Here is a 72,089-nt window from a genome sequence, read left to right as displayed (position 1 = left end):
TTTACAGCGAGATCAGACCATTTCTCACCCTGTTTCAAATACATATCTACATGCAATTTTTCTTTCAACAATATCTTAATGTCTCCCAATCTGGTCCCTGACAACAAAGGAAATGATAGAACCCATAGCAAGACTTTACAATAGAGCTTATAAAATGCATGGTAATTTTCCACCCTGGACTCACCACTGTACTGCACTCTCACACTCTGCTACAACTTTTCAGAAGTACACAAAAAGTCTAGCCACTAAGTTCTATTTTATGCTCAGAAATAACTCTTCTCCAACATTCACAGCTTTACTCCCAAGACACAATACAAGACAAGAACGCATCACCAGATCAATCTCACATGCACTCATTCCAGTACCGGCTTACAAAAATAATTATGGACAAAGATAATTATTTCACACATACACCAAAATTTGGAACGAGATCCCATTCCACATCATATCACATTTCAAACAGGCCTACAAACAGCCCTAACCCTAACCCTACAAACAACATCTGATGCTAGAAAACACCTGCAATCACTGATCCGACTCATTCCTAGGTTTTATTTGAGTTGATGCTGTCGATTGTATTGTCTGTTATGACTGCATGATTGTCCTTGCTGTCCACAATGTCGATAATATGTTTTTGTCATGATTATATGATTGTATGTAGTGCAACTGACTAATTGCTTTAAATTATTGTTTCATGTGCTGCAGAACAGAAACCTGCTGAAAACCAGTTTGTAACTGAGTCAGGCAAGTTTAAATGTACATGTGAAATGTATTTTTTACCCTTTCCTGTATAAATAAAGTGAAATGAAATGAAATGAAAAGGTTTGAGAACCACTGATCTAGTAAACAGATGCTCGTAAATCTTTTTACTGTTGATGTTTTGGGATGCATACACAATGTCCAATGACCAGCTGTCTGTGCGAAGCGCTTTCATGCAGAATGTCCCCCGGAGTCTCTCCCCAAAAGGATGCACGCGTGCTTTGGTTTTTCGAAAGCTGAGTTCTGCCTACAAAGATGATGCTGATGGGAAAAGGATCTATTGCTATGACAAAATGTTCAAACATTCTTTGGTTGAAGTGCAAATTACCACAACATGTCCATGCCATTCTGATTTAAGTGGGTGTGACTCCGGGTTAACCTTTGCCGCTAATGTCTACCTTTGCTTCCATCGACTTGGGTGAAATTTGTGAAATTGTCCTTTATTCTCACAGACTCTCCATCCCTGTCTGTATAGTTTAGTTTGTTTACGCTTCAGAAGGATGATATTTCAGTGCCCACGAAGGATGATAATTCGGTGCCCAAAGATTAATGGACGTGAATGAGGAGCCTGACACCCGAGAGGAATGGTGGTGTAAGATGGGCGGGGGGTCTCTCTCTCTGAGTGGAAGGGACCACCCAGAACAAGTCACACCAAAACCTCCACAGGAGGTTGGGTGGTACAGGTTGAGATCAATTGCACGGCCCCTCAAGTCAAGTCACTCATTACGAATAAGCTAAGCTTAGCTAAGTCCCTTTAACCTCAAAGGCAAATTCCACCCCACTATCACGCTCTTCCCTCTCACGTGGTGTTATCTTGCATCCACGATAAGAACAAGTGACGAGTTAACACTGTAGCCGGTTCCGTGGCAAATTCTGTGTCGTTATGTGATTAATTACCACAACACTCTCAAAGGGAGTAAGAAAAAAGCCACACGTTTGAGTCTACTGAGTTTAATTGTAAAAAAAAAATTAAAATAACACAACACAACAGAAAAGGCCATACTTGCGTTTCCTTCAGTGTTTTCCTGGCAGGGCAGAAAGGCCTCTGAAACTGTTTTACACACCATGTGACACAAAAACTACTGATTGAAACCAAGACAAATAAAAAGTATTGACCGCAGGGACATGTTTTTGCAGACTGTTCTCAGACAGGCTAATCGATGGGGAACACCAGGAACACATTACCCCTTTTAACACAAACCAGGGAACATTATCAATATCAGTATTTTTTTCTTTAGTCCAATGCCATAAATAATATACAACATTTAAAGGTGCTGTAAGTTGTACGTTTTGTTTGTTATAAGTGATCTACATGTTAAAATAATAGCTCTAAACTCCGACAGCAATCACTGATAGGGTCTCCACTCTGCAGTAAACACAAAATAAATTTTCTGATATCCCATTCTCACTTCCAATCAGGAGAGAGAACTCCACACTGCAAAAATGGTCTGACAAAAATAAGAAATAAAAGGATGCGTCTTTGAAGAAAGTAAAATAATCTACCAGTGCAGTAAGCAAATTTGGCTTGGCAAAATTTCTTGAAATAAGTAAAACTATCTAGGGTTCTCTCTCCTGATTGGATAAAGTGGGACGGGATACCAGAAATAGTATTTTCTGTTTACTGCAGAGCAGAGGGACTGGGATACCTGTGTTACTGACCAGACACTCTATATCAGTGATGGCTGTCGGAATGTAGAGCTATTTAACTTATTTTAACAAAGAAATACCACTTATGGCACTTTTAAGTTCCAAATATGCATTGTGGTTGGACAAGAGACATTCCACAAGTGTTTGTAATGGGCCCTTTTCACCGCAGTCATTTTGACATCAGGGTAAACACTGGTGTAATTAATAACGTGAATTATGTCTTTGTTCCATTCAGGTGCGTCAGGGCCCTGGTATTGTCCACACTGTCTCACTGGAATGGCTCAGACATACCTACAGTAAATAGCACAACACCCTAATTCATGTTATTAATTACATTATGTTTACCCTGCGATGACCTGTCAAAAGGGCTGCCAGGAAAAGGGCCTGTCACAGAATAGCACTGGTACCTGATAACTCCCCCCCCCCCCCCAACCCCTCCTACCCAATGTAGCAGTACTGTCTATCTGTATGTCATGTATGTCATATATGTCCTGATGAATTGAAAATGGGGGACCCTGATGTAAACAAGACGAAAGTCTTTCTCTGGTCTGCATCCCCTTAACAATTGTGTGTATTGAGCTGTACTGTATTGTACCCATTCTGCAATCTGTTAATAAAGTTTTCAATCAATCAATCAAACTTAGGCAGTATCACCAGAGACAGTCTAGGGACAGGCTCTGATATCACTCCACCTGGTTTACATGTCAATGAGCCTAATTCACAACACTATGCTCCTACACATGTTGCTACAAAGAACCAAAAACACGGGTTTACTTTTCAGACTTAAATTGATTCTGTCCTGATATGACATTGAATAATGGATGAATCTAAGAGAGGAAGATGAACCAACGGCAGAGGAAGAGTAGATGAGACACAACGGCATCTGCCTTGGAATTGGATCAACTTCTCCCCTCCTCTACTCCCTGTACACACATGACTGTGTGGCACAGCGGAACAACAACACAATCATCAAATTTTCTGACGACACAGTAGTGGTGGGCCTGATCTCTGCAAACGACGAGAGGGCCTACCTGGAATAGGTAAAGGTTCTAGCGGGATGGTGTCAAGAGAACAGCCTCTCCCTGAACGTCAGCAAAACAAAAGAGATGATTGTGGACTTTAGGAGGTCGGGGGTCAGGGACTACAGCCCCCTCAGCATCGACGGGGCACCGGTTGAAAGAGTGAACAGTTTTAAGTACCTCGGAGTCCACATATCCGAGGACTTGACATGGACCACACACATTGACAGTGTTATCAAGAAGGCACGACAACGCCTCTACTTCCTTAGGCGCCTAAGGAAGTTCCAAGTGAGTCAGAAGATCATCAAGAACTTCTACTCATTGCACAATAGAGAGCATCCTGACTGGCAATATCACCTCCTGGTTTGGGAATAGCACTGCACAAGACCGTAGCAGACTACAGAGAGTGGCCCGTTCAGCCGAACGCACAATTGGAGGGGGGCTTCCCACTCTCCAAGACATTTACAACAAGCACTGCAGGGCCAAGGCTAAGAGAATAATCAAAGACCTCAGCCACCCAAACAACTGCCTATTTGAACTGCTGCGGTCAGGCAAGCGATACCGGAGTCTCATGGCAAGCACAGAGAGACTCAGAAGGAGCTTCTATCCCCAGGCCATCAGGATGCACAATGAACAATAACAAACCATCAAATACATCCACAGCACACACATCCACACGCACACACTCACTTTAAATAAACAACACACTGTAGCACCCACTTTAGACACTAACACACTTTATATTTATTGGTAAGGAGATTTGCACATCAATCTCATGCACCTCACCACCACAAGGTGGCACCACAAGCTAAGCTATAACTCACCATTTCTACACTGTACTGTATCTGCATTGTATATACTGTACATATACTGTATATATGTATATTGACATTTTTTGTTTTGTTTACACTTGTTTACGTACTTGACTTTCTATTTTATACTTATATTATACTATTTTATTATGTTATGTATTATGTTATTTTATCTAGCACACTCTCAGGAGCAAAACAGAAAGAAGCATTTCATGCAAAAGTATTCTGTATCCTGTAATAAAGAAACTTGAAACTTGAACTTGAACACAGCAGCAGAAATGAAGCAAGTGAAGAATGTCAATTGCTTGGCAAAAGGGAGGTATTTTCTTTTGGCGAAAGACCAAAATGAATTTATCAAAACAAACCTCTGTCTTTGTTTAGGCTAACTCTGTCAACAATAATAGAACATTTTATATAAAAGCAATAACATACTTGAGGTTGTGCTACACCATGGGTATTGGCACTGGTGTGCTGATCTGTGGCAATAACCACTACCACGCATATGTTGTTATAGGAGAACACCACTCAAATAAACAAATGCTAATATGTTTAGTTCAATCAATGTTTGATTTGAACTACTCTGTGCAAAAGTCAGAAACCAGAGAAGTAAGAATCAAACTTGTGATCAAGTATAAAGTCTGGAGCTGCTCCGCTTACAATGAATGGAAGATTTTGTGGACCCACAGGACATTTGTTTTCTATTTTCTTTTATATCCAGATGAACTTTATTCTATAGTCTCAGTTCTGAAACAGAAAATGTACCTACAGTATGAACTCACAACATTCCCCTGGGTGCTCTCAGTATCATCTATAAATTATTTCCCAATTCATCGTCTATGGAGCAACTTCAGACATTATACTTGTGTGGTAGAAACGGTCTCCCCCGTTTGTATTGTACAGTTTCTTCCCCCTCGAATGTATATATTTTATGATCTCTGTCTCTTAAACAGTACTGTATATTTGTATATCTTGTATGTCATAAATGTCTGGATGTAACAGTACTGTATATCTGTATGTTGTGTATGTCATAAATGTTATGATGAATTGAAAATGGGGGACCCTGATATAAACAAGACGAAAGTCTTTCTCTGGTCTGCATCCCTGTGTGTATTGAGCCGTACTGTATTGTATCTATTCTGCAATCTGTTAATAAAATGTTCAATCAATCAATCAATCAATCACCTCCCCTACTACCTTCCCTTTGTGTCCTACCTTGAATACCCCCCCCCCTATCCCACCATCATGTCTTCCTTTGTAACAACGGTGAGCACTCCGGTGTGCCTGATTACTTTTACCAATGGATTTCCAGTTCCGCGTTCTGCAATCTGATTGGCCACTGACGTTTCTGGTCGCGCCAATCGTGTGACGCCTGTTTCTATCACCAGTTAAGCTTAGGCACTCTTTCAAAGTTGGTTAAGGTTAGAGTTTGTCTTAGAGCAGGGCGATAGAACACCAGCCCTGATTCCAAACTCTAACCTTAACCAACTTCGAAAGAGTCGCCTAAGCTTAACCAGTGATAAACTAGGCGTTAGGTAGTTTGAGGTTTGAGGTAGTTAGAGGCGGAAATGGGCGATTGGGCGCACATGTCACATGACCAGAAAAGTCAGTGGCCAATCAGATCGCACCAGAAACGTCAGTGGCCAATCAGATCGCAGAACGCGAACGCGGAACTGGAAATCCGTTGGTAAAAAACTGGACGCCTCCGGTGTCTGGTAAATGTACCCACATAAGTTGTGCTCTAATGTAATGGTGCCATTTGACGCAAAGTGTAACTGAGGGGTACAATTCCCTGACTGTATTACTAGATATGATACTTACTACCACTACCTTTGTACTTAATATTCGGCCACCCAGTACACGGCATAAATATATTATGATGAACACTGTCACGTAGATGAAACGGATCCAACACAAATGTACGAATTAGAAATAGGTCTTTATTTCTACACAGCGATGGTGTGTAGAGCAAGCACTTAATCAAATCAATCACATTTATGAATGGAATTAGTATGCACTTTTATGGCAAGAGTATTCGTCGGTATATCAATAGAGAATGTCCAATCTCTGAAGGCGCAGGTGGTACATATACGACCTGGAATAGTTTAAGGAATAACAGCAATGATACTTTAATGATTATATACTGGATACACTAGAGGGGGTTAATCCGGTCGCTTGTAAGCCGACAGGAGTAGGAAGGGGGGGGGGGTAGAATCCGACTGCCTCATCCGGCCAAGGGTATCCCAGGTGAACCCACTGTAGTGCCGTTCAATGCGCCGGCGATCCTTGGACCACAGATGAAAGCAGGTGGACTCTTTGTGGGCCGGCGTCATCCGGTCCACGGAGGAGAGACGTGAAGCGACCTCGTCTTGCAGAGCGTCTCCTCACCTTGCGTCCTCTCCAGGGGGGGGGGTTCCAACACACGGCAGTGTCGGGGGTCTTTATCCATGGAATAATCAATGTGTACAAAGCATAATCCGTGCCTGGGAAGGCGGGCTGTCGTCGGTAGAATAATCCGGTATACAGGTCCACTCGCTCGTCGGCTCTGGGGCTCCTCGGGTGCAGCTTCACGTGGGGTCAACCACCCTGGGTAAGCAGCCAGTTCTCTGCCCGAAACGATGGGGTACTGACTACGGTAGTATTCTCACCGCACGAAGCACTATATATTAACAGACTATTATTAGCTTAATAGACTACGTCCAACTCGACGATATAGTGCCAAATATGACTATTCAAATATTAATATACACGATGTCTCAATACCGATGGTAGGCGAACTTGGCCTTACTCCCACACGTGGCGTCGCGGGGAGGCTTTACGTCTGTGACTCTATTGGAGGGTAAGAAACTGGACTGAAAAGAAAGTCCTACTTTAGTAGCGCAGTATATATACGCACTATGAACAAATAGTCCCATTAGTGGTGCGGTAGCCAGATTCCTACGCGGAACTAGGACTTGTTCGTACATGTGGAGCGGTACGTTTGAACTGGGTCTGAGGGGTATGGCAGCTTGGCACCAAGGTCTCGACCAATAGTAGAATGGAGACTATTATGGGATGTTCAGTAGGCTAGAATGGATATTCAATGCATATTGTACAAGGAATATACAAGGGATATCAGGGAATATTAGAGAATATACAAATACAATTAAATATATATATATAAATAAATATATATATTCGGTTTAATCTGGCCCTTCACAACACAAAGCAAATATCCTTTTTTGAAAAACGTACTCACTTTTCATACAATAACCCATTTATACTCATTGTATAAAGTACAGAAGTCATTCAATTAAATTCATTCAAATATATTTACACAAAACAATTACTTGACATAAAAGGCACAACCAGTGCCTTATTCATTGTGTTCGACTGCAGACATCTTGGTCAGCAAACAACAGGTGATTGTAATCAGACAACAGGTGATTGTAATCAAATAATCAAACAAAGGACAACTGTAGCCAATGAGCTGTGGCATTGTGTCATATTGGTTTGCATGACAACGTCATGAGAATCTAACTAAAATGGAATGTATGTCCTTCTGTCCATCTGGTCGACTTCACACTTGGCGGGTGTATTGCTGAGGACCCAGGTGCAGTGTGGAGTGTGAAGTTGACTGGATGAGTGGTTCTGGAGAAAGCTGCAAGGTACCAAGCGATCAGCCCGGTTTGAACAGGCACTGCACTGGTACTTTGAAGTGGTATTTGAGATGTGGAGAATCTAATTCTAGCTGACGAGGACAATTTGGACGAACCAATCAAATCTTACCTTGTCTAGCAAGAGATGAGCATGCTATAGATAATAATAATAATAATAATAATAATAATAATAATAATAATAATAATAATAATAATAATAATAATAATAATATAATAATAATAATAATAATAATAATAATAATAATAATAATAATAATAATAATAATAATAAAAACACTACTGATTTTGCTACTACTACTAATAATAGTAATGGCAATATAATAATAATAAAAACACTATACTACTACTACTACTACTACTACTACTACTACTACTACTACTACTACTAATACTAATGTCAATATAATAATAATAAAAACACTACTAATATGAATACTAATAATAGTAATGGCAATATAATAATAATAATAATAATAATAATAATAATAATAATAATAATAATAATAATAATAATAATAATAATAATAATAATAATAATAATAATAAAAACACTACTAATACTAATAGTAATGGCAATATAATAATAACAATAATAATAATAGATACAAAACAAAAAAACAACTGTAATTTAAGGCTAAAGGCTGAAATAAATGGCTAGAAGAGAATGTTATATTATAACATGTTTAACGTATTTCTGTTCACTCCCAGGTGATGCCGAGCATTGTGCAGCTGACGTCCCACAGTTTCTGAGCCAAGTCTTGGTCTGAACCGGCCCTGGAGCTCCTCGCCGGGCCACAGTCACTGTTCACATACGACACAGAACCACCGTTACACACCATCACACCTCCGCTCTTCTGTAAATAATTTACTATTTTATCTTACCTCATGTAATTTAATATTTAATTTGATCCTACTACTACTTATTGTTAACATTCTTGTATCCATTGTTGTTTCTTAATTGTGCACTGTTGAGTCTGAGCTCGAAACACAAACATGTCATTACCTGCAATGCCCCTGTATTGTTGTGTATTTGACTATAAAGAACTTGAACTTGAACTATTCCATCAGGGTATCTGCATTTAAGACTTTTAAAAACCTTTTTAATACCAATTAGAGCTAAATTGAATACCAATTTTACGACCATACTAGCAAAAAAACTAAAACATATAGCGACACTGAACTGGCGGTTGCATTTGTGCACCCATTTAAATTCTTACGCGTTCCATACAAGCTCTCGCCAGACGCACCAAGCTCCTGGTAGCCCCGCAAAAAACAACGACTTGAATACAAAAACATTTAATATATTTAATATCATTTAATCTCCCGACAGCTGGGCTGCCCCCCCAAATATGTAATGCCTTAAGTCTTATTAATACCTTTTAAGGCCTTAAATTGAGAATTATGAATTACATACCATACAAAAGAAAATCACCATTTAGACTCACACTTATGATGCATGACTTATAATTACCATAGAGTACTCACAAGAATCCAATAGGACTGCTTATAATGTACAGTGCTGTATATACGGCATATTTACATTTATATTTTTACTAGGGCTGTCAGTTTATCGCGTTAATTAGATTAATTAATTACACCAAAAATTATTGCGTTATGAAAATTAACTCAAAATTAATTACAAAAAGAACGTTTTTCTTTTTTCTTTTTTTTTTATACGTTTTTTTTTGTATCTCATTCATTCCATAAGAATGTAGAATACACATTTACAGACTTTTTTTTGCATGTTCTTGGTATCTGATTCTAGGGACATCTATGAATCTCAGGGAATGTATTCCCAGTGTCAGAAATACTGTGGGCTAGATCCACAAAGAATGGATTGCACGGTGCACCCTTACTTACAATTCATTATGAATTGAAAATGGGGGACCCTGATGTAAACAAGACGAAAGTATTTCTCTGGTCTGCATCCCCTTAACAATTGTGTGTATTGAGCCGTACTGTATTGTACCCATTCTGCAATCTGTTAATAAAGTTTTCAATCAATCAATCAAACTTAGGCAGTATCACCAGAGACAGTCTAGGGACAGGCTCTGATATCACTCCACCTGGTTTACATGTCAATGAGCCTAATTCACAACACTATGCTCCTACACATGTTGCTACAAAGAACCAAAAACACGGGTTTACTTTTCAGACTTAAATTGATTCTGTCCTGATATGACATTGAATAATGGATGAATCTAAGAGAGGAAGATGAACCAACGGCAGAGGAAGAGTAGATGAGACACAACGGCATCTGCCTTGGAATTGGATCAACTTCTCCCCTCCTCTACTCCCTGTACACACATGACTGTGTGGCACAGCGGAACAACAACACAATCATCAAATTTTCTGACGACACAGTAGTGGTGGGCCTGATCTCTGCAAACGACGAGAGGGCCTACCTGGAATAGGTAAAGGTTCTAGCGGGATGGTGTCAAGAGAACAGCCTCTCCCTGAACGTCAGCAAAACAAAAGAGATGATTGTGGACTTTAGGAGGTCGGGGGTCAGGGACTACAGCCCCCTCAGCATCGACGGGGCACCGGTTGAAAGAGTGAACAGTTTTAAGTACCTCGGAGTCCACATATCCGAGGACTTGACATGGACCACACACATTGACAGTGTTATCAAGAAGGCACGACAACGCCTCTACTTCCTTAGGCGCCTAAGGAAGTTCCAAGTGAGTCAGAAGATCATCAAGAACTTCTACTCATTGCACAATAGAGAGCATCCTGACTGGCAATATCACCTCCTGGTTTGGGAATAGCACTGCACAAGACCGTAGCAGACTACAGAGAGTGGCCCGTTCAGCCGAACGCACAATTGGAGGGGGGCTTCCCACTCTCCAAGACATTTACAACAAGCACTGCAGGGCCAAGGCTAAGAGAATAATCAAAGACCTCAGCCACCCAAACAACTGCCTATTTGAACTGCTGCGGTCAGGCAAGCGATACCGGAGTCTCATGGCAAGCACAGAGAGACTCAGAAGGAGCTTCTATCCCCAGGCCATCAGGATGCACAATGAACAATAACAAACCATCAAATACATCCACAGCACACACATCCACACGCACACACTCACTTTAAATAAACAACACACTGTAGCACCCACTTTAGACACTAACACACTTTATATTTATTGGTAAGGAGATTTGCACATCAATCTCATGCACCTCACCACCACAAGGTGGCACCACAAGCTAAGCTATAACTCACCATTTCTACACTGTACTGTATCTGCATTGTATATACTGTACATATACTGTATATATGTATATTGACATTTTTTGTTTTGTTTACACTTGTTTACGTACTTGACTTTCTATTTTATACTTATATTATACTATTTTATTATGTTATGTATTATGTTATTTTATCTAGCACACTCTCAGGAGCAAAACAGAAAGAAGCATTTCATGCAAAAGTATTCTGTATTCTGTAATAAAGAAACTTGAAACTTGAACTTGAACACAGCAGCAGAAATGAAGCAAGTGAAGAATGTCAATTGCTTGGCAAAAGGGAGGTATTTTCTTTTGGCGAAAGACCAAAATGAATTTATCAAAACAAACCTCTGTCTTTGTTTAGGCTAACTCTGTCAACAATAATAGAACATTTTATATAAAAGCAATAACATACTTGAGGTTGTGCTACACCATGGGTATTGGCACTGGTGTGCTGATCTGTGGCAATAACCACTACCACGCATATGTTGTTATAGGAGAACACCACTCAAATAAACAAATGCTAATATGTTTAGTTCAATCAATGTTTGATTTGAACTACTCTGTGCAAAAGTCAGAAACCAGAGAAGTAAGAATCAAACTTGTGATCAAGTATAAAGTCTGGAGCTGCTCCGCTTACAATGAATGGAAGATTTTGTGGACCCACAGGACATTTGTTTTCTATTTTCTTTTATATCCAGATGAACTTTATTCTATAGTCTCAGTTCTGAAACAGAAAATGTACCTACAGTATGAACTCACAACATTCCCCTGGGTGCTCTCAGTATCATCTATAAATTATTTCCCAATTCATCGTCTATGGAGCAACTTCAGACATTATACTTGTGTGGTAGAAACGGTCTCCCCCGTTTGTATTGTACAGTTTCTTCCCCCTCGAATGTATATATTTTATGATCTCTGTCTCTTAAACAGTACTGTATATTTGTATATCTTGTATGTCATAAATGTCTGGATGTAACAGTACTGTATATCTGTATGTTGTGTATGTCATAAATGTTATGATGAATTGAAAATGGGGGACCCTGATATAAACAAGACGAAAGTCTTTCTCTGGTCTGCATCCCTGTGTGTATTGAGCCGTACTGTATTGTATCTATTCTGCAATCTGTTAATAAAATGTTCAATCAATCAATCAATCAATCACCTCCCCTACTACCTTCCCTTTGTGTCCTACCTTGAATACCCCCCCCTATCCCACCATCATGTCTTCCTTTGTAACAACGGTGAGCACTCCGGTGTGCCTGATTACTTTTACCAACGGATTTCCAGTTCTGCGTTCTGCGATCTGATTGGCCACTGACGTTTCTGGTCGCGCCAATCGTGTGACGCCTGTTTCTATCACCAGTTAAGCTTAGGCACTCTTTCAAAGTTGGTTAAGGTTAGAGTTTGTCTTAGAGCAGGGCGATAGAACACCAGCCCTGATTCCAAACTCTAACCTTAACCAACTTCGAAAGAGTCGCCTAAGCTTAACCAGTGATAAACTAGGCGTTAGGTAGTTTGAGGTTTGAGGTAGTTAGAGGCGGAAATGGGCGATTGGGCGCACATGTCACATGACCAGAAAAGTCAGTGGCCAATCAGATCGCACCAGAAACGTCAGTGGCCAATCAGATCGCAGAACGCGAACGCGGAACTGGAAATCCGTTGGTAAAAAACTGGACGCCTCCGGTGTCTGGTAAATGTACCCACATAAGTTGTGCTCTAATGTAATGGTGCCATTTGACGCAAAGCAAATATCCTTTTTTGAAAAACGTACTCACTTTTCATACAATAACCCATTTATACTCATTGTATAAAGTACAGAAGTCATTCAATTAAATTCATTCAAATATATTTACACAAAACAATTACTTGACATAAAAGGCACAACCAGTGCCTTATTCATTGTGTTCGACTGCAGACATCTTGGTCAGCAAACAACAGGTGATTGTAATCAGACAACAGGTGATTGTAATCAAATAATCAAACAAAGGACAACTGTAGCCAATGAGCTGTGGCATTGTGTCATATTGGTTTGCATGACAACGTCATGAGAATCTAACTAAAATGGAATGTATGTCCTTCTGTCCATCTGGTCGACTTCACACTTGGCGGGTGTATTGCTGAGGACCCAGGTGCAGTGTGGAGTGTGAAGTTGACTGGATGAGTGGTTCTGGAGAAAGCTGCAAGGTACCAAGCGATCAGCCCGGTTTGAACAGGCACTGCACTGGTACTTTGAAGTGGTATTTGAGATGTGGAGAATCTAATTCTAGCTGATGAGGACAATTTGGACGAACCAATCAAATCTTACCTTGTCTAGCAAGAGATGAGCATGCTATAGATAATAATAATAATAATAATAATAATAATAATAATAATAATAATAATAATAATAATAATAATAATAATAATAATAATAATAATAATAATAATAATAATAATAATAATAATAATAATAATAATAATAATAATAATAATAATAATAAAAACACTACTGATTTTGCTACTACTACTAATAATAGTAATGGCAATATAATAATAATAAAAACACTATACTACTACTACTACTACTACTACTACTACTACTACTACTACTACTACTACTACTACTACTACTACTAATACTAATGTCAATATAATAATAATAAAAACACTACTAATATGAATACTAATAATAGTAATGGCAATATAATAATAATAATAATAATAATAATAATAATAATAATAATAATAATAATAATAATAATAATAATAATAATAATAATAATAATAATAATAATAATAATAATAATAATAATAATAATAATAATAATAATAATAATAATAATAAAACACTACTAATACTAATAGTAATGGCAATATAATAACAATAATAATAATAGATACAAAACAAAAAAACAACTGTAATTTAAGGCTAAAGGCTGAAATAAATGGCTAGAAGAGAATGTTATATTATAACATGTTTAACGTATTTCTGTTCACTCCCAGGTGATGCCGAGCATTGTGCAGCTGACGTCCCACAGTTTCTGAGCCAAGTCTTGGTCTGAACCGGCCCTGGAGCTCCTCGCCGGGCCACAGTCACTGTTCACATACGACACAGAACCACCGTTACACACCATCACACCTCCGCTCTTCTGTAAATAATTTACTATTTTATTTTACCTCATGTAATTTAATATTTAATTTGATCCTACTACTACTTATTGTTAACATTCTTGTATCCATTGTTGTTTCTTAATTGTGCACTGTTGAGTCTGAGCTCGAAACACAAACATGTCATTACCTGCAATGCCCCTGTATTGTTGTGTATTTGACTATAAAGAACTTGAACTTGAACTATTCCATCAGGGTATCTGCATTTAAGACTTTTAAAAACCTTTTTAATACCAATTAGAGCTAAATTGAATACCAATTTTACGACCATACTAGCAAAAAAACTAAAACATATAGCGACACTGAACTGGCGGTTGCATTTGTGCACCCATTTAAATTCTTACGCGTTCCATACAAGCTCTCGCCAGACGCACCAAGCTCCTGGTAGCCCCGCAAAAAACAACGACTTGAATACAAAAACATTTAATATATTTAATATCATTTAATCTCCCGACAGCTGGGCTGCCCCCCCAAATATGTAATGCCTTAAGTCTTATTAATACCTTTTAAGGCCTTAAATTGAGAATTATGAATTACATACCATACAAAAGAAAATCACCATTTAGACTCACACTTATGATGCATGACTTATAATTACCATAGAGTACTCACAAGAATCCAATAGGACTGCTTATAATGTACAGTGCTGTATATACGGCATATTTACATTTATATTTTTACTAGGGCTGTCAGTTTATCGCGTTAATTAGATTAATTAATTACACCGAAAATTATTGCGTTATGAAAATTAACTCAAAATTAATTACAAAAAGAAAGTTTTTTTTTTCTTTTTTTTTTATACGTTTTTTTTTGTATCTCATTCATTCCATAAGAATGTAGAATACACATTTACAGACTTTTTTTGCATGTTCTTGGTATCTGATTCTAGGGACATCTATGAATCTCAGGGAATGTATTCCCAGTGTCAGAAATACTGTGGGCTAGATCCACAAAGAATGGATTGCACGGTGCACCCTTACTTACAATTCATTATGAATTGAAAATGGGGGACCCTGATGTAAACAAGACGAAAGTATTTCTCTGGTCTGCATCCCCTTAACAATTGTGTGTATTGAGCCGTACTGTATTGTACCCATTCTGCAATCTGTTAATAACATTTTCATTCAATCAATCAATCTGCGCGGTGATTGAAAATTTTATTTTGAGTAAATTGTAATGAACCAAATGAGAATATCAATGCATTTTTTTTTAATCTTTAACTGTGAATAACACCATGCTCAAATTGACCAGACCTGAAAAATCTAAGCAAATTAATAGATGGAAGATGATTAAACAGAAGGTTTTGTAGATACAGTACTGAATTCTGCCATCCGGACACATGCAATTTGAAATATGATTATAGAATATAGAATATCAGGCATAAAATGGTTATGCGATTAAAATGCGATTAATTAGATTAATTAATTACAAATCCTGTAATTAATTAGATTAATTTTTTTAATCGCCTGACAGCACTAATTTTTACATTTATATTTACTGCATATATACCGGTATATCCCATATATTTGTCTGAATATACCTGCATATAACCCCTCTATATACTTACTTATACACCTGCATTATATAACCCATAGCTCTGTATGATAGCATGTACAATAATTCTGTAAGGTTCCTAGAGTTTGCACTGAATTAGGAAAATCGGCTTTTAGCTCTGTGCCCCAGAAACATGGAATGTTTTGCAATGCACTTTAAAACTCAATTCATTAGTATCTATTGGTCAGTTTAAATGTTTAATAGCAAACCACTTCACCACAGTCTGCAGTTGTTTTTAATTATTTTAAATGTTTAATTGATTGACTTTCTGTTTCTATATATATATTTCTTTTGTATTTATTATGTTGTATTTCTCGACGTTATTGTAAATGAGAGCTTGCTCTCAATGATCCTTCAAGCTTAATAAAGATTGAATGAATGAATGAATGAATGAATGAATGAATGAATGAATGAATGAATGAATGAATGAATGAAATGAACTCTTAAGCCTGTGTCTGCTTTAGCCCAATATCCAGTTGTAGCCATTTACATTCCACAAAGCTATTTTGACTGCATCACACCTCAGCAGAGAAGCTACCCGCCCACCTGGCGGCTCTGTGTCACAGTCTCCGTGTACACTCTCTCTCTTTGAATCTTATTTGGCTGAATTTGTCCTTGAAGTAGAGAAATCCATCCAAATCCATGAAGAGTACAGTACTGTATAGAGCGTGTGTATGGTATGTGCATGCACAGTGGTGGAGGAGTACAGTACTGTATAGAGCGTGTGTATGGTATGTGCATGCACAGTGGTGGAGGAGTACAGTACTGTATATAGCGTGTGTATGGTATGTGCATGCACAGTGGTGGAAGAGTACAGTACTGTATATAGTGTGTGTATGGTATGTGCATGCACAGTGGTGGAAGAGTACAGTACTGTATAGAGCGTGTGTATGGTATGTGCATGCACACAGTGGTGGAAGAGTACAGTACTGTATAGAGCGTGTGTATGGTATGTGCATGCACACAGTGGTGGAAGAGTACAGTACTGTATAGAGCGTGTGTATGGTATGTGCATGCACACAGTGGTGGAGGAGTACAGTACTGTATAGAGCGTGTGTATGGTACAGTATGTGCATTGCACAGTGGTGGAAGAGTACAGTACTGTATATAGCGTGTGTATGGTATGTGCATTGCACAGTGGTGGAAGAAGTACACAGTTCCTTTACTTAAGTAAAAGTAGATACCCAGATAAATGAGTACTCTGGTCAAAGTAAAAGTCCTCCATTCAAATTCTACTTGAATAAAAATAGAGAAGTATTGCTATTGAATGTACTTAAGTATCTAAAGTAAAAGTATGCATTCTAGATGACGTTTCTGTATTCCAATGACGTCTAAAGGTTCATGTTAAAGTGGTACATGGTCCAGTTATGCTGCTCTGATTAAAGGTTAGGTTAAAGTGGTATGTGGTCCAGTTATGCAGCTCTGATTGAAGGTTAGGTTAAAGTGGTATGTGGTCCAGTTATGCTGCTCTGATTAGATCCTCTTGAAGTTGACAAGCTTCAGATTTTAATTAAAGTACATAATATATTTATATATTTACATTTTACATAACATTCATATATTTCTGCCATGTTTTCTATGCTAAATCCTTTTCTTCAAAGTAACTAGTAACTGGTTCTGATAAATGTAGTGGAGTAAAAAGTACAATATTTCCTTTGAAATGTAGTGGAGTGAAAGTACAAAGTTGCCTAAAATGAAAATACTCACGTAAAGTACAAGGAGCTCGAATTTGTACTCAAGTACAGTACTTTGTAAAAAATACTTAGTTACTTTCCACCACTGTGCATGCATGTGTGTAATGGGGATCCTAAATAAACATAAACACACTGTATATCAGCCCAGTGTATACCTGAAGTATCCTCCGGTCTGGCTCTCCAGGCCAGGCTCCACCGAGCAGTAGATGGTGGTCTGAGCTCCTTCCACCGTGGTCTTGGTGAACACCCGGCATATCTTCACCGACAGCTGGATACACTGGGGCTGGTGACGCCACAGATCCGACTGCACCACGCCCGGGTGGAGGGAGAACACGCTTACCCCTGTACCTGGAAGAGATATGAGACACACACATGAGCAAAGAACGCACACACCCCCCCCACACACACGTCAAGGAAACTATAAAAGAAGGAAGGGTCATCACGTCAGAATACCAGCGTTCTACGCTCTGCTTGGTGTCATACTTTGGTGTCAGTTCTATTAAAGCCTGTATTAAAATTCTAAAAAAGGTGCGTTTTAAGCAGCGATTTAAAAGCTTCTAGGCTCTCTGCAGATCTTATGTGGGGGGAGGCTGTTCCAGAGCCGAGGGGCAGCAGCAGCGAAGGCTCTGTCTCCCCTGGTTTTGAGCCTGGTCCTGGGCACCTCCAACAGCAGCTGGTCAGCGGACCTTAGGGCTCTGGATGGGGTGTGGTGGTGCAGGAGCTCAGCAAGGTACAATGGAGCCAGCCCATGTAGTGCTTTAAAAACAGTGAGCAGCAATTTAAAATCAATGCGGAAATGGACGGGGAGCCAGTGGAGTGAAGCCAGGACTGGTGTAATGTGGTCACGTTTTTTGGAGAGAAGACGGGCAGCCGCATTTTGGACTAATTGTAGGCGACGGAGCAGCGACTGGTCAATGCCAACATACAGCGCATTACAGTAAACCAGCCGGGTCGTGCATTCACATGCTACAGGGTGACGTTACGTAATGACCGTTCCTTCTTTTATAGTTTCCTTCACGTGAGCATGCACGCACGCGCACACACACACACACACACACACACACACACACACACACACACACACACACACACACACACGTTCCAGCGCCTGTTCCTATACTCTTGTTTCTCTCTTTCTCTCTCTCCTTGTGTTTCCAGCCCCTGTTTCTCTGTCTGTCTCTCCCTCTGGTTTCTTTCTGCCTCTCTGTGTTTCCACCCCGGTCCAGCAGATGTCCCTGTATGTCTTCCCCATACACCCAGCTGTCGTATAGTAGTGTTGTCTGACCGCCTGTCCCCTACCGTCTGCTACCCATGTGTTCCCTGTGTTAGCATTACTTCTGCCCCCCCCCCCCCCCCCCCTCTGTTCTGTGTATCCTGTATGGCTGTATGCCAACATTATGGGAAATGCGCTTATCGTCTTCTGCAGAGTCAGACAAGAAGGTATATACCAATTACCTCTCTGTGCATTCAGTAGAATCCGGCTGCAAGCTAGCCTAGCTTAGCTCAAATGAATGGAAGTAGATACGGACCACTAGCCTAGCTTAAAACTCCGGGAGAGGTGTTTTTGGCCAACAGCTAGGCTAGCTGACACACACACACACACACACACACACACACACACACACACACACACACACACACACACACACACACACACACACACACATGCGCAAGCTTTCATGCACTGTGGGGACATTCCATAGATTTACATACATTCCCTAACTCCGAAACCTTTTCAGTTTTACGTCCAAATCAACCTGGATTCAGAGCCAACCATAGCACAATAACAGCTGTTACACTAGTTTCAAACAACAGTATGGCTGCTTTGGACAACAAAAGAACATTGTGCTTCCATTTTTGTTGATCATACCTTAGTTTTTACAAAGATTGCATAATATTGGTTTTGATAACGTGGCTTGTGACTGGCTTCATAATTATTTGTTTGATAGAAGTCAGTCTGTGAAATCCGGGAGTGCAAAGTCTGAATTCCTGTCAGTTTTAGGCCCTGTGCTTTTTACTATCTATATTAGTAATATTGTCTCCACTCTCAATGATTGTCATGTATGTTTTTATGCAGACGCCATGGTTATATATTGTACAGCTGATTCTGTTCAGCTTGCCGTTGAGAATCTGCAGCTTGCCTTTAATTCTGTCCAGGATGCTCTTGTTAATCATAGGCTGGTCCTAAATGCAAGCAAGACAACATTCATGTTGTTTTCTAGGTCCAGTGTGTCTATATCCACTGTGAGTGGTTCTACAATTGAGAGGGTCTCTGAATATAAATACCCCTGCATCTGGCTTGACTGGCTAGAAATTCTCATTTAAATATCATATTGATGATCTTGTCTCCAAATTGAGACAGAAAACTTGATTTATTTATGGAAATCAATCAAATGAATCACGTTGCCATGTGTGCAGCAGAAAAAGGATTAAATCTTTTTTTTTAATGATCTTTTTCCCCTTTATTTTTTCATTTTTCTCCCATCCCAATGTTAGTCGTTATGCCAATTCCCAATCCCCTTCCTAGTTGTTGCGCACTCTACCCCCTACCGTCGGTCTGGAAGGGCGGAGACTATCTCATGCTTCCTCCAACACATGTGTAGTCAGCCCACCGCTTCTTTTCACCTGGCAGCGCGGACTCTCCCTGGGAGAGTGTAACGTGTGGAAGGTCACACTACCTCTCCCAGATCCTTCCCTTGCCGTGCAGGCGCCCCGACCGAACTGTAGGAGTCGCTGTTTACAACGACGAGGACCCACCCACGCCGGCTTCCCACCCGCTAACACTGCCAATTGTGTTAGTGTGGACGGTCGGCCAAGCCAGAGGCACCACAGCCGGATTCGATCCCACTGGCTCTGTGGTGGTAGACAGACGCTTAGTCCACTGCGCTAACCGGCCGCCCAGAAAAAGGATTGTTGAAGTCATTTTCCTCTCAGTGTTAAGACTATTATTTATAGAATTACTGCTCCATGTACTCAAGTGCCTTGACACAGCCTATCATTCTGCCCTAAGATTTATTACCAGCGATAGTAATGGTAGCCTACCCACCATTGTGTCCTTTATGACAGGGTGGGCTTGTCCTCTCTGACAGAGGCGTGAGGTGTTACCTGTTTATTTTTAAGGCCGTTGCTGGAATGCTCCCTCCTTATATTACATCAGTGTTGGAATGGAACTCTGGTCCCTATGTAAACTGCTCATATGACCTGCTCATGCTTAAGGTCCCTCAGGCCCACTCAGAACTTGGGAGGTCAGCATTTTTCTTCCAACCACTTGGAATAAGCTCCAAACATCCCTTAAAAAGAGCACTTTACCTACTTATGGGAAGTTCAGATCACTTATTCTGAACATTTCTGTTTCTGATTGTAACCGTTTAAATGTATTCTGGATTGTATGGATTCTAATTGTATGATTTCATCTGTGAATTATTTGTTTGTTTACATTGTTTTAAATTTATTTAAAAAAAGAAATGTTTGGTGTATATTATAATGTATTGCTTCTTATTGTTTTTGTAATCTTGGCTGCATTGAAAACGAAGGCTTGTCTCTCAATTTAATTTGTCTGAGTATAAAAGAAAGGTTATGAATGAATGAATGAATGAATGAATGAATGAATGAATGAATGAATGAATGAATGAATGAATGAATGAATGAATGAACCCCAACCCTACCTCCTTTACCTTGTGTGAGGGCCAATGTCCTCACAACGGAAAAAAATAATAAAAAACTTGTTTATCACTTGTGGGGACGTTTGGACACACACACGCACACACACACACACACATGTGTAATCCCGCTGACACACTTAGCCACACGCATAACATGCACACATATAGGTTACAGTACACAGTGCGGCGGGGAGACAGGATGCGGCTGTGGCATGAAACCAAATCCTGGAGACTCCACCCTGGATTCTATTCATTATGTCCAGTGGGATAAACACCCCTATAGAGGTCAACGCAGGTTCACATTCTCCTGGATCCCGCCAGCTTCGACATCCTGTTGCGACACCGGGAGGGAGGGAGGAGGAGGTTGAACCCCGCCGTGTATAAAAATAAAACGTTAAGACAGAGAATGTGTAGCCACGCGATACGGAACTGAGTGATGCAGTGAAGCTCCGGAGGAGGACAGCGTTGGAGCGCAACGCATAGGAACCAGCTGCTGCTGATGTAGGTTGATGGATCCACTCCTCATATTAGAACAAGCTGCTGCTGATCTGGGTTGATGGATCCACTCCTCGATCTGATCACATCTCAGCGTTTCTCTATCCGGCGTACAGACAACGCCTCAAGCAAGCCCCCCCCCCCCCCCCACCAGTAAGTAAAACTGTTAAAGTGTGGAATGAAGACACTGAACTGGTGCTTCAGGACTGCTTTGGGAGTACAGACTGGGATGTGTTTAAAACCACTGCTCCCGGATGACTCTACTGTGGATTTAGAGGAATACGCTTCCAGTGTAACTGGCTACATCAGCACATGTGTGGAAAACATTGTGTCCACAAAACAATGCAAGACATACCCAAACCAAAGACCCTGGATTAACTGTGATGTTCGGTCCAAGCTACATGCCCGCTCCACTGCATTTGTCTCAGGCAACGCTGAGAACTACAAGAAGGCCAGATACGACCTGCATCAGCAAGGCCAAGGGACAATACAGACGGAAGCTGGAGGGATTCTACTCCACCACAGATTTCCGGTGCATGTGGCAAGGCCTGCAGCACATCACAGACTACAGGGGAGCAACCCTCACTGCCAGATGAGCTGAATGAGTTCTACGCCCACTTCAAGGTCCACAACACCAACCAACAGAGAGGGGTTCTGACCACGGAGCGCGCACAGGACCCACCACTCACTGGGACAATGGCAGACGTACGGTTCTGAGGAGAACTAACCCACGGAAGGCAGCCGGCTCAGACAACATCTCTGGCCGTGCCCTCAGGGTCTGTTCATCAGAGCTGGCTGATGTACTTGCTGACATACATGTATACAACTTGTCACTAGCACAAGCTGTTGTGCCCACTTGCTTCAAGACCACCACCATCGTGCCCCTGCCAAAGAAAAACAATGTGACCTGTCTGAATGACTCTCAACCCAATAGTGATGAAGTTATGAGAGGATAGTCATAAAGCAAAAAGACCATCCCAGATTCTCAGCAACTTCTATAGAAGTACGGTTGAGAGTGTCCTTTTTTTTTTTTTATATGTAAAACAAAATAATAATTAGTGCAAATATATTGTCACAGATCAATCCATCGAAAAACAAATCAAAAGCAGTCCCATCATTAATTTAATCTAGTCCCTGTTTCTGTTCAACGATTTGACTAAAGCTTCAGCTTCTTCAGGTGTGTTGAACTGACTTTCTTTGCCGTGATAAGTAACGATGAGACTGGATGACCAATTCTGAACCGGAGACCCTCCACCTCCCGGGGCCGTCGCCTCACCTCACCTCGTTGAACGCTGCACCACATACGAGTGTAAGGTATCAAAACGACCGGCTTGGTCCAACTCGAGTTGCTATTACTTTGTGGAAAGTATCACCGCACCGTTTGGCTACAAATTGACTCTAAACAGGCAATTTTGGTCCATAGGAATGAATGGCGGAATGTTCAAAAGTAGAGTGTAGAAGCTGCATTTTTTTGTTTTACCATCACCTTTTGTAAATTGCGACAGTGGTCTCAATTCTGGACGTAGATATAAAACCAACACACCAAAACGATGCCACGACTGTGCCCTCGCTCATAAAAGCTAAATAAATGGAATTGGACATTTCTATCTCAACTTATGGCCATTTCTTTGACAGTCATGCTCTCTACCCTCTAGCTTTGCGTCAGTTAGGATTTGAATCAATTAAGGCTTGCAGGTGTACTGAGTCTTGGCTGGAGACACGGAGACGGTCATCCCTCCATACGTGATCCTCCTCAGTTCTCTTGCTCTCTTTAGGATGTCGGCACAGTCTGAAAGGTAATGCAACCTGGCCACAATTGTGCGAGGTCGCTCCCCCGGTCCTGGCTTAGGCTGGAGCGTACGATGTGCCCTGTCCATCACAGGTTCCTTCTCCAGTTTGAAAGCCTCCTTAAGCAGCCTGGTGACGGCTACAGTCGTGAGGGGGGAGCCTGTATCTTCAGGAACACCAATAATCCTTATGTTGTTGCGACGAGACCTGGATTCGAGATCCTTGCATTTGTTTTCCGTTTTAGTCTGTTCTTTGCTAAGATGTTCAACTTTCTGGCGACATCATCAGTACATGAGGTTAAAGTGTCCTCCATTCCTGCCACTGTGACTTGTATCAGTGTTACCTCAGACTGTAAAGTTGTTATCTTGGCTGACCATTCCGTTTTTAGGGCTTGCAGTTCCGTTTGGATGGTTGCTAGGTCATCTCCTAGAGTAGACCGCAGCTCGGCTTTAAAGATTTCAGCAATATCCTTGTGGACCGTTGCGAGAATGTCCAACCTGAGGGCCGAGACATCTGTCCCACCGGTATCTGTCTGGAAGGTCACCTGAGTTACCACGCGTTAGCGGAGTCGCGCCACATTGAGTTCTTTTTTGCTGCGACTGAGATGTACTCAGCATAAACAAAAACAAATTAGTTAACGGGTGTATTATATTCAATATAACCAAAAAGTTTTGTTTGAACAGTGCCTTTAGACTTTAGAGTATACAATTAGGCAATTCTACTGGAGCTCTTTTTTTTTATCCACTTTTTCTCCTTATTTTCTATTTTTCTCCCATCCCAATTTCGTATTGCCAATTCTCCCCTCCCCTGTCTTGAACATTGCTAGACTATGCCCCCCACTGGTTGGTTGTAGTGAGGATAGAAGCCTTGCATCACGTGTCCCCTCCGGTACACGAGGAGGCAGCCTGTCGCATCTTTTCACCAGACAGCGTGGACTCTCAGTGGCGAGGAGTAATGTGTGGGAGGCTCACGCTGCCCCCGATACTTCCTGTCTCTGCTGTACAGGCGTCACCCAACCGACCTGTAGGAGTCGCTGTCCACAATGTCCAATCCCCACCCATCGACTTTCCACCCGTTACCTCTGCCAATTGAGATAGTATGACGACTGGCCCAAGCCGCAGGCAATGCTGACACCGGGAGTCGAGACCGGAGTCTCTTACATTGGTGACGAGCGCAATCTCCGCTACGCCACCCAGCCGCCCTTACAATTCTACTGGAGCTCTTAAATCCAGGACTACGAGACTGACAAACAGTTTCTACCCACAGGCCATCAGTTCCTTCATGTGTTCCATTCATGAAATCGTTGGCCTTCTTACCCTGTAACCGCTTGGCCAGTGAGCGTGCAGAGAGGATGTTGGCAAGCTTGCTCTGTCCATAGGCTTTCACTGTGTCATAGCTCTTCTCGCTGTTGATATCGTCCAATCGTAGGCCGCTCCAGGTGTGGGCCACCGACGCCACGACTACGATACGGGCTGGCGCCGAACGCTTGATCAGATCCAGCAGCAGGTAGGTCAACAGGAAATGACCTAGAGGAAGTCGAGAAAGAGGTTACCTCACTCACACCGTGAACCTGAACCTCACAAGACTGTACACAACTAGGCATTTCAATTATTATTTTAATAAAAAAAAATTATTATAAAAGATATTACAAAATAAATACGATTAAATAAATACAAATAAAACGTTTATTATTTATTATTATTTATTAAATATATAATTTTCACTAGCCCGGTGTAGCTACATGTTTTGACAAATAAAGACCTGTTTCAATTAGAAGCTGGGTCTACATTCATTCTTTATCTGGTTGCCATTGACGCTGCTAAGCAGTTTATTATTATCTTTTTATAATATATATATATATTTTTACTTGCATTAAAAAGTCTCAAACATTTGCTGATCGCCATGGCAGCAGAGAAAAAACTATGACCTGAAATTCGGTAAATGGGCCAGACTGTGTGGTGGGGGGAGGAAGCTCATTACAAGCCAAAATAAACTACTGTACATTGCAGGGTCATAATGTCTGGTGAAAATAATTCCAGAGTGGACCAGGCCTCAGACTGTGTTCCTGTGCCAGCAGTCTGTGTGTGTGTGGGCCTGGGCGCTATCCGTGGTGCTGAACTGGACAGCGAGCGAGCTGCTGTGTGTGTGTGGGCCTGGGCGCTATCCGTGGTGCTGAACTGGACAGCGAGTGAGCTGCTGTATGTGTGGGGGCCTGGGCGCTATCTGTGGTGCTGAACTGGACAGCGAGAGGCAATCTACATTTCATATTATGTCAAAAATGTTCTACATTCACTGTCTCTCTGGAGTCAGATCAAATTAAATACATTTTATAAATGAATCCTTTATAAAAACGTATATATAATATATATTTGTCTGGGGCAGGGGATTGGTTGAAGCAATTTAATAAGCAATATGTAAGCTGAGCAGAACAACTTTTTACTACTCCCTCATGTACTTCCTACCTTTTTTAACTGCTTGCCAGTCTCACCCAGCGTGGTCCCATAGCCATACTGTACTGAATCCTAACTGCACATTTACAAGATTAGCCATTGAGGGTTGAAGGACCGGCCATTGCAGTGTTACCAGTACAAATTATGGCATAACAATGTATGGAACAAGAACATAGATACCAATTTCCTCTTGTGCGTTCTGTATAAAGCTATCCGGCTGCAAGCTAGCCTAGCTTAGGACAAATGAATGGAAGCGGATACGGACCAGCTAGTCTAACCTCTCCCTAGCTTGCAGCCGGATAGCCTTCTACTGACGGTAAGCGCATTTACCATAATGTTGCCGTGTTCCTTTAATGAGATTGAGCTCTGTGTCCTCTATTTCCAACAACACACACCACAGTTGAGTTCTACTCAGGGCGCTACAGGATGGCCTAACCGTTCACAAAGTGCACACAAGTTAACTCCATATATAGTGTTGTACGTGAGGGTTTTAGTTTAGATATGTGCCCTGCTATTGTTCTCCGTTTCCTGGTCTACTGTTGACCTCACCGTGTTTATCATAAATTATCATGCATGTCAAATGCATGGAACAGGGAAGGATGTGTGTGTGCTGTGCACGTAATTCAAGTTCAAGTTTCTTTATTAGTTGTCATACAGAAGTACAGAATACTTTTATACAAAATGCTTCTTTCTGTTACGCTCCAGAGACTGTGCTAGACAAAAATAGATAAGTATAAAATAAAATAAGTATAGCAGTATAAAATAGAAGTCTCGTACGTAGACACAAGTGTTCAGTATGTACATACAATGTTCAATGCAGAGTAGAAGTAACTGAGTTACCATACAATATACTATACAATATACTAATATACTAATATACAATATACTATATAGTGCAAAGGAGAAAGGAGAATTGTATTTGTGTGTGTGACTGTGAGGGCATGTGTGGCGACCTACCTATACCAAGAATGCATAGACTACTTGAGAAGCTTCGCTGTAATTAAGTAGAGCTGCTACTAGGGCTGGGCGATTAATTGAGTTTCAATTTCAGTTACGATTTTGTTTTCCCACGATCATGAAAACAAGATAATTGAGATAAAATTATTATTGTTAAAGGAAAACTCCAACATTTTGGGAAATTAGCTTATTTGCCATCTACCCTGGAGTTAGACAAGAAGATACATACCTTTTTCTTCTCTGTGCATGCAGTAGGAGTAGGAAGACGTTGGGAACTAGGCTAATGGAGGAACCTACTTCCAGTGACTGACGCTAAGCTAGGCTAACGGTGCGTGTCTTCCTACTCCTACTGCATGCACAGAGAAGAAAAAGGGTATGTATCTTCTTGTCTAACTCCAGGGTAGATACCAAATAAGCTAATTTCCCAAAATGTTGGAGTTTTCCTTTAAGTATGCCATGTTGCTCTCATTTTGTCTTGTGTTTTGTTTTTGTAAATGCAGCGCACCCTTCCTTCACAGCAGTGCGCTCTGCCCCTCCCGCTAAGCCCAAACAGTAGTTTCAGTTCATGCTCTTTGGTAACTTGTAGAAGATGACAGAAAGGTAAGCCTTTGGTCAAGAAGATACTAATTCAGTCGTCATCATATGATGTTTATGTTTATTTTAATAATCGTGATTTCAATATCAATCAAAATAGCTGTGATTATGATTTTTGCTAGAATAGAGCAGCCATAGCTGCTACACTGGGAGAACACTGAACAAAACAGTGAGCCAGCTTCCTATAGTTAATCAATCTGATGGGAAAAGCTTATTTACTAGGGAACAACCCGGGAATGGTACCATTGGTAAGTGTATTTACTATTTATATATGTTATTTACTAGGGAACAACCAGGGAACGGTACCATTGGTAAGTGTATTTATATAGCACATTTCATACACAGTGACAATTAAAAGCATTTTCATAAAACAGATAAAACAAAATACAAGGAGATCATAATGAGCATAAAAAAGAATGCTCAAAAAAGAGAGAAGAAAGGTCAGTGTAATTGATCTATCTCAATAAAAAAAATCTATCTCCATCCCTCGCACCAGGTTACGGACTTTCGGTGATAGAGCCCCCTTACCCTCTGGAACTCTCTCCACCCGGAAATCCGCAATGCCCCAACCCAACTTTCAAAACTGCTCTCAAAACACACCTCTTCACCAAGGCTTTTCCCCATTAATTAGTTTAGATTAGATTAGGTTCATTATCCCTTACCTGCCCTCATCCTCCCCTTTTTTCCCTTTTCCCCTACTGCCCCATTCCCCTAGCCCTCTTGATTGTAAAGCGACCTTGGGTTTCATGAAAGGCACTATAGAAATTAAATGTATTATTATTATTATTATTATTATTATTATTATTATTACCTCTCTAATATCTAGTTGACAAGGTGGATGTTTACAAAAGAGTATTTACAACAGGCACTTTGTTCAACCACCAGACACACTTACCCAGATGGTTGACTCCCAGCTGCATCTCGAAGCCATCTACAGTCTTGGAGTAGGGACACATCATGACCCCTGCGTTGTTTATCAGGATGTTCACCTGCTTCTCCTCTGAAGGCAGGCACACGCACATAGACACACACACGCGCACATAGACACACACACACGCACATAGACACACACACACGCACATAGACACACACACACGCACATAGACACACACACACGCACATAGACACACACGCATGCACATAGACACGCACGCACATAGACACGCACGCACATAGACACACACACACACACACACACACACACACACACACACACACACACACACACACACACACACACACACACACACACACACACACACACACACACACACACACACACACACATACACAAAGATAGGGAAGCTGACATGTGGGACTTGATTTCACAAAACGACTATACTATTACTAAGTAAATGCTAAGATGCTTTTGGGGAACCCAGTATGTATTTCAGCAAAAATGCATCAAGGTGAAACTGCACTTCTTCACTGGGAATTGAGATGTTGCCGTCTCATGTTGCTATCTCAGACAATTGACCTATCTCAAATCTCGCCCCCCTTTTCTTGATCTTCCAATCGTAGCTGTCGCTTCCCTCGGACAAACAAGGTTTGAAAGGGTTGAAAGGGGTGCAGTTGATGTTGTCTAAAAAAATACATTCCCCTGGGGAAATGGACATATAGGCTAAGAACAAAATGGTACAAAACTCCACTAACCACCTCGGCCAGTCAGGCTCCACAACCGTGGGCATGGACTGCTGCCAGCAGCTGGAGAACAACAACAACTATTACGCATGTTTGACCACTAAGTGTGTCTGACTCTTAACCACCAAAACCTGCACAGACTACAATGTGTGATGTATATGATGCCAGTTAGGGCACCTTGTGTATACTGTTTACCTTTACTCTTACTCATAGTATACACTCAGATTCCAACTCTTTATTGTAACGTATAATATAACCGATAGGGCATACAGATCCTCATCTGCACCTTTGTTTACAGTTTATTTTTAGTTAATTATATTGTTTTCTCGTATTTTTTTTATTCAGAATTTTTTTTATTGCCTATATCTATGTCGTTCTACTATTACCCTGCCCATACCTGTACCTCCCCTCCCTCCTCCCCCATGCTGCTATGACGCCCGAATTTCCCCCAAGGGGATCAATAAAGGAATATCTCTGTCACAATCCAGCAGCTCCTGTGTCTTCCCTCCCGCTGTTTTTCTCCTGTCTGTCCTTGTTTGTGTGTCAGCTGAGGCGAGCAGCTTCCTGCAGCCCATATATGGTAATCAGCTCATTCCACTCACCTGCTCAGCAACCACACCTGCCTGCCATCTAACTCATCAGCCCTGCAGTACATCTACCCCGTCACTCTTCGTCAGATCGTTAACTCAGCTACTTGGTAGTGACGTTCAGGCCTCTTTGAAAGATTATTCCTCTAAGCTTTTTGTCAGTTTTCTGTGTTTTTGGTGCTTTGCTCATTCTGTGTTTCTTCTGCCTCAGGATCATGCTTGCTTGCTTGCTTGCTTGCCTGCCTGCCTGCCTGCCTGCCTGCCTGCCTGCCTGCCTGTAACTTATCTTATCTTAACACCAAGCTTCGAATCCACTGTGACCTCTATGAGGACAAACTGCAGAGGAAATTAAACTAATGAGGCCAAGATTAGATGAAAACAAGAACAACGCATAAATTATTTCCTCCACTTATAGTTCCTCCACTCTCAATTCCCAGTGAAAAAGCTGCATTCTTTGAATAAAACAAGACTAGTGGCCGGCTGAGCTTAGCTGAGCTGGGATGGGGGTAGGGGTGGGCAGCCCCGATCTCACTTAAAATACCTAAATAAAGTACTTATCAACCACAGGAAAAAGGTACATAATGTACATTATGTTCTAGCCATACATAATATATTTATGTGTTGTAATATTGTATGTAATATTTTATGTGTGGTATCGGTGAAAATCTATATTCCATCTATATATCGATCCACCCACCCATCCATGCATCACACATCAAAACACTTACATACTATATAAATAATACAATTAAAATTAAATGCTTAGGGCCGTTATTAAAAAATTATTAAATTATCTTTCTATAATCGAGTATTCTGCGTTAATCGCTTAAAAGCACCTTGTGAAAACCCTGCTTTTTTATAATGCTTTATTGTGGAAGTTATTAATGTGCTGGTAACGTTTTCATGAAGTCAAACCTCTTCCTTTCCTGTTCTTTGAATAGAAAAGTTTGAAAAAGAATAAACAAATCATCTAACATTTTAGTGTTTATGAAACGTTAGAATTGGTATATTATAAAAATAAACTAGGGCTAATGCATACACACTGAAACGGAGTTGAAGCTTGCATTTTAACTGTGTATTTTTAGAGCATTTCTGACGTCTGATGTCTTAGTGCTTGTACTGTAAATTAAATTCTTAATTGTGTATTCCCAGTCGACTAGACACACACATAAAAACTATTCAAAGCATTGAGGCAGTAATTCCAAATCAAGATTATAATTTATTTGTATTATTTTGAGTTTTGTGACAGCCTTAATTCTATAATTTATTATGACTGTATTATGGCTATCCTTTATTACCTCTGTTGATGACCTCAGCGAACGCTCTGATGGACTTGGTGTCAGAGAGGTCCAGCTTCCTGATGATGATGTTTTCATTCCCTGTGTCTTCCAAAATGTCCGCCCTGGCCTCCTCTGCCCTCTCCAAGTCCCTGCACGCCATGATGATGCGGGCACCTGGAAGGCAGAGTTCAAGGGGTCAATATGATAATGGTATATAGGATATCAGGCCAATACTGTGCTAAAATAGGGTATCTGATAATTGCCTTAATAAATAAATCTTCAGGCGGCTGGGTGGCACAGCAGACTAAGCGCTCGTCACCAACGCAAGAGACACTGGTATCGAATCCGGCTGTCAGCGTTGCCTCCGGCTTGGCCGGCCATCATACTGGCTCAATTGGCAGCGTCAGCGGGAGGGAAGCCGGTGGGTGGGTCCGGGTCGTTGTGGACTCCTACAGTTCGGTCGGGGCGCCTGCACAGCGAGGGAAGGATCTGGAGGGAGGTAGTGTGACCTTCCACACGTTACACTCTCCCAATGAGAGTCCGCGCTGCCAGGTGAAAAGAAGTGGTGGGCAGTGCGCAACGACCAGGAAGGGGATTGGGAATTGGCATAACGACTAATATTGGGAGGGGAGAAAAACGGAAAAGAAGGAGGAAAAAGATAACAATAAAAAAAAATTAATAATAATAATCGCTGCTCTAACACACACACACACACACACACACACACACACACACACACACACACACACACACACACACACACACACACAGGGGTGCCTCCTTCACACAAAGAGCCCCCTGTAATGACGTCAGCTTAGACGTCACCAAGTGTTCATTTGACATGATGGTTTAGGTTTCATTTGAGGGTCTAGGGGCGAGGGCCGACTGAAAAGCAAATGGCATTCATCCCTGAATAGACACATGTCAAGTTTCAAGTTTCAAGTTTGTTTTTTATTTGTCACATATAACATACCGGTAGATGTACTTTACAGTGAAATGCTTAGTTCTGTATGAGCCCCTGAGAATGTTGAATTGAATTGAATTGAATACTTTATTTTGACACAATCGTAGGACAAACATTTGAAAAACAAACAATAACAGTGTCAACACGCTGGTCAAAAATGGATAAAACACAATAAAGCCAAGGCTTGTTTCCATTGTGGTCCATACATGGAACATAAAAGGCACAAAAACACGAATGGACAGGACACCCTATAAATAAGTACAATAACACCTAACCTAAAAATTCATACAGTCAACTAATGTTAAAAGAAAATCCGCAAACCCTTAAAAGCAACTCATGAAGGGGAGCTCCAGTAGCTCACCACGTACCTCGAGCGCTATTTCGGCGCCGGGGACAACCGTGCTCGTCACGGATCTGGGGTTTAGCGAGTTCGAATCCCGGACTGCAGCCGTGCCTTTCCCAGAGTGTCTTCCCCCCCATCTGAACCCCTTCAGCCTGTTTCTGTCGGTCATCCTTGACCAGAATAAATGCGATAAACGCAAAAAAAAAGAGCCAGGGGAATGGCCAAAGTTTAAAAAAAAAAAGCAACTCATGATAAAGAGAGATAAAAGCCATATTAAGACCAATTTCAGTTGCTGCTGAGCCATGTTTTTAGGGCGGATTTAAATCCTAAAGGGGAGTTCAGGAGTTTTATGAATGTTGGCAGGGCATTCCACATTACAGTAGCTGAGTAAAAAAATGCATCTTTCCCCATGCATGTCCTGACTCTCGGCGGGACCAGGTCCGTGGGGCTTCCTCTTGTGGCGTGTTTGTGGACATCTCCTACTTTATTAAAATAATTTACTAGGTACTTTGATTGATTGATTGAAAACTTTATTAACAGATTGCAGAATGGGTACAGTACAGTACAGCTCAATACATACAATTGTTAAGGGGATGCAGACCAGAGAAAGACTTTCGTCTTGTTTACATCAGGGTCCCCCATTTTCAATTCATCGTAAATACTTGGGGACCGTTTCTTTCAGTACTTTAAAAACCAGTAGCATTTTAAGCTGGTGTACCCTTTCCTCAACCCTAAGCCATCCCAGACTGCTAAAGTGGGCTGGCGTTAGTCCTAAAGTGAAGGTTGTGCAGGAGTCTCACTATAGTTTGTTTTGGGAGGTCTGGAGCTTTGTCTTCATTTGTTTGGATATGTTGCTGTACCATGAAGTGCAAGCATAGTCAAAGTGACATTGGATGAGGGCTCCAGCTAGGGTCCTCAGAGCGTTCCTATTTATGAACGAGGAAATTCGAAATAAAAATTTGTTTTTTTGATTGACCTTAGTAATCACTTTTTGTGCCATTTTTTCGTTAGAAAGTTTGTTATTTAAAATAAAGCCCAGGTAGGTGACCTCCTCTTTATCCTCAATAATGTTTTCACCTACTCTAATTTTAAAACCCTGGGATTTCTTTAGGTTGTCGTTTGACCCAAAGCGTATGGCCTCTGTTTTTCCCAGATGTAGAGACAATTTATTGTCACTGAGCCAAGAGCAGATCTTTTTCATTTCACTGCTCAGGACACTTTCCACTTTAGACTTATCCCTGTCAGAGACCAGGGCCCTCATTCATCAACGTGACTTACGCACAGATATGTGCTTAACCTGTGCGTACGACCATTTCTAAGCAAAGTGTGGGATTCATCAATTTCAACTTGAACTTGACTTCGTGCTTATGTGTACGCACAGCTCTGAGCATGCTTAGCTGACGCCCAGTGGTAGAATATCGTTACTACGGCATATGCGCTGCTCAGTTCATGCATTAGTTTCAACGCGGAAATAATCTTCCGTGCATTAGTTTCAACACTGGCGTGTTCTGTATGACCCGTAATTCATTATAGTTCATTGTAAAATAGCGACAGTAGTGTAATTATAACAGGCTCACACGCGTACAAGAGGTTGGCCTGCTTGTTTGGCACGGGGGGCAGACGCAGAACACCAACCTCCAAACGCGATTAAATATTGTTTCAAATAAAAAGCGAATTATTTTGTGTGTCATGTTTCCAAATAAGATTGGTCACGAAATGCTTTCTACTTCAATTTGTTGGTTAGAATAGATGACCTCTGTTGAAACTTCACTGAGACTAACAGTCTATTTGTGAGCTCCCGCACAGATGTGATAATAATAATAATAATAATAATAATAATAATAATAATAATAATAATAATAATAATAATAATAATAATAATAATAATAATAATAATAATAATAATAATAATAATAATAATAATAATAATAATAATAATAATAATAATAATAATAATAATGATAATAGCTTCATTTTATATAGCGCCTTTCAAGAGACCCAAGGTCGCTTTACATAGATAGGGGGGGGGATAACAAAGTAACAAACATAGTGGACAGACACAACATATAAATATGATGATGGAATTCATTCAAGTCCTCTCCACCCTCGGGTCTTTGCCACCGGCACGGTCCATCATGATATTGGAGATGGATCGAGCAATAGACTGTTACTGTAGCTGTCAAAGCTCCATCACAAATGCAGTTATGTGAATAGAAAGGGATTCCACTCAGTCAATGTTGCGATGCGCATTTGCCTGATACATGTTGTTGCTGCATGCCGGGAGGAAAGGCATGCTGCATGTTTTCAATTCATTAAATAAAACGGATACTTTTTGCAAGGGTTTACTGACTGTCATACAAATAATCAACCAACTACATACTGTAACTTTTCAGTGCACGTTCTTATTTACATTGTGACAACAGCCTTGTGAGTTCCCGCAGTGACCCGCACACAGACATGATGGAATTCAAGTTCAAGTTTGTATTGATCACATATAGGCAGGCTACACATGGCGTATCTGCTACATCATACATGGCAGTGAGATTCATTGTTCTTGTATATGCTCTCGTATTATTGTTTATATAGGCTACCCAATACTGACATCAAAATAGATTGTATGCCTCTAGAAATCATATGCAGCAGGTAGAAGATTGACGGAAGATCCGTCGCGATTTGGAATAAAATTGAGGAGAACTTTAATCCCTGGGTATTAATCAAACAAAACGGAAAAAGGCAGTCATATTCCAGCACGGTCTTTATTAGTGTTTGCGCTGCCCAGGCAGCAATGGTTAATAGATATCATATCCGACATCACCGTACGTGTACACGTCTGTCAGCCTGTCTCATAACACGCTTCCCTCGGTTTAGTCCATTCTTCCACATTTCATGGGGGTGTCCATTACTGTATATGGTTAATCGGGGCGGTTTTGGTATGCAAATACGTGAAAGTGTGCACGAGCCTCGGCGCAGGGCCAAGGTGATATTTATCAAGACAGGTGTGCGTAGAACCTGCGTACGCACGTGTGGTAAATCCCGTTTCTTTTGTGCGTGCACTCATTCTAAATTCTGTGCTTACGTGTGGAAATAGAACATTTTCTACGTCACGTTGATGAATGAGGGCCCAGGAGTGCCGAGTCGTCAGCAAACAGGAACAGGTTGCAATCGCATGCAGATTTCATATCATTGATATATATTAAAAACAGTTGAGGCCCCAAAATGCTTCCCTGGGGGACCCCACATGTCACTGGAAGGGACGAGGACAAGGTGCCATTGATGTCTACCACCTGTTCTCTTCCCTCCAGGTAGGACTTGACCCATTTGGCTGACTTGCTATCAAAGCCTATCGCTCTCAATTTTTCTAGTAGGATGGAGTGGTTGACTGTGTCAAACGCCTTTTGCAGGTCCAACATGACCATCACGCAGTAGTTCCCCTTGTCCATCTCACGTTTAATATAATCGGTCAGGTACAGTAAACAGGTGTCAGTGGAGTGTGATTTTCTGAAACCTGATTGGAACTGGTACAGCAGTCTATGTTCAGTCAGGTAGTTGTCTATCTGCTCATATACCAGCCTCTCAATTACCTTTGATATGGAACAAAGGATAGAAACGGGGCGGTAGTTACCTGGATCCAGTTTGCTTCCTTTTTTAAATAGAGGGGTTACCCTACCCTAGCAAGCTTGAGTTCTTGCGGGATGTGACCCTGGTTGATGGAGAGGTTGGTGATATGGGCTACAATGGGAGCTATGATGGAAGCAGAGTCTCTGAGAAATCTGGTGGGAATATTGTCATGCAGAGCGGAGCGGAGCGGAGCGGCAGAGCTTGAGGCATTATGTAGCCGTAATCCCCGATGTTTTTCATTTGACGCTTAGCTCAACTGGTATGCCGCCGTGCTGTGGAGCCTGCGGTGCGGTTGGTCACAAGTTTGAATCACTTCAATTTTTTTTCATCTCTCGCTATAAACGTGCATTATAAACGTGCATTCTTCCGCTGGTTAAGTTTAGGCATTCTTTCGGAGTTGGTTAAGGTTAGGGTTAAGTTAAGGTTAGGCATTATTTCGGAGTTGGTTAAGGTTAGGGTTAAGTTAAGGTTAGGGAGGGTTAAGGTTAGGCATTATTTCGGAGTTGGTTAAGGTTAGGGTTAAGTTAAGGTTAGGGAGGGTTAAGGTTAGGCATTATTTCGGAGTTGGTTAAGGTTAGGGTTTGTCACAGAGAATGCCTGTCTGTCTTTCTTGACGTGGAGGATGCAGCCTATTTCCGCACTGCCGCTCTCTCGCGCTGCCGCGGTCACATGGGCGTCATGGCCAATCAGAGAAACGCGACGCACTCTTCCGCTGGGAATAAGCTACACGCCTCCCAGGTAGGCCCTCTCGTTGTTTGCAGAGATCAGGCCCATCACAACTGTGTCGTCAGCAAACTTGATGATTGTGTTGCTGTTTCGCTGTGCCACACAGTCATGTGTGTAAGGCAAGTAGAGGAGGGGGCTCAGAACACAGCCCTGGGGGGCACCTGTGTTGAGAGTGATGGATGAGGAGGTGCATTTGCCTGAGCGGGGCGTCCAATGATCGAAGGGTTGGTGGTTCGAATCCCGCTCAAGCCCATGTCCATCCCATTGCCGTTGTGTCCTTGGGCAAGACACTTAACCTACTTGCCTCGTATGAATGTGTATGCATGTGAATGAATGTTGGTGGTGGTCGGAGGGGCCGTAGGCGTTGATTATTCGCCACGCTTCCGTGAGTCTGCCTCAGGGCAGCTCTGGCTGCAATTGTAGCTTACCACCACCGGTATGACTGTGTATGAACGAATAATGGACTCTGTGAAGCGCTCTGAGTCAGAGCAACAGTCAGTCAGAGAAGAGCGCTATATAAATCCAATCCATTATTATTTTTGCTCTCACCACTTGGGGTCTTCCTGTCAGGAAGTCCAAGACCCACTGGCAGAGGTCATAGTTCAAGCCCAGGTCTCTGAGCTTGACTGAGTTTTGAAAGATCACAATAGTGCTGCCTTTCCTTTTGATTGTGATTCATTCACTGTTCAAATCTTTACTTCAGATTTAAGGAAAGGTGCACTGACCTGCACACACACACGCACGCACGCACGCACGCACGCACGCACGCACGCACGCACGCACGCACGCACGCACGCACGCACGCACGCACACACACACACACACACACACACACACACACACACACACACACACACACACACACACACACACACACACACACACACACACACACACACACACACACACACACACACACACACACCTACACACACACACACACCTACACACACACACACACACACACACACACACACACACACACACACACACACACACACACAGGGGTGCCTCCTTCACACAAAGAGCCCCCTGTAATGACGTCAGCTTAGACGTCACCAAGTGTTCATTTGACATGAGGGCTTAGGGTTTCATTTGAGGGTCTAGGGCCGAGGGCCGACTGAAAAGCAAGTGGCATTCATCCCTGAATAGACACATGTCATTGTCAGCGCTTTTATTGTTCATAATGAACTAGCCATTAATAAAGGCTTTTTAAACTTTTTTTTATTCTTCATCGGATTGTTGCCCCGATTCTGCCCAAAGAGCACCTTTGTTTTGAAAGATCACAATAGTGCTGAATCACTTGATTGTGATTTATTCACTGTTCAAATCTTTACTTCAGATTTAAGGGAAGGTGCACTGACCCACACACACACACCAGTAGGCCTACCTCATTTATAAAGTTGTATCCAGTAGGCCTAGTACCTCATTTATAAAGTATCATCCAGTAGGCCTACCTCATTTATAAAGTTGTATCCAGTAGACCTACCTCATTTATAAAGTTGTATCCAGTAGGCCTAGTACCTCATTTATAAAGTATCATCCAGTAGGCCTACCTCATTTATAAAGTATCATCCAGTAGACCTACCTCATTTATAAAGTCTCATCCAGTAGACCTACCTCATTTATAAAGTCTCATCCAGTAGGCCTACCTCATTTATAAAGTCTCATCCAGTAGGCCTACCTCATTTATAAAGTCTCATCGAGTAGACCTACCTCATTTATAAAGTTGTATCCAGTAGGCCTAGTACCTCATTTATAAAGTATCATCCAGTAGGCCTACCTCATTTATAAAGTCTCATCGAGCAGACCTACCTCATTTATAAAGTATCATCCAGTAGACCTACCTCATTTATAAAGTCTCATCCAGTAGACCTACCTCATTTATAAAGTCTCATCCAGTAGGCCTACCTCATTTATAAAGTCTCATCGAGTAGACCTACCTCATTTATAAACTGTCATCCAGTAGGCCTACCTCATTTATAAAGTTGTATCCAGTAGGCCTACCTCATTTATAAAGTCTCATCGAGTAGACCTACCTCATTTATAAACTGTCATCCAGTAGGCCTACCTCATTTATAAAGTATCATCCAGTAGGCCTACCTCATTTATAAAGTTGTATCCAGTAGGCCTAGTACCTCATTTATAAAGTCTCATCCAGTAGGCTTAGTACCTCATTTATAAACTCCCATCCAGTAGGCCTACCTCATTTATCCTCCTGTTGTCTCACTTGAGAACAAAACCCTCTCTACTGTGTTAATCTCATTTGCCTTTGACGTAAATGACTGCGCATTCCTTTTAATGAGCTCAGAAAGAGGTCCGTGAGGACATGTGTGCCGACACGGGGTGCTTGCATGCAAACCTGTACACCGCACACACACACGTGCACACAGACACACACACATGCGCGCGCACACACACATACGCACACAGACACACACACACGCACACATATACGCATGCACACACAAACATACCGCTTTTTCCCTCCCTGTCACACAGGCATGCATGGTTGCACTGCTCATACGTACAGTAGACAAAGAAACACTGACAACTTGCAAGCTTACAAATGCTCTCACACACACACACACACACACACACACACACACACACACACACACACACACACACACACACACACACACACACACACACACACACACACACACACACACACACACACACACACACACACACACACACACACACACACACACACACACACACACACACACACACACACACACACACACACACACACACAAACACTGCTATGCCCAGTAATTATGGGAGAGAACAGCCATTATTCAACCAGAGCACTGTGTCTGTGCCCCGTCAAAGTGTCTTTGTTCCCATCTCCCCGCTCCCATGAGGGAAGACCAAATTGTTCCATACATTCCCCTGTCAGCCAAACCCCTTATAATTTCTAGACAAACAGTAAACAAACGGTTTTGAAAGAAAGTTAGGGTTCGCGTGAAGACAACAACACGCAGCAGTTTCCGGGGGCCATGTGGACGATATAGGTATTACACTCACGGCATCAGACAGTCAAACACTAAACACAGGGTCACATCGTAGAATCTGTTCAAATGAGATCACCCTATGTGATTAAAGCCCAAATCTGTGATTTATTTTTGGACAATATCAATTTGGGATACATGGATATGGCCTATATTCTTGAATAGTTTGATACAGGGGACATTCTGAACCCGTTATCTCGGAATATAGATCTGTTTTTCTCCAGTGTTTGTGTTTGCAAACATGATCAATACAAAGCACAAACATTTTACAGCCACAGATAATAATCAACAAGAGAATGAAAACTTAACATCATTGTATTGTCAATGAGGGCTATTTTATTTGATTGATTTATTGTACTGTAAATGAGAGTACTGTAGATGAGCACTGTTTTATTGCACTGCACTATTGCATTATTTTACTCTGTCTATTGTATTTGACTAACTATTTTATTGCACTGCACTATTGCACTATTTTACTAACTATTTTATTGCACTGCACTATTGCACTATTTTACTAACTATTTCATTGCACTGCACTATTGCACTATTTTACTCTGTCTATTCTATTTAGCTATTTTATTACTGTCTATTTTTAAATGGCCATAGAATCAAACCATAAACAAAGAGGCCTATTAAGATGTTAGATTTTAATATGAAAAACTATGGGATTCAATGCTCTATGCCTTACCTTGACCTTGTCTATTTTGCTGCTATCTATTTTATTCATTCATTCATTAGATTTATATAGCGCTTTTCTAGACACTAAAAGCACTCCCCACAATGTAGGGTGGAAATTGCCTCCTTCACCACCACTGGTAGCACCCAACCTTGGGCTATGCAGGCTCAATGGCTGCCATACACTGGCACCAGGCACACATCACACTACACTACTAAATCTATGCTTGTTTTATACTTATTTTATGTCTGCACTTTATGCATTGCTCTTGATCTGACAATGCTGTGCACATTGTATGCCTGTAGTTTTATTTACTGCTGTGAAGCACTTTGAGCTGCAATTGAGGTGCTATACAAATACAGTTTATTATTATATTATTAAAACCTGTCTCCATCCCTTCTTATTTTCCGTGGTGGGACTATCCATTTGTCTTATTGAGCCTACTAGGCAACTCCTATTGCCTACCAGAGTTCCCACAACAGTTACCCTGTCTACTGTCTTGCAGGAAGTGACCATCCTATGTGATTTTGTGCAAGCGGGGAAATAATCCAGTATTAAAGAGACAGTTTGGATTTTTGGACATTACGTTTTGTGAAATACTTGCCAGTTGCCAGTAGTGTAGTAGATGTAAAGCTATTAGCTCATTTATTGAGTTCTGGCCGGGTTCTGAGTGAACCAAAAGCATCAGCTAAATGTAAATTAACCACAAAGCTTTAGACAGGCAGCAAACGGGGTCACAAAACCCAAAACATTTGAATCCACACCACAACATGCAGGCAAAGGGTTAGCCACCTCCAAAACCAAACCACACTCCTCCAGCATTTTTGCATTATCTGTGAATAGGCTCCAGTGCGTAGTAATACACTGGCTTTTTCCTAGAAACAAAATAGTGCAGTGATAAAATTATCTGAAATGCTGGGGGACCACGGTTTTGTGTTGTATAGGTAACCCTTTCGCCTGCATGTGGCGGTGTGAATTAAAACTTTTTGGTTTCCAGATCCCGTTTTACGTTCTGGTTCACTCACAAACCAGAACTCCGACCACAGGACTCGGTAAGTACGCTAAGAGCTTTGCATCCACTACACTACTGGCAAGTATTTCATACAACCTACTGTAGAAAAATCCGAACTATCCCTTTAACTTCAGTAGACATTAATGTGTGGAAATGGTAATCATAATCAAATCAAATCAAATGTATTTGTATAGCCCGAAATCACATGGAATTGCTTTACAAGTAAAGAAGAAACAGAATAGCTTTTGCCTAGTGCAAAAGCTAATGGGGATCCTAAATAAACATAAACATAAACAATCACAATAGATCCAGAACAAAGACCACCATAAAATCCACATATGCAACACCCCCAGACATTCCCCAATGAAGATGAAAAAAAAACACCAAAGGGGGCGTGGAGGAGAGAAACCTCAGATGGGCTGTTCAAAGGGGATCCCCCAAGATGATTTCGGTGATAATATAGTGTTGCTATGGATGATAGATGGATAGAGAATAGAACAAGCCAATAATTGGTATGTATATGTACATGTAATGAAACACATACATACATACATACATACATACATACATACATACATACATACATACATACATACATACATACATACATACATACATACATACATACTACATACATACATACATACATACATACATACATACATACATACATACATACATACATACATACATACATACATACATACATACATACATACATACATACATACATACATACATACATACATACATACATACATACATACATACATACATACATACATACATGGTACAAATAGTATCTAAAGTACACAAGAACATTTTAAAATTAAAATTAAATAGAACTAAGAACAAAAAAGCATAGGAATATGAGCGCAAACATTAGTGAGGCTTGATTGTTTTCTTTGTTGCCAGTTGAAGCAGCAAGTACTCACTGCTGTATAATGATGCTGCTGTTCACCCATCTGTAGTGTATACCAGTGAGCTCAGTGACAAGCGGCAGCTTATTTGCATATGTTCATTTGCTGACACACTGTTAATGATATTGTGTATGTTTTCCCCTTACTAAATGAGGCTTGAAAAGACATGATTGATTTTGGTTCCAGTACAAGGTAACATAAAAAAACAGAGACGTCTTTGAATTCCAGTTGAATCTATTTAATTGAATGTTATTATGTTATTATATAATCTCATTTACAATTAACTTCATGCATTGCTTTTATTTAGTCATAAACCTGCTAATAGTCTTTTATACATTTTAATGTCAGAACTCTATTATAATAAATAAGTGTAGAAAGTGTGCTTTTCATGTTGTCAGAAATCGTCAACAATTTTTTTCATATAGAATGACAATTATCTGCACATTTTATGTAACTAAATAAAGTGTATTATTATTACTAGTGTTGCATTGGCTGGGGAGGAGGTGAAAGGTGATGGGGCTGCCTCCCCCTCCAGGCATAGATCCTATGCAGGCAGATCTACGTCCACTGAGGACTTGAGAGCGACTCTCTGCATCAAGGAGACGGGAGTCGAGGAACTGCTGTGTGTGCACACGCGCGCCTCAAAGCACTGGAGTTACAAATAAATCACCCTAAACTTTATACACAGAATTTATTTGACACCAAGGAAGTTTTGTTCCATTAAATTAAGCCAAAGTTTTACATTATGTGACAATAATGAGATTTGAGATGAATTGATTGATTGATTGATTGATTGATTGATTGATTGATTGATTGAAAAGTTTATTAACAGATTGCAGAATGGGTACAGTACAGTACAGCTCAGTACATACAATTGTTAAGGGGATGCAGACCAGAGAAAGACTTTCGTCTTGTTTACATCAGGGTCCCCCATTTTCAATTCATCATGTCCCTCTCTTGCCCAATGTGTTAATTCTGAATGACTTTTCTAATTTGGTGTTGTCACTTATGGAAACACTAACTCTTCTGGCTGGGCCAACAGCAGCAAAGAAGCTGGTAGCTATGAGCTGGAAACCGCCTTGTTGGCTTGCTCTCGGAGCGTGGACTTTGATGTATTTGGACATTGTGTATTTAGAGCTTGAGTGAGGGAGGCAACTACTGCAATGTGGAATAGTCTGGTGGTGCAGTTGAAGGCCATTATAAATTAAGGTTAAGATAGTGGTGGTGGCTTGGACCTGTCTACTATTTCTACTCATGTCTTTAAATATGTTTAATTGTTATTTTTCTAAAAAGTGAATACTTGTCTTAAGCCCGGAGCCCTATTTTCTGAAAATCCGCCTAAAATACATACCTAAGTAAATGAAATATTGCGCCACTTCTACAAGGCCCATTTGCATATTCTTGGTATCTAGGGACGTCTATGGACCTCAGTGAATGTATTCCAAGGTGTCCGAAATATTGTGTCTATTACTAGGCTTGCTTAAATTGTGATGAAACAAAGGAGAATATGAATTATGATTTTTCTTTGCATCTGTGACAGTGAATAACACCATGCTAAAAATGACCAGACATGAGAAACTGCCACTGATCTCGTTCAGTACCTTCTTGAGATCATGTGTACAAAAAATCGAAAGAAATGAATGAAGGGAAGATGATTAAACAGAAGGTTTTGTAGATACGGTACTGAATTCTCCCATCCGGACCAATGCAATTTGAAATATTATTATTATTATCTTATATTTCAAATGCCTGAGTTCAATTTGGATTTAGTATCACCAGGCATGCATAAGCACAGATAATGAAATCTACTGTATGTACAGTAGATTTTAAATTTTTGCTAGGGTGCCACCATTTTGAAACTAATTTCAAATTTAATTGTTGCTACATGCTAAAAATAGGGAAGAGAAACTAACTGCGCTTCAATATATGCCAATAACGTTACGTTTTGTGGTTTATTATCCCGAGTAATAAGAGATATTAAAAAGATTCATACAGAAGTAATTTGCTTGAAACCCCATAGAGGCCTTTGGGAAGTGTCGTTCGGAAAAATTCCAACGCTCATCGAAAGTTCTCTGTGTCCTCTTCAAAATGGCGTAAAAAAACTACAATTCCCGGCGGTCGGGTGGCGTAGCGGAGATTGCGCTCGTCACCAATGCAAGAGGCTGCGGTCTTGACTCCCGGAGTCAACATTGCCTGCGGCTTGGGCCGATCGTCATACTAACTCGTTTGGCTGAGTTAGCGGGAGGGAAGTCGTGGGTGGTAATGTGGCGTTGTGGACAGCGACGCCTACAGGTCAGGTCTGGGCGCCTGCTCAGCGAAAGGCAGGAAATGGTGAAGGCAGCGTGACCTCCCACGCGTTACACTTCACCAATGAGAGTCCTCGCTGCCAGGTGAAAAGAGAGCCACTGGCTGTCTCCGCATGTGACGGAGGAAGCATGTGGTAGACTTCAGGGTTCCCTTGTACCGATCAGTAGGGGGAACATGCGCACAAACGACCAGGTAGGGGGGGGGGGGGGGGAATTGGCATAACGACTAAATTGGAATGGGGAGAAAAAAGAGAAGAAATCGGAGAAAGAGAGGATTACATTTTTTTTTAATAAAAATAAACTACAATTCCCGACGTAAATTGTTCCAAAATGGACGACTTTCGCGAACTCAACAACAGCTAAACGAAAACGAAAATCTATCGAATAACACTTTAACCTATTGGTAAACTCACGTATTGATGATAATATACATTATAACTGCTGTTGTGACATGGTTATGATGTTTATACTTGAATACCTTTGAAAAATTAAACGATACTTTTGTCAGACAGTCTAGACAGATTGATTTATGATGTGATGTCATTTGCGGTCCGCCGATGGACCCCACGGGTGGAAGAGGTTGTACAATCATTAAAAAAAACTTGAGATGCTTGTTTTTCCCGGCTCATCAACCATAGTAGATTTGTAAACATAGTACACAACGTATATTCTATCTATACAAACTATAACTATAATCTATAAATATAAATGTAAACTAAAACTATAAACTAAACTATAGACTAAACATAATACACAACATGTATTTTATCTATACAAACTTAGATGAAACTGTATGTTAGCAGCAGTGTGTGCGTCTAAAGTGTTCTTGTGTGGTGTGTAAGTCACTTAAGGTGCTTTTGTGTGTATGCTTGTGATGATTTAGAGCAGGGGTCAGCGACCTTAGGCACAAGTGCCACCACTGGCACGTGGTATCTTAACCAATGGCACACTTGTAAGAGAGGAACCTTTTTGGAAATGTTGAAGTGTCCTCTCATTCCCATGCCGAGTTACCTCTTTCATAGCCATTGGCAGATGCACAGCCTGTTATTTATGGTAGCCTGGTGGAAGTAGCTGTTCAGTGTTCTTTTGGATGTGGACCTGAGACTGCGGTACCGTCTGCCAGATGGCATGAGCTCAAACTGTTTGTGGTTTGGGTGGGTGGGGTCTCTCAGGATCCTGTGTGCCTTGCTGACGCACCACTCGGTGAATACTGTCTATGGTGGGTAGCTTGCATCCGCAGATCTTTTGGGCCGTTCGCACCAATCTCTCCAGTGCTCGGCGGTTGTTGTTGAGGGCCTCTCTAGAAGGCCCTCAGGATGTGTGGCCTCATGCCAAACCTTTTCAGTCCCCTGAGGTGGTAGACGCGTTGCTGGGCCTTTTTTTTTTTTTACCACGTGGCCGGTGTGCACTCTCTAGTCCAGCTTCTCTGTGGCCACTCCTCCCTGCCTGTAGTCGATGATCAGCTCCTTGGTCTCGTCAAGGTTGAGAGTGAGGTTGCTTCCCTGGCACCACTTTGCCAGGTTCTCAACCTCACTCCGGTAGGCTGACTCGTCGCTGCTGGTGATCAGTCCCATCACCGCTGTGTTGTCGGCGAACTTGATCACCAGGTTGGAGCTGTGTGTGGCTACACAGTCGTGGGTGTACAGGGAGTAGAGGAGGGAGCTCCTGTGTTGAGGATCAGGGGGTCAGAGATGTTGGAGCCCATCCTCACCACCTGTCACCGATCCAACAGGAAGTCCAGGATCCAGCTGCACAGGTTGGGGTTGAGGCCCAGGTCTCTGAGTTTGGTGTCCAGGATGGAGGGGACTATGGTGTTAAAAGGTGAGCTGACGTCTATGAACAGCTTCCTCACATTTAGTTTATCCTAAATAAATTTGATCACAAAAAATAAACCACCCTACCCTACTATTCCTCACCACCACCACAGTGATTCTTCTTTTAAGATTGCCATTAGCAGACACACATCGCTTTAGTGCCTCCTCCCTTTGGAGAATCAGAGGTAGATTCATACTTTTAACGCTTTCGAGCAGACAGCCGCCATGCGTTGGTCCAAGGAGGTTTGGTCACTTTTGTTGCAATGCAAATTAGTAGGTAAGGTTCAGGAGGTATAGTGCAAGTGTCCAAAGTTACAATGTTGTGACAGTCAACTTAAGTTCAAGTTCAAGCAAAAGATTTGGTAGAAGAGGTAGTGCAAATAGATAGCTTGTCCCAGAGGCCTACCGGCAAACGTTTAGAAAATGCGAAAAATGTGCCAACCAGACATAATTGAGTTTGCGCGCGAGAAGGACGTTTTGTTCGACATGTTAGCGAGTAAAATCTGTGACTTTGTCATGTCCCCTGTCTCCTAGTCTTGTTGTCTCTGTGTGGGTGTGGGTATGTGTGGCTAATTACAGGATTCCTGGTGTGGAGGCAGGTCCCAAGGATCCACAGCTGCTGGCTATCAGCCAATCATCCGGCTACAAATACCCAGCTCATACTGCAAGACACCGCCAGATTGTAGTTTCAGCTAACCCAGTCAGTCATAGTTTTGTGCTCATTCTTGTTTATTCCCGTATCCGTGTTGCCTTACCTAATCCTGCCTTGTCCTCCTTGTCAACAGTCCTCTACCTGGCTCCCCTCCCTGCTCTTGTTCTGGATCCTGTGTATGACCACCGCTCGTCTGACTATGCTTCTCCTTGATTACCCTCTGGACTGTCTGAGTACCTGGCCTCGTCTACGACCCCTCGCTTGTCTGACTACTCTGTGCCTTCTTACATTAAACCCCCTTGAAACCCGTTCAGTTGTCTTGCTCGTCTCTCTGCACTAGAGTCTACCAGTCGAACATTAACAGACTTTGAAAAGTTCAGGGAACTGAGTGTGTCTCTTTCTCTCCCTCTCTGTACTGTGTGTATGTCTCTCTCCCCCTCTCTCTCCTCTGTGTAATGAGTGTCTCTCTCTCCCTCTCTCTCCTCTGTGTACTGAGTGTCTCTCTCTCCCTCTCTCTCCTCTGTGTAATGAGTGTCTCTCTCTCCCTCTCTCTCCTCTGTGTACTGAGTGTCTCTCTCTCCCCCTCTCTCTCCTCTGTGTACTGAGTGTCTCTCTCTCCCCCTCTCTCTCCTCTGTGTAATGAGTGTCTCTCTCCCCCCTCTCTCCTCTGTGTACTGAGTGTGCTGAGAGGTGATGGTTCTCAGCTGGCGGATGCTGATTGACTCCTGATGAAACACCTTGGCCGGAAGCTCCAGCGAGAACAGAGAGCAGCAGCAGAACAGACCCGGCGCCCCTCCACACCAGCAGTAGTCTTGGCTCATTTATGTCGAGGGTCAGTGTAGTGTCCTTAGGTTATGTTCTGTCTCTTCATGTAACAAGTACCCTTCTTTTGACTGTTAATAAAAAGGCAGCATTGAGTTCAGAGTCTGATGGAAATGTTTTGTCATACTTTTTCTGAATAACGTGCCTTTAGATTATATGTGCGCACTACCCCATATAACCACACAAATGTCTCCTGATCATAAATCACAGTAATCATAATGCACATAAATCCATAATGACCTTTTTGTTTGGAATCTCTTATTTTCTGGTAGCTTGTTCATTGGTTGAGTCCAAGAAAGCTTTTTGTTTTATATTGTCAGAGAGAGAGAACGAGACCAGACCAGAGCCCTCTATTAAAAATAATAATTATTTAAAATAAATAAAAGCTCTGGACCAGAGACTAATAATATTAACAATAATAATAATAATAATAATAATAATAATAATAATAATAATAATAATAATAATAATAATAATAATAATAATAATAATAATAATAATAATAATAATAATAATAATAATAATAATAATAATAATAGTAGTGACTTCAAAGGCACACCTCTTCAAACAATATCTAAAAAAAACAGACCTTCTTACTGTCTTTTTACTATTATGTACCCTATACTACTACGCTACTATACTTATACTACTACCTACTATATTAACACTTTGAATGCCGACGACGTGTATTGTCGTCATATCATGCCCCCCGTTGAGTGCCGACGACGTGTATTGTCGTTTGATTTTTTTATTAGCGATCTGAATTCATATTTCATCAACCGAGTCTCCCGTTGGTACAGCAGACCCTCTAGGAGCTCAGATGGGAAAATACCGCCCCCTATCGTCTATCCCTGTGTAACTGCAGGCCATTCGATTATACTGGGAGATCCCTGTGGGGGGAGCCTACTGGCTCCATTATGCTGGCGATGGATCTGATGATGAGGGAAGTGATCGCGAGTTGGAAAGCAGAGTGGAATATATATTTACAGCAGCCAATAATCAATCAATAAACGCGATCGATATTTGGAATGGCGATCAGGAATTGGAATAATCTTTTTGGAGAACATCTGATCTAAGGTAAGGAGTCTATGTTACCAGTTTTAGGATAATCAGAGCTGTATTCACTGAGATATCAGCATGTGCCGTGTGTGTGTATGTGTGTGTGTGTGTGTGTGTGTGTGTGTGTGTGTGTGTGTGTGTGTGATGTTGAGGAAATTAGAGAATAGATTTTTCAGCCCGCTTCTATAGCGTGCATAAGTACACATATACTATCGATAATCTAGCGTTTATTTGAAAACGATTCATAAATAGGCCGACAAATGACAACGTGTCTAGTGTATTCGAGAATATTCCAATAAATGGCGTTTATGGGGGAATCTTTAAATTTTCCGGACATTTTCGAGAGAACGATAGCTTTTCTAAATGCTATAAAAAGGATATCAACCGATTAAAAAACAATCCGTTTCGACAATGTTGACTGCAAACAAGTCATTGATAAGCGATGGGCAGATTAGACACAATTTAAAACATAGATTATGCATTTTTAACGCTAACATTGAAGTGGATGATGGCATTCAAGGGGGTAAAAAGGAAAACAAGGCCGGCACTGATAGTGTTAATATGTCTATACTACTATGCACTCAGAGTGTAACACTCAAACTCGATACTATTTGACGAACAATGCCACTGACCCTAGCATCAACTAAATGGCTAAATGTAAATGTAAAATGCTTCGGCCTTTAATTACGAGTCTTTAGCTCTCTTTAGCCCATGTGAAGGAACGTTCCCTCAAATGAAATACAACAGCAAGGCCTTATATTCACAGGCTTATATATGTTCACTATATATACAGTATATATACACACACATACACACACACACACACACACACACACACACACACACACACCCCATGTGTTTTACAGCTCTTGTGACAATCTTCCTGTCAGTCTCCAGTGCCCTTGGAAAAGAGGGCTAAACATAAATAATCTCAGAGAGACTCCTGTTGGACTCTTATAATATACGATGCAGCAGGACTCCCAGTCCCAGAAAAACACACCCAATGGAAACGACACCCTGAGTGAAGTAACGTTAGTGTTAACCCTTTCACTGAAACAATACAGAAGGTTAACCCTTTCACTGCCACACGGCAGATTGTTAACCCTTTCACAACCACACTACATGAGGTTAACCCTTTCACTACCACACTACAGACAGTTAACCGTCTGTAGTGTGGTAGTGAAAGGTTAACCTTCGGTAGTGTGGTAGTGAAAGGGTTAAATGACGGAGGCCTTGGCTGACATTATTGGACCTTCCGGGACGGGGCCACGGGGCTCATTTCTGAAGAAAAGAACCGTGACCACATGACCCACCAAGTTTAATCTCTGGGCACAAGACACGGCTGGTGCACGACTGGGTCCCAAATCAACAACATCACTGGTAAATACATAGGAAAGAGGGCCAGGGGTCCCGAATCAACAACATCACTGGTAAATACATAGGAATTCCCTATAGGAGGGAGTCCCTGATTTAAAAAACAAAAAAACAAAAACAAAGGGATTGCAAACGGGTGCACTTGCTCATCACTCCAGGCCGGCCAGGACAGGCGGGGTTAGCTGTCTATTGTGCTACAGGACAGGTCCTGAATTGCCAAAACCACAAGAGGTCGTTGCTCATAGAGTAGAGTTTGCCGCAAACAGATACACTCTCTGACACACACACACACACACACACACACACACACACACACACACACACACACACACACACACACACACACACACCTACACACACACGCTGCCACCTGGTGAAGATAACAATGACACTTTGACAATTATTGCATTTTGTGGAGTTGGGGGAGAGCACAATTATGACCATTCTACTTTCTAATTGGAAGAGCTGGTTTTTTTCAGCTCATCCTTGGTACACACACACACACACACACACACACACACACACACACACACACACACACACACACACACACACACACACACACACACACACATTCTTGTGAACGTCGTGGTCACGTGTTTGGTGAAAGGAAGCGGATGGCACACAGAGCTTTTCAAACGCAACCAACTGAGCGAGCTGAGCCACGCATGCAGAACCAGCTTGTTCAATGTGTGTGTGTGTGTCTGTCTACCCTGCCCCCCCCCCCCCTCTCTCTCTCTCTCTCTCTCTCTCTCTCTCTCTCTCTCTCTCTCTCTCTCTCTCTCTCTCTCTCTCTCTCTCTCTGTTGTACCGGTATGTCTGGCTGGGGTGGGGACTGGACCTCACAATGCCCCCTCTATTCCCTCTGCCGGTCTCTCTTTCATCGGTCCCGAGTAGATGACTGGCAGTAACATAATAAAAGAAAAAGAACACATGTCAGATCTGGCTTACTCTGAGCATTGTTACACCTTGTCCTCTCTCTCTCTCTCTCTCTCTCTCTCTCTCTCTCTCTCTCTCTCTCTCTCTCTCTTGCGCTCTCTCTCGCTCTCTCTCTTTCTCTCTCTCCCTCTCTATCCATCTCTCTCTTGCACTCTCTCTCGCTATCTCTATCCATCTCTATCTCTCTCTCTCTTGCTCTCTCTCTCTCTCTCTCTCTCTCTCTCTCTCTCTCTCTCTCTCTCTCTCTCTCTCTCTCTCTTTCTCTCATGGTCATTTGTCTGGATTCCTTGGGACAGAAAACCAGGACACAAAGTGGCATAGGTACTACTGTAGGTAACACGCCATGCCTGTAGGGGGCAGAGTGACTATCCGCGAGTGAGTACGTTTTAGTGACGTTGCTCGTCCATAAGGGTCTTCACGTCTTCAAAAACACAACAAAAGCAGATTTGACTCTTACTGCCTTACTGCAGTTACTTATTGCCTATAATTATGTATTATCTTTCTGTTGCCCTGCCCATACCTGTACCTCCCCTCCCCCTGATATGGCAGAGATATGGGACACAGCACTAGATTCTCACGGCAGAAAGTCAGCACCGGGGTATCTACGCTACTCCTGACAGTGCAGTTTCATCTCTCTGTGCTGAAGGGGTAAGGCTTGGTTATTAACAGTTTTAGGACACTCATCATAGTCCTAGCCATATCATTCTAGAAGGGGTGCAATGCAACACTGCATTGTTCCAAGTTGAACCAGGATTATGTAGCTTTGTGCTGGCAGAGCGTCACTCGTCAACGTACGCACGGGAATTACAACCTCGAAAATGAAACATCCCATGCCAAGATTCCTTCGCCAAAGTATGCACAGTCACACGACAACAACAACACTGAGTCAAGTATGCGAGTAAGTAAGGTGTTTACTATAGTAGGGGACAGAGGGCAGCCGCTTGACAATCAGCCAGGACTCCTGTTTACAGCCACTCATGCTTAAGTCCCGGGAAAAGGTCAGAATCCGTAAAGCGACCTTTGAGAAGAAATCCTAGGGAGTGTGTGAAAGAGAGAGAGAGAAAAGGAACACACATGTGGGTGGCACTGTTGCCTCACAGCAAGGAGGTCCTGGGGTCAAACCCCAGCGGGGGGGCTTTCTGTGTGGAGTTTGCATGTTCTTCCCGTGTTTGCGTGGGTTTCCTCCGGGTACTCCGGTTCCCTCCCACACCATAAAGACATGCATGCTGTAGGCAGAGACTATGGAGGAAAACTAGCTCATTAGCAAACTCCACATTCACATTGATGTGGGAACTGAATATGTTGATTAATGTGCATTGTCCTTGGGTAAAAAAAAGATATAATAAACTCTCAATTCTTATCTAAAATAAAGGGAATACTTGAAATAATTTGTACTCACAAGATACTGTCTCTCTACCTCTCCCAGCCATATCTTTATCTCTCTGTCTATCCCATCCAGGTCTCTCTACCTCTCTCAGCCAGGTCTCTCTGTCTCTCCAACTCTCCCAGCCAGGTCTCTGTACCTCTCTCAGCCAGGTCTCTCTATCTCTCTACCTCTCTCAGCCAGATCTCTTTATCTCTCTGTCTATCCCATCCAGGTCTCTGTACCTCTCCCATCCAGGTCTCTGTACCTCTCCCATCCAGGTCTCTGTACCTCTCCCATCCAGGTCTCTGTACCTCTCCCAGCCAGGTCTCTGTACCTCTCTCAGCCAGTTCTCTCTACCTCTCTCAGCCAGGTCTCTCTACCTCTCTCAGCCAGGTCTCTCCAACTCTCCAACTCTCTCAGCCAGGTCTCTCTGCCTCTCCCAGCCAGTTCTCTCTATCTCTCCCAGCCAGGTCGCTCTACCTCTCCCAGCCAGGTATATCTATCTCTCTATCTCTCCCATCAAGGTCTCTCTACCTCTCCCATCAAGGTCTCTCTACCTCTCTCAGCCAGGTCTCTCTATCTCTCTGCCTCTCCCAGCCAGGTCTCTCTGTCTCTCCAACTCTCCCAGTCAGTTATCTCTACCTCTCTCACCCAGGTCTCTCTATCTCTCCCAGCCAGGTCTCTCTATCTCTCCCAGCCAGGTCTCTCTATCTCTCCCAGCCAGGTCTCTCTATCTCTCCCAGCCAGGTCTCTCTACCTCTCTCACCCAGGTCTCTCTATCTCTCCCAGCCAGGTCTCTCTATCTCTCTCACCCAGGTCTCTCTATCTCTCTCACCCAGGTCTCTCTATCTCTCCCAGCCAGGTCTCTCTGTCTCTCTATCTCTCCCAGCAAGGTCTCTCTACCTCTCAGTCTCACCCAGGTCTCTCTATCTCTCCCAGACAGTTCTCTCTACCTCTCTCACCCAGGTCTCTCTATCTCTCCCAGCCAGGTCTCTCTACCTCTCTCACCCAGGTCTCTCTATCTCTCCCAGCCAGGTCTCTCTACCTCTCCCAGCCAGGTCTCTCTATCTCTCCCAGCCAGGTCTCTCTATCTCTCCCAGCCAGGTCTCTCTATCTCTCCCAGCCAGGTCTCTCTACCTCTCCCAGCCAGGTCTCTCTATCTCTCCCAGCCAGGTCTCTCTACCTCTCCCAGCCAGGTCTCTCTATCTCTCCCAGCCAGGTCTCTCTACCTCTCCCAGCCAGGTCTCTCTATCTCTCCCAGCCAGGTCTCTCTACCTCTCCCAGCCAGGTCTCTCTATCTCTCCCAGCCAGGTCTCTCTACCTCTCCCAGCCAGGTCTCTCTATCTCTCCCAGCCAGGTCTCTCTATCTCTCCCAGCCAGGTCTCTCTATCTCTCTCACCCAGGTCTCTCTATCTCTCCCAGCCAGGTCTCTCTACCTCTCCCAGCCAGGTCTCTCTATCTCTCCCAGCCAGGTCTCTCTATCTCTCCCAGCCAGGTCTCTCTATCTCTCCCAGCCAGGTCTCTCTACCTCTCCCAGCCAGGTCTCTCTATCTCTCCCAGCCAGGTCTCTCTGTCTCTCCCAGCCAGGTCTCTCTATCTCTCCCAGCCAGGTCTCTCTATCTCTCCCAGCCAGGTCTCTCTACCTCTCCCAGCCAGGTCCCTCGAGGTCTCCTTGCCGATGCCGGTGTTGGCTCCAGTGATGATGACTGTTTTCCCCTCAAGCCTCTCCTCTGAGGACCAGCGGCCGCACATACTCCTGGATGACACAGAAACACAGATAAATAAAGTACCATGTGTCTGTCTGACTCAACCTCTTTAGTTTCTTCACACACCAGCTTCTTTCCCACAGGCATGATATCACTCAACTCCCTCTATTGACCATCTATGTGGTTTTGTGTGTGTTTCTGTCTCTTCTCTCTCTCTCTGGTGATTGTTTATGTCTATGTCTATTAGGTGTGATGTGGTCTGAATGTACTTGATGCACTTTATCTACTACGTGTTGATATGGACCGAGTGTGTGTTCCTCTATTGTGTATCTATTTGGTGTTGATGTAACTATTGTGTGGCAATTTGAGTGTAACTGGTTGTGTGGCAATTAAAGTTATAGTATGTTCTATATCTATCATTCAGTCTATTTTGTCCTTCTCGGGACTATGCATCATGAGCTATTTATCTGTCTGTCTATTTATCTGTCTGTCTGTCTGTCTGTCTGTCTGTCTGTCTGTCTGTCTGTCTGTCTGTCTGTCTGTCTGTCTGTCTGTCTGTCTGTCTGTCTCTATCTATCTATTTGTCTGTCTGTCTGTCTGTCTGTCTGTCTGTCTGTCTGTCTGTCTGTCTGTCTATATCTATCTATCTATCTATCTATCTATCTATCTATCTATCTATCTATCTATCTATCTATCTATCTATCTATCTATCTATCTATCTATCTATCTATCTATCTATCTGTTTGTCTATCTTCTATCTATCTTTTTGCCTGCACATTTTCCAAAACAGTCATCTTTACAATATACTTGTGTTCTTTAGAACCTACTTTCCACATTGGTTGTTCCTGTTGTCAGTCCCCATCTCTGTTTCTGGCAGTATTGCTATCTTCCTGACAGACAGCACTGATTACAGATTACCGTCTGTATATCAGTGCATAGAAACGGTCTGTATGTCAAACACAAGTGGTTCTTGTCAGAAACTGAGGGAGGATATTCAACACACACATACACACACTGACTCACTCACATACATGCACACACATGTATGTGAGCACACACACACACACGCACAAACATATACACACAGTACATGCACGTGTGTGATGGCTGTACATTTTGTGTACCAGTATTGTATGTGATTTTAGATTGTCACACATGCACATGACACAGCACTGATTTGACGCCTAGGGTGGAAATGTCTATCTCCAAGGCAACGGGTTAAGAAATCTAGAAGGTGGCAGCAGGTTTTAACACTGCATCAGTTATACAGAGTGATGATCAAGTATTTAACCAGTCACTCCTGTGCAGAGTAATAGATTGGTCATAAATATCGGTAGCCTACATATCAAAATATGGCAAATGAGCAAACCTGAATAAGCAGATGCAGAATTTACTGTTTGCTCCATAGTTTTACTTGCAATTACATTTTTTAAATGAAGAAGTCATTTAAGTTAATTCATTCAGTTTGAAGACTTCTGTATGAGGTCAACATGTGTCTTTATAGATGCAAAGCTTTTCACTTGTTTGTGTAAACTAAATTAAATCATTCAGAGGCTATAATGACTTAAGGTGTTTTTTTTACTACAATTCTTAAGATATTTAGTCAGACTCACATAACTTCATACCAAAGTTTAACACAAGCAGGACTAATCTACAGTATAGTGCCAAATCACCAGTGCCACAGTGTAAGCTCCTTAGATATCTAACATTCCATAGACGCGCACAACCGTTGCTTTTGCATCGTTGGCAATGATGCTGTCCTCCTACCTGCAATACATGGTCCTGACGGGTGAACAAAAAATCCACTTGAGGAACACTTGAGAGACACAACTGAGACACAAGTGTTCAAATTGGTTTCTTGTCCGCTATCTAGTCCGCCCACCTAACCAGTTGTCAGAACAACGTTGCGACGGCTCAGCTCCAATCATGGGGCGACTTTTCGCATAATATTTCCGAGAGGGAGGCTGGACGCTGTGAAATGTTTGCTTTTCAGCTCAATCTCCAACATGGGATATTTTTATCACAACTTCTCGCACATAAAGTGTAAATATGATCGCACTCAACGTTTTAAAACCTATATAATTCTGCAAACGAATCATATTTTCGACACAGTATTAAATATGGCGTGTGGTAATAATGTTGTTATTGAGCAACGTGTACATATCTCGAACATATGGTAGCGAAAGTAAAGTACCGGTAGACTAATTTCGAGAGGGTGTTGTAAAGTAAAGCCCATTCTGTGGTCCCTCCGTATCAATTTCCTTATTTGAAACTTTTTGCCAATATTTCCTTGTTTGACCTTGGACATTTGACGAGAACCAAACACACATGAAATTACAGCCCAAGGTCACTTCCTAATTATTAATCGAATGAGCAGCCTGAAGAAATAATCAATACATAGAAGATTTCAAAAACCAATACTAGGCTACTGTTGTTCTAGCATTCTAAATCGAAGTCTTGTTAAATTCTACGTTTGGTTAACATGAATAATTCGGAGATAGTTGAGATTAAAGATGCCAACGTGTCTACTCTTAATTAGACATTATTGTGACATTATTATCCTTCCTTATTGAAGGTGATAGACTTGCAGTGCAATTTCAAAGTATCACTGTAACGATGCTTACTGTCCACTTGGGGTCGTCCTCGAGCTCGACCGCAAGTAGGCCTATAACCAGAGACATTGCTATAACTTACTGAATGCAAGGTCCTCCTTGAACGGTTAGGTCAAAAGAGCATTGCCCCCTTACTCTGGTTGAGTCCAAACGGTCCCTTGGTACCAGTGTCGTTGCCAGAACGAATCTAGCAGTCTGCATCATACAGTTTTTTCCCCCCAAAGCAGATATTACAAATTAATACGTGTGAATAGCCTCCCTCTACAACAGTGATGGCTCCACCTGATTGATTGATTGATTGATTGATTGAAATCTGAAAACACCACCCTTGCGTTCCCATCTTTACAAGCCAGTACACATCTTTCCTGGACCGATGACGCGATAGCCCACCTCTCCCTTCCAGGTCGCCCGTCACAGCGCCGTGATCTAGGGCGCGTTAGTCATTCTGATTCACCCTGTCTGGCCATTTTCTGGCGGAGGGACACCATTTTTTGTGACCATATTAGGAAGACCGACCACCACAAGCACAGCAAGTATTAGTCTGCAGGTCTTAGAGGAACTCTATAAAAGCCCCCGTTGACAGCGGGCCGAGTTTTTTAGTATATTTTCCCAGAGCGAAGGAGTCAAGGAATACATTTCTCCGGGGATTCAACGCGCGTTTGAGAATTTCGAAACAACCGTGTAAGTACTGTTTATAGTAATTTGTTGGACTTATTATAGCATTCGTTAACGTTTATGACAGTCTATAGTGTTTGTGAGATGTTTTTCCAGAGATTCTGGTCATATTTTCCACTCAAAATTGTTGTTTTTTCAAAAGTACCGCTGTGTACTTATATTTCCCCCCGGGCTAGTAGGGGCTAGCATGCATTAGCTGCTGAGCTAATGCGTGACACAATTGACGTATTTATTTCACAAATGCAGTGTTTTCAAATAGCCACATTGCTGTATTTAGTGTATTCATTAGTGGGTCATATTCGTATATGTAACATATTTCATTTTATCAACCTAGAATTGACGACAAGCCCTAGCTGCTGGACGCTAGCTCCCATGCTAGCGTTGGCTATCAACACCAGCTGAGAGCCAGGGAGACCCAGGGCGAGCCACGCTACTACCCTACCCAGGAAAGATGGGTCTAGATCGGCGGAGAGTATGGAGGAAGACAGGGCTCTATGAAGAGAATGGGGTAAGTTTGAAGAACATTTTTAACACACACATGAACGTTTTATAATTACCATCACAATATGTAAAAAAAGATATATATATTTTAATCTAATCTAGTTTCATTAATTAATTCATAACTTTTGAACAATAGATGCTATTTCTAATCTGTCAGCTGTTCTATATTGCCAACAGGATTGTCTACATTCCATTCATTACACATAAATCTAAAATAAGCAAGGAAAGTGCTTGAAAATAAATTTTTATCTTCCAAGTTTAATTTCAACAAGTTCAAGTGCAACTATATATGAACCATAATAATAAAAATTATGATGATAATCATACACTTATTTTATATCATTGGAAAGCCCTAGTTGTTAGCTTCAAAATGGTACCAAATATGAGGTACTTTGAAATACCCAGTAACTAATAATCTATCACAAACCAATGCAATATCATGTTCAGGGAATTCCTAAATGGGCCAGATTACCCGCATGTGCAAACCCATGCAGCCAACAAAAAATAAACATGATATGTCTTATATGTCCAGATATGTCCTGGCTAGAAGTGTTTATTAAACACCGGGAGGCTACTGTGATGAAATACACGATACGATAATAGCTAGAGATTAGCGTCACATAGCGGGCCTTTTTCTGAAAACCCAAATAAGCTAGCTAAGTAGCCAAGCACATAGACTGTTCAGCATACGCCTTCAGTTGATCATGACAAAGCCTCTCTTACCTTGAAGATTAAAAAGCCTCCATAATTTAGTAAACAGTATTCCCATGGCTGGTGTTGAGATTTTATAATGCCAGCTTGTGAGAATTCGTTGTAGCCAGCCAGCTAGCATTGATGCTATTCAATGCTATCAACATTAGCTAATAGCTAACCAACTAAATACAATGACAGTGGTATCCTGAGGTAACGTTAAATACAGACAACTTTTGATGACCAACGATAGCTAGCAAGCTAACTAAATAGCTTTGTTTGTCTGGACTATCATACTAGCATAGCATACCCAACTAACGTTAATGCCATTCAGAATGTATTAACATAGCTACAACACACAATAACGTTAATACAATTACATGCATCATTGTTTACAATAAACGGGTGGGGTTAGTCGAAAGGACTGGACACAGGGACAAGTTAAACATCAATAAATTAATTTAATACAACAGGTAGTTCGAGCTGTGCTGTCATGCCTACGACCGCACCACAGGGCTTAAAATCAGCAGCTCATCCTCCTCATCATTGATTGCCTGTAGCTGCATTTACACAACGGCGTCCATCCCTGCTGCTAACTAATGTTAGTTTGACTCCCGGTCGCGCTGTTTGTTTTGGACTTTCACCGACACGAAATGTAAATACATTACTTACAATAAGTAAATATTTTACTTACGGCTATAACATAATGTACATTATGTACCTTTTTTCCTGTGGTCGATTAGTACTTTATTTACATTTTGTTGAAGGATTTGCCCAGAGGCCTTTGTATGTGTGCATGGAGGAATGCCTTTATACATTACGCTCTGAATGAACAATGTGGCATTAGGAAAACAAAGATGCCTGTCTGATTAGTTAGAAATCCTGTAATTTCATTAAAAAACATTCACATCAGTGCTTTGGATTTTGAGATGGTAGCATTTGTTTGCAATGCTAGAGAGAGACAACAGACCACAAACCGCCTTGTGACAAAATCACTTTCCAAACAGCTTCCTAACTATAGGGCAGATGCCATTAACCAGCAATATGAGCAGTTTTTAAATAACGTGACCTTCTCCTGAAATCAACGCTCAGAAGAAAACAAGACAAACAACAACAACAATTTTAGCATTTTGTACTTAATTTTGTACTTTAGTTTGTACTATAGTTTGTATATTGTATATTTTGTATAGTGTTTGGTCTTTATATATATTTTTTTAATGTTTACTGTAAGCACAGTCTCAGGGGGCTCATACAGAACCAAGCATTTCACTGTAATGTACTTTATACGTGACAAATAAAACAAAACTTGCATTGTCAGTGTTTATTTAGAGTATAGCAGTGACTGTGATTTAGAGTATAGCAGTGACTGTGATTTAGAGTATAGCAGTGACTGTGATTTAGAGTGTAGCTGTGACTGTGATTTAGAGTGTAGCTGTGACTGATTTAGAGTATAGCAGTGACTGTGATTTAGAGTATAGCAGTGACTGTGATTTAGAGTATAGCTGTGACTGTGATTTAGAGTATAGCTGTGACTGTGATTTAGAGTATAGCAGTGACTGATTTAGAGTATAGCAGTGACTGTGATTTAGAGTATAGCAGTGACTGTGATTTAGAGTATAGCAGTGACTGTGATTTAGAGTATAGCAGTGACTGTGATTTAGAGTGTAGCTGTGACTGTGATTTAGAGTATAGCTGTGACTGTGATTTAGACTAGAGTATAGCTGTGACTGTGATTTAGAGTATAGCAGTGACTGTGATTTAGAGTATAGCTGTGACTGTGATTTAGAGTATAGCAGTGACTGTGATTTAGAGTGTAGCTGTGACTGTGATTTAGAGTATAGCAGTGACTGTGATTTAGAGTGTAGCTGTGACTGATTTAGAGTATAGCAGTGACTGTGATTTAGAGTATAGCTGTGACTGATTTAGAGTATAGCTGTGACTGTGATTTAGAGTATGTGACTGATTTAGAGTATAGCTGTGATTTAGAGTATAGCTGTGACTGGTTTAGAGTATAGCTGTGACTGATTTAACGTATAGCTGTGACTGTGATTTAGAGTATAACTGTGACTTATTTAGAGTATAGCTGTGATTTAGAGTATAGCTGTGACTGATTTAGAGTATAGCTGTGACTGATTTAGAGTATAGTTGTGACTGTGATTTAGAGTATAGCTGTGATTTAGATTATAGCTGTGATTTAGAGTATAACATCACCTCACAATCACCCGCTAAATAAAGCCAAGGTCATGATGACGTATTGTGATGTATTGATTTGATTAATTGATTATCTTCTGGCATCCTAACAATCATCAGCAACACTTTCAAAAACCTGGCAAAGGAAATTAATAAGCAACATAGTGCTGTATATTATTTGCAAGCCTTAGTGTCCTGAGTTGGTTTGTTAGTTTCAGTTTAGTTTTTTTTGTTTTAGTTTAGTTTATTATTATTATTATTATTATTATTATTATTATTATTATTATTATTATTATTATTATTATTATTATTATTATTATTATTATTATTATTATTATTATTATTATTATTATTATTATTATTATATGGGGGGTATTTGTCAGGGGTAATATTTAAGAAGTTCAGAACACATTGTGTTACAATCAAATCACTTTATGAAATAATGCGGACATGCCAGTCTCAAATTTGACCATTTGACCTTCTAAATTAATTTAGTTTTTTTCCCACACCTAGTTTTAGTTTAGTAGTGGTGGCTAACTTACTTAGATGATTTTAGATAGACTGCTGAAGTTCTACTGAAGTGAAACATCCCTTTAAATGGAAAAGTGAGGGGAATGGAGCCACAATAATCCATTTTAAATCTGAACAAATGACGAGTATAAGTGCTTTGGTGATCAGTCAGCTGGCTATAATCACCATGTTGGGTTGTCATTTTCATACTGCTAGTAATAATTATTATTCTTTCTTTTATTCTTTCTTTTGTATTTTTTTTGAATAATCAGTTGACATCAATTACTTTGTCACATGTAATCTAAAGTTTCTCACCTGATCATGTGCATCTCTGTTTCTGATCAAATGGAATAAACAAAAATAAAAAGGTATTACTTTCCCTGAGATTTTAAGTCACTTCTTCCAGCCTCACTGTTGCAAGACCCACATCCAGAGATGTAGATGAGACAGAGAGAGAGAGAGAGAGAGAGAGAGAGAGAGAGAGAGAGAGAGAGAGAGAGAGAGAGAGAGAGAGAGGGAGAGAGAAAGAGAGAGCAATAGAAGGAAGACTGGATATAAAGATATGTCCCCTAATAAAGTTTACAGTTAATAATAAGACATTTCATCAAATACCATGGAACTTCTAAATAAAAGCAGAGTCCCAAATGGATGTCTGTTCAAAGGCCTATACAAATAAAGGCAGGTCTCAATTTTTTTTTTGTAAATGTTTATGGTACTTTTAATGTACATGCTGTTTCACCTTCTGAGCCACCACTGTGTCACCAACATCTTTATTTTATCACATTTCCGTCATTTAGCAGGTTACCATCAATCTTGGGGTGGTAATCGGAAGGTTCCCGGTTTGATCCTGGCTCCTCCCGACAGCGTGTCAAAGTGTCCTTGAGCAAGACACTTAAACCTCTAACTGCTCCCGATGAGCAGGTCGGCACCTTGCACGGTTGCCTCTGCTGCCTGTGTGTGAATGTGTGAGTGAATGTGAGGCGTACGTTGTAAAGCGTGTTACAGCATCTTGGTATCCAGGCTGATAGCATCACTCCATTAATGGAAAGAGCAGGAGCTAAGTCTTTTCCTTTTCTGGTGCAGTGAAGTGTTAATAATTAAATCATACACACAATTAGTAGATCAATAACCAGTTCTGTATTTGTTATTATTTTGCTGGTACATGTCATGTAAGTAATATTCATACTGGTATATTCTGAATATATACTCATACTGAATAAACAATTGGATATTTCCCATCTTTGCTGAGCAAGATATTTGTGCAAAAGGAATTAGAGGCCTGTCCCAAATAAAGCCGTGGTGAGTTCAGTGATTGAAGCATAAAAGCCTGGGCTATTAATTGATGTAATTTTAGTAGTCTTTTTTGTTGTTGCAATGACTCAATTAAGCCAGGATTCAATGAAACAGCTTGAAACAGAAATGGGTCACACATCTGTTTCTGGTGCGTTCCCATATGTCAAGAAATATATGTGTGTTTCAATGAGCCACAGGATGAAAATCTGTTTTCACAGTTTGTCTCCTAGACTCAGTAAAATATCATTATACAAATATCATTATGGGACATGTGTTGGCATGACAGCTGTACCACGAGCTGCTCTCTCTCACACATACATACACACACACACACGCCTTTGACCTGGTCGGAGCGCTGCAGTGGTTCAGATAGACCAGCAGCTGTAAGGAGAACTCGTCTGGAGATAGGGAGCCTGATATACTCCACACACACACACACACACACATTCATATAGTACATACTGTATTCATACTGTACATACTGTGTAGATACTGTACATACTGTATTCATACTGTATTCCAATGTTTAAACTTAAAGAACAAAGGAAGAATAGCTTCATGAAGTTGACAAGAGCTTTATTATCTATGTTGCTGATAAGATTATTAGACTAAAAGAAATAAAAATAGTTTGCCTTGAATTGGGATTCATGAAAGTATTCCATTACATACAAACCCGTGAGTTAAAAGGGAACGTCACCCATGTTAAAGGAACACTCAGACATCTTCTGAAATACACTAATTTGCCATCTTCCCCATAGTCAAGACGAGAAGATTGTTATCAATATCATTTTTGTGCATCATCTTTGGATTTGTTGGGAAATATTTCTTCACTTTTGATGGAACTTGGCTAGCTGCTCCCTACTGCTTCCAGTCCTTGTGCTAAGCTAGGCTAGCTGCTCCCTACTGCTTCCAGTCCTTGTGCTAAGCTAGGCTAGCTGCTCCCTACTGCTTCCAGTCCTTGTGCTAAGCTAGGCTAGCATGCACCTGGACCTCTCTCTGGGGCTACTGGACACACAAGAGATGAAACTAATATAAATCTTCCTGATCTTCGTGTTCCTTTAAGAATTCACATTATTTTTGTGGACAGTTCAGTCAATATGTGTAAACATGCATCACTCTCTTCTAAAGCTAGAAACCTATGGGAGAACCCTCACATGTGTGATGTCACCAGGATGTAAAATCTGCAGCTGCTCCATAGACAGAGAATGAGGCTATACGATGTTTGTGTGACCTCTTTCATCAAAATGAGGTTTAAATTCTGGTTCAGACTTGTTAGCAATACTAGAATATAAACCTAATCTGGGTGGGGAAATTCAAATTCCACAATGTCAGAGCCCCATCTGGTGTCCATGGAGCAGCCCTAGATTTTACATCCAGGTGTTGTCACATATTGGAGGGTTCTCTCTGTGATTTCTTACTTTAGGATAACTACCTCCAAGGAAGATCCATCAGAGGTGTGCTCTCTGGTCAGTCTTCGCCGCCATCCCCCATCAATGCATTAGCACCTCAGGGATCCATTCTTGGCCCATGGTTATAAGATAAGATAAGATATTCCTTTATTGATCCCCTTGGGCGAAATTCAGGCATCATAGCAGCGGGGGGGGGGGGGGGGGGGGGGTACAGGTATGGGCAGGGTAATATAAATATAGGCAGTATAATACATAAATATAGGCAATACAGCTATAGTAAAGATAAACATAAACACTGTAAACAATATAATTAACTCTGAATATAAGCATATGAGTAAGTAAACAGTGTAATCAAAGGTGCAGATGAGGGTCTGAATGCCTTATCAGTTATATTCTACATTACAATAAATATTGGCAATAAACACTTAGAATCTGAATATATACTATGAGTAAGTAAAGTATACACAGGTGCAGTATACATACCCTAACTGGTTATTTTCCATCTGCATAGATGATGTTGTGGTTCAACATGAAACCAATATGTTTCTCTACACGGATGATTCCACCATCTTCACACCCATAACGTCATCAAATGGGTCAGAGGTGGCCTGTAAAACATCAGAAAGTGGGCTGATGCCTGGAAAAGGTCACCTTTGAGCCCAACAAGTGTAAGACAATAATCCTGTCTTGCCCTGAACTCTTCTTTGGGAGCAGTAAAATCAGGCTCAGTGAGCCAGCTGGAACTTCTAGGACTGTGCATCGACAGAGAACTCCAGTGGACCAGCCATCTGTCTAACATCTGCAAACGTGCTGGACAACGTCTCGGAGCAACGCATACATTGGCCAATGAGCTGGATCCTAGAGGCCAAGCCAACGTCTACAAGACCCAGGTCAAGAGCATCATGGAGTACTCCTGCCTCGCCTGGATGAATGCCTCACAAACCACACTTAAGACAGCTAGATATCGTCCATAAATAGGCACTAAAAATCATTGGTGTGGATGAGGACTATGCCTTAAAGGTTTATACCATCGCCAAGCTAAGCCACCGCAGAAGAGTTGCTGCTGCTACTGTTCTTTTGAAGATACCCAGCAGACCTGAAAGCACCGCTACCCTCAGCTCATGTCCCAGGTCCAAAAACACCCGGAGGTTACTTCCTGTACCACCAAGCCATGCCTCATCGCCCCCCAGGAACTAACACCGAAAGCTTTGACAGGAGCTTTCTTCACTCTGCTATAACATGGAACAGCCCTCCCCCTCCGCTGTTGTTGGAAACATATACACCAAGTCATGTTGATGCCTTCAAGAAGAGACTGAACACAGAGAGACACAGAGACTAAACCTCCTCAGCATGAGACTGCAGTCCTAAAGGACTCTCACACACACTAATCAGCTTCATATGTATTCCTGATTAAATCAGTGATTGGCTCTGTGAATGACATTTACCAAGCTTGTATTGGCTAAAGCTTAATAAAAACATGTTAACATATACTGGCTGAACTGTCCTGGGGCACAGGAATAACACATTCATTCTTAAAATGGGTGAGATACCCTTTAAGTAAAAGTAGATATACCCTAATCGCATTGTACTCAGTATATTTAGCTCCAAATGATACTGAAATATGATAGTATTTCATACAGTAGGCTATATTAGATATAATTAATTTAAAGAGGTCAAGAGGTCTCAGGTCAAGGGTCAAAGGTCGGTCAGAAACAATTTTTCCCTGGCTGGTGGGGCTAGTTTAAGTAGCTAGTGTAAATTTATATATGCTGGATCTTTCATATCCTTGCCTCTTATGGGCCAGAACCATAAAAACGGGTCACAAGTCTGATTCTTCTGGGTTCCCACATGACAAGTACTTGTCCGAAGCACATTTGTTTATTTATCTTTATTCCAGTGTGTAAATCTGAATTATTATTATTACCCACAAAAGTCAGTTCTCCTCCCTCCAATATATAATTGCATTATGCCATAGTGCCACCACCAGGTGGCGTAACAGTAAACCAAATCTAGGCCAGGGGTTCATCTCATTTAGTTGAGTAACAAGTATAGCATGTGAGAAATGCTGCTCAGAGATCTCTGTTTTCAGGCCTCGCCATGTCAAAATTATGTTATCAACCTTAACCTTAACAATTGGTAATTATAAGATAAGATATTCCTTTATTGGGGCGACAGTGGGGCGCTTCCTGAGCGACAGCGGCTCAGGACGTAGAGTGGTCTCAGGACGTAGAGTGGTCTCAGGAGGTAGAGTGGTCTCAGGAGGTAGAGTGGGCTCAGGAGGTAGAGTGGTCTCAGGAGGTAGAGTGGGCTCAGGAGGTAGAGTGGTCTCAGGAGGTAGAGTGGTCGTCTGGTAGTCGGAAGGTTCCCGCTTTGATTCCTGAATGTGTGATGAATGGGTGAATGTGAGGAACAAAAAATTGTAAAGCGCTATATAAATGCATAATTTACCATTTATTGATCCCCTTGGGGAAATCCGGGCGTCATTGCAGCATGGGGGAGGGGAGGTACAGGTATGGGTAGGGTAATAGTAGAAATACATACATATAGGTAATACAATTAGATCCGAATATAAAAATAAGAGGAAAGGGGAGCTCCAGTAGCTCACCACGTACCGCGAGTGCTATTTCAGCGCCGTGGACAACCGTGCTCGTCACGGATCTGGGGCTGAGCGAGTTCGAATCCCGGACTGCAGCCGTGCCTTTCCCAGAGTGTCTTCCCCCCCATCTGAACCCTTTCAGCCTGCTTCTGTCGGTCGAACTTGACCAAGTATAAATGCGATAAACGTATAAAAGAGCCAGGGAAATGGCCAAAGTTTAAAAAAATAAATAAAAAATAAGAGGAAAAATTGTGACACACATTCGTCTGAGGCTCGCCGACATTTGCTTGTATGTTGAAACAGGTTATGTTGAAACCTTTTACTGCTTATGTGATGTGGGTCCCCGCCTAGCGGATCTCGCTGAAAATATGCAAATAAAGTACTTATCAACCACAGGAAAAAGGTACAAAATGTACATTATGTACCCTTTTTTCTGTGGTCGAGATTAGTACTATATTTACGTTTTATGATGAGACCGTGTTGCAGCTGTAAAATGCAACGGTTCTCATTTGATTTTGCAAGACCCAATTTGTACCTAAGCGATTACTGTACTTAGACCGAGATCCAAACATGTTTAACACTACACCATATTTTATCTATTTATTACAAAAGGATTTGCACTACATCCATACAACATTTTTGCATTTAGCATTTTTTTTTTACCTCATTGTCTGCATTTTACTTCATTGTACTTTAACTTTAGGTTGTACTTTATTTTGTATATTGTATATTTGTAATGTTGGGACTTTATTCTTCTTTTTACTTTTTTCCCTGTATGAAGCACATTCTCAGGGGCTCATACAGAACCACGCATACTGTAATGTACTTGTACTTTATACGTGACAAATAAAAAACAAAACCTGAACTTGAGGTAGGAAGATAATTCTACAAATATGGCTCCAAAAAATGGCCTTCGTTGAGGAACACAGGGTGTGATGTAGTGCTTCCGTGCACCTCCTACGCTTCCAGGACAAAGGCCGAGGACGATGGTGATGAGTGTGGACTGTGTTCGCTCTACAGTCAGGCTGAGTGTAGCCTACTGGTTGAGGGGGTCTCATGTGAACCATGTGGAAGCTAGTCATCACTTCCTGTTTTCACAAACAGCTATAAAATAGACCTCCTCAGACACATATGCATGCAACACACGTGCATGTGCACACACACAAATCATATACACACACACACACACACATACCCTCCTGACCCAAACCAGGCCTAAATCAGTGCTGCCAGCTCCTCTCATGTGGTCTCTGTGACGCTAACTGGGCCAGCTGACTCCATGCTACGTTAGCTTCCCCACACAGCTGCTAGCCATCTCCCGCTCTGATGAAAGGTTCCCATCACGTCTGTCAGCGTTGGGAAAGGGGACAGAGACTGAAGCCTGGCCGCACGTATAATTAGTGCTGTTTTCACAGTGATTACAGCTCAGGGGACGGAGATAAATAACTCTATCACTGTAATTTGCTGATCCCAGAATAGGAGAGCGGAGCAGAACAGTGAGCGACCGCATAATGGAAGGGAAAGGATGAAGACAAGGTAGTTGTTTCAATGCAAAAAAAACATTTAATTTCAGTCGCAAAATAAATCTTTTCAGTCATTTGGTCATTGCATTTGATTTCAGTTGATATTTACATGATTAATATTAGGGCTACATATGGTGATTTTATTTTATATTCATACAAAATTCCCTTTTTCACTCCTGTGTGCGTTCCGCACGCCAATGAACGGCGCCGATGAACAAAGCCGCGTTGTAAATCAAGAGACGAAAAGAAACATAAGGGAAATATTCTCTTTGGTTTCACAAATAAATCACGACATATTCTTTTTGAAATATGTACAGAGCAGACATTGATCCAGACGTCACGCATCTGCGTCTTGTAAAATGAATTAATAATTTCACAATTCACTCTGCTTCTCAAACTACATAGAACAAATTAACTGACTTTTTACTTTTCTTCATTAAGGCCTGCACATTAAAAACACATTCAATAACCTTTAATAATATATAGCTTAACAAATGCATAGCATTTTTTTTCCATAAAGAATGAACCGCACACGTGGTGCAATGAGTAAAGGATGAGAAATCTAGATAAACTATTAACAAGCATCGTACCAAAATTGGATGTGTCTGAATTTCTTAGCTTCATTTTTGTTTTGTTTTTTTTCAAGTAAAAAAAAAACACAGAAGAAATTGAACAGCTGCATAAAGATGGCGGCCTCCAGGTTTGATAGAAGTAGTTAGTAGGTGGGTGTACTGGTGAGGGGAGGTAAGTACTGGGACCTAGGCCTACTGGTATTCCAATACATTTCAATGGTGTTTAGGCTGATAGGCAAGTGTACTCTGATTACCACAGAAAAAGAGATGGGCATACCCTGCATCCCTGTCTATAGCCTCAGCCACACCAGACAGGGGCAAGGGCATAGGTTTGATTTGGAAAGTGGTTGTTTTGCTCTCGCTACTAACCTTGCACGGCAGCTACAGTAGCTAGCTCGCTATGGCATGAATTACCAAAGTAAAACGTGGTTGAAAATACGTCAATTACAAGGACGCACTCTTAGAATGAACATTACATTACAACTGTTCACTTCTCTCCTCTTCCTACCTGAGTACTCTCTCTGTCTCTCCATCCATCTGCATTTAGTTAGAGTAGCAAAATAACTAGGCTATTTTGGTCTGTGCCAACTAGCAAGACTTGTATTTCCTACTGCTGTAGTGCTTTGAGTTAACCAGCTAGACTCTTCTTACATATCACAGAATAATTTATATTGTCTACCGGTACGGTACCATAATGTTATGATAGTCTACCGGTATGGTACCATAATGTTATGATAGTCTACCGGTACGGTACCATAATGTTATGATAGTCTACCGGTACGGTACCATAATGTTATGATAGTCTACCGGTACGGTACCATAATGTTATGATAGTCTACCGGTACGGTACCATAATGTTATGATAGTCTACCGGTACGGTACCATAATGTTATGATAGTCTACCGGTACGGTACCATAATGTTATGATAGTCTACCGGTACGGTACCATAATGTTATGATAGTCTACTGGTACGGTACCATAATGTTATGGCCGGTCTGTTCTGTTGTGTCCAGCTCTCCTCCCTCCACGCTGTTCAGGCAACAATAAGACACTCAGCCACTCACACAGCTGCATGTAACAGAGGTGAGAGCAAAGCAAACAAACACCAGTGAGGGGGTAGAGCAGACAAAACCATATTTGATTAAATTAAAACCAAATTAGCGGTGGGGACAATTCCAGGTCATCAGAAAAGACATCGGGACATATCCCCACCGGCCCGACCACACAGGTGTAATAGATTTACTACAGGTGTGTGGGCGATAAAGATCTGTCTTCTCATAAGGACATGTGTCTTTGTCTCCTCCCCTGTGTAAACCCCTTGTTTCATGGTGTCCCCCCCCCTCCTTGTATATAAGTGGATCCTGAGCCGAGGGCTCGCTCTCTCACTTCCGGGTCTCGTAGCTGGTCACTCAGAGTGAGGGCCATCCAGCCATTCTCTCTACTATTTTGTATGTACCGATCTCTCCGAGTTAATAAATAAGTAAGTTATTAATATTCACTACAATTGGGAGGCTGCCATCTCCATGAAGCGTGACTAGTCCATTGGGTTCACTCCAGTCTAGTCGACAGACCACCGTCAGTGAAGGGAAGGAATATAAAAAGGTAGCAACTTGGGACACGGCCACAACGTCCAGACAGACAGTGATGAAAATGTTCCAGCTTTTTAGGCCAGTTCCCAGCAGAATCCCCCTCATCATCACTGAAGTTAATGGACTTTCCAACATTAAAGGGGAAGAACACTTTTGGGAAATTCATATTGTCTAAGGGGTAATACGACATTTTAGGGGGGAAAAGCCTGCACTGTATTCATGCTTGCACGCTCATCGGGAACGCGCTTCAGACCCTTTTGGAGAGAGTGTCAACAAAGTAATCTTGCTAAATGGTAAATGGTGCATTTATATAGCAATTTGTATCCAAAGCACTTTAGAAGTTTTGTTCCTCACATTCACCCATTCACTCACACACCCACGGCGGAGGCAACCATTCAAGGTGCCAATCTGCTCATCGGGAGCAGTTAAGGGTTAAGTGTCTTGCTCAAGGACACTTCGAGCCTGTTACATTCCAGCTGTTGTATTTTCTTTGTCCTTTTGTGTCTCTCTCTCTCTCTCTCTCTCTCTCTCTCTCTCTCTCTCTCTCTCTCTCTCACTCACTCCACCTGCTACTCTGATCCAGGTTCCTGTCATTCTTCAAGAGACCAATAGGAACCCAGCCAGTCATCAATCAATCAACCAGTTGACCAATCAGAAACCCTCCTCCTGTTTTAAATCCATGTGGCACTTCCTGTTTCTTCCCTTTTGTTGGTTTGCTGTTTGATAGATGTTTGTACGTAACTTAGTTAGCCAACTCGGTAAAAGTGTATGTGTGTGTGTGTTGGGAATTGGAGCAGGTAAGGGGCCCAATACATTTGGTGCTACACGTAGTAGTATATTGTCTAGACACACTAGGTCAGGAGTGATGCCACCCATTGTATGTTTTGGACATATGTTTGGTTAGTTAGTGTAGGTACTGGTAGTGAGGAGTAGGTTTTTATTAGACTTTTGTGTTTGCGTATAGTTAGATAAGTATATTCCTTACAGAGTTAGTTTTACTCAGTTCATTCCTTTAGCATCATTCAAGCTCCTCCTCTCCCCCGCCCTCTGGTTGTGTGTCTCCAGAATCTACTATTATCATTGTTGTGTATTTAGTCTGTTTTTGTTTGATTGTATACACTGTAAATATAATTGCAGAATATATCACTTTCTTTCACCTAAATCTGTTGTGGGCATTGGTGTATTTTTCCCCTGGTTAATTTATCACAAATCACAATCACACAATCATCCTTTATGTTATTTACCCCTTCCCCTTGACGTACTGGGGTTGTAAAATAAAATGGGGGCTCATCCGGGGATAATTAGGAATACTCTGCCCGGGAGGAGCGGGAATTGAACTGGGAACCGTCCGATTACCAGACGACAGCTCTAGCTCCTGAGCCGGCTGGCATTCATTTCCTTGTTGAACTGCCTGCCAAGATTATTTTGATGACGCTGTCCCCAAAATGGTTTGAAGTGTGTTCCTGATGAATGCACAGAGAGAGGTCAAAGCGTACCGTTCATTGAGAACATTGTTAAACCGTGTGCAGGCTCTTAATGTTGGACTTGCTTGTTCAGCCTGTCACCTGTCAAATGTCACAGAATGTGCATTATTCTAACTGATTTGGCTGCACTGATCAGGGCCCGTTCTGCAGTCTCCTCACT

General features: G+C 41.6%; 2 protein-coding genes across 2 annotated transcripts in view; both read right to left on the bottom strand.

The window, feature by feature from the left end:
- Positions 1-14,090: 14,090 nt before the first annotated feature.
- On the bottom strand, positions 14,091-54,330 carry LOC311238140 (retinol dehydrogenase 12-like; the record flags this gene model as incomplete). Its single annotated transcript, XM_084326147.1, has 6 exons — positions 14,091-14,193; positions 17,669-17,861; positions 24,775-24,984; positions 28,355-28,459; positions 30,986-31,141; positions 54,222-54,330. 6 exons carry the CDS (start codon positions 54,328-54,330, stop codon positions 14,091-14,093), a joined length of 876 nt encoding a protein of 291 aa, XP_084182273.1.
- A 13,976-nt stretch (positions 54,331-68,306) lies between these two features.
- The window catches only part of tnfrsf11a (tumor necrosis factor receptor superfamily, member 11a, NFKB activator), a gene marked incomplete at its 5' end in the record, with an annotated part of 27,038 nt that continues 23,255 nt past the window's right edge, over positions 68,307-72,089 (bottom strand). The window contains one exon of the mRNA XM_084325815.1: positions 68,307-72,089. This exon is cut by the window's right edge and continues 430 nt beyond it.

The sequence above is a fragment of the Notolepis coatsorum genome (genome assembly GCF_963971535.1).
Source record: "Notolepis coatsorum genome assembly, chromosome: 12".
Classification (NCBI taxonomy): Eukaryota; Metazoa; Chordata; class Actinopteri; order Aulopiformes; family Paralepididae; genus Notolepis; species Notolepis coatsorum.
The sequence above is the reverse complement of the archived record's forward strand: the minus strand, read 5'-3'. Positions and strand labels throughout refer to the sequence as shown.